Source organism: Scophthalmus maximus, chromosome 2 (assembly GCF_022379125.1).
Source record: "Scophthalmus maximus strain ysfricsl-2021 chromosome 2, ASM2237912v1, whole genome shotgun sequence".
NCBI lineage: Eukaryota > Metazoa > Chordata > Actinopteri > Pleuronectiformes > Scophthalmidae > Scophthalmus > Scophthalmus maximus.
In genome coordinates, this window is record NC_061516.1 from 9,253,711 (window position 1) to 9,324,450 (window position 70,740).

The window sequence follows — 70,740 nt, forward strand, 5'->3', positions numbered from 1 at the left end:
TTTTGCCCTGTTACGGCGGATGGCTGCACGGAAGACGGCAAATCGCTCGCCGCGTTCGATGACTGACGTGCGACGTGACCACAGACGCACTGGCCTCGATTTGAAATCGTCTCTCTGACTGTCGGGTCGTCCAATCAGAGCGCGGCGGGGGCGGGGCACAGCCTTGTCAGTCACACAGGAAGTTTAACGGTTTGAATAGGGAGGGAGGGGGAGAATCCAATCCGGTTTGAGCTAGTTTTCTTCCAATGGAACATTAAGTCTCGCAGCGCTGTATTAGATTGCACTGGTGCAGCTTTAGCCAGAATATACAACAGTGTGTTTTTCTCCCGTGACCAGTAACATTTAGCCATTTTTTTTTTCCTCCTTTAAAAAAAAACAACAACCAAAAACCCCCCCAAACACAAACCAACCATGCCTAAAAGGAGCACAGTGAGTAGACCGATATCTTTCATGCATTTGGCGATACCGCATTTGTGACCCGCAAGTGCGGCTCGCGGGGCGAGTTGTGCGAATGTCGCTGTCAATGTCCGTTTTGTGTGGCGGGTGAATGTCAACAACGTCGCCCCCGCGCAGCGCCACCGTCCAGTCGGTGTCTGGCGTGTGTTCCGATTGATTCTTGGGCTCGTGTCTCTCTTGTGCAGTGATTACCTTTTTTTTTTTTGCACCAAGTGATTTTCCGTCTTCCGGGGTCTTCAAAAAAAAATAAATATATATATATATATTTTTTATTATTATTTTTTTATTATTATTTATTTATTTTTCTGTCGGCGGGACGGTGACGAGCGCGGTCGCGTGTGTGTTTACAGCCGTGTACTCGCAGCGCGCAGGACAAAGCGGGAGGAGGGGGTCGATGTCGCCGGTCGACGGCTCGCGTCTCCTGCGGAGAAAGTTGGCGGCATATCGATCGTCTCCAGCGGGGGCTCGTCGCGCCGGATACTCTAAAGTTCCCCGGACAGAAAACGAATCAAAACAAACCCCATCCTCGGCGACAGAGGGCTATGCGGCCAAAGTTTGGCCGCAACCCTCGCGCTGTTCTGGAGTGTCTTCTCGCGGGCACCAGCTGCTGTCGCCCGGGGCTCTGTCGCACACCGCCTCGACGAGCACGTGTGCTTCTTTTGTGAAGCCGCTCGGCCGCTCGTGCTCCTCCCGGCGGTGCGGGTGTTTTCTGCCCGTGTCTCTGTGGACCGGCGGCTCGGGCCACTTGTGGGTTAATGCAATGGCGAGCTTCCGTCGGCCCACGGCGCCGCTCCTGTCGCCGGGGGCTCCGGTAGGGTCGGAGTCGCCCGGCCGCTCGGAGAGGGACTTCTCTTTTTATTTTTCTCTCTCTTTTCTTTTCTTTTTTTTTTTTTTCAAACAAATGGCGGGAAGGCCCCGATGCGCCGCTTTGCTTTTCTCCACACACTGGCGAACCTCGTCTATTACCAATGAATGGATGCGTCGCGAGGAGGCGGAGTCCGCCCCTCCTCCACCGGCCTGACTGTGGCCAAATCGCTCGCAGGCAGCGGGGAGAGGGCAACCGAGCAACATGGTGCCCTGTAAACGACATCATGCCGGTTTATTACACATCATTTCTGTATTCAATCATGTTCAAAGGAAGCCCTCTACGTTTTTCGTCATTTCCGCGCCGACACACCGCAAAGAACAATATCCATGTGCAATGTGTAGCTTATATATCTATATATAGATATATCTATATATCTGTTTTAATCATGCTGTCGTATCCACACACCTACAATTCCATTTAATGCAAATGAGCTACACCGTGCAAGATTGTGGAACACACCTCAGCGATCTGCCTCAACTAAATCATGCATGAAGCAGGATGGGCAGCCATAGGCTAATGTTCTGGAAGGAACCGCCCACTTTTGAATTACATAACAAACACTTGAAGCGCACGCCCCACTCCCCACCACCAAATAAATCCACCATAGGCAGCGTAGAATGCAGACATCCTCCTTGACCCGTTTTTCTTTCTTCTTTTTTTTTCTCCTCACAGGCAAATGCAGGATGTGACTCAGCGGTAAGGGATAAAGAGAATTACATACTGGTGTTTGGATTATGGATCTATGTTTTAATTACCCTCTGTATAATAAAACAGTCAACCTGTGCACCCACCAGGGGTCAGTAACACCCCGCTAGTGAGAGCCGTTGGCTGACGCTGAATGTTGAATGTACTCATCCTGTCTATTTCCTCACTTTGCAGCCTAAGAGGAGATCTCCCAGGTTGATAGATGTAAGAACATACAAGACCGTACTGTCACAGACAATATGCATGTTGTTCACATGGTTCTTGGCGCTGATATAAATACTATTCTTCCCCACAGAAACCTGCAGCTGCAGAGCCCAAACCTAAGCCAAAGGTGAGACCTTGTTCTGATTACTTCTGATTGGACCCATCTATTTGACTCTGGACTGTGTAATTGTGAGTGACTAACATATTCATTATTTTTGTTTGCAGAAGGCACCTGCTAAGCCTAAGAAAGCCAAGGAGGTGGAGAAGGCCAAGCCTGAGGAGAAAGCACCAGAAGCCCCTGCTGAGAATGGCGAAGCCAAAGCTGAGGCCGAGGTAAGGGTCATGCTGTCAAATATAAACACACAAAGTAAAATGCATATCTTTGTTGACTTAACTTTGATGCTCTAACGTTTGTCTTACAGGCACCGGCTACAGACGAAGCTGAAGAAAAAAATGAGGCAGAATAACATTTCGCAAACCACGTCTTTTACCAGTGCTCCCTGTACCTCTTTTCTTGTACAATTCAGGGGATATTTTTATCAACTATTTTCTAAATACAGGTTTTTTAGTAGTTTGATTGTAGAGAACACTTTTTTTTAATGAAAAAAAAAGTCAATTTGGAGACAGGAATTTCATCACATCCCACAATTTTGCATCGCCATAAATATTGCGGTCATTGTTGTTGCTGTCAGTGGACTTCATTTGAGTTTTAAATGTGAAGGAAGGGAGGGTGCGGGACAGGTTACCACGTCAACACGCAAGCACGGCATTCACAGGAGCAGGGGCAACAACTGGAAGAGCTTGCCTGCGTGGATTACATTCCATATGCTTTACAAGGGACAGTGTATGTAATCTGTGCTGGGTGGGGATGGACAAAGTCACTCGGCAACTCATTGTTTTATTGTTTTTAATGAGAAACAGTGTTTTAGAATGTTTGTAAGCTTCGTTCCTATATGTTAACTCTTGTACTCATGCAGTTTTTCTTAACGAACCTGATCAATAAACCTAAAATCCCTAGTACTGGAGCTCTCCCTATCAGAACTGTGCATCGCGTGTGTTGGTTTTGTCTCTGTTCTGTGATAGCATCGCAATAAATTTGTATAGCTGCTGTGAAAAGGGTTTTCAATCTTTCTATATGCAGTGTGTAATGGTACATTGTAAGGATGGTAAAAATGGAATTTGTTTTCTTAGCCAAGCTAATGAGGTGTGTAACCATATAAAAAACACTGTTGAGGCTGGATTTTTAGGCCAACAGTAAAACTGTACATTTATTTGAGATGTCAAATGCATACCAGCAGTAGCAATATTCATGTGGGTGTTAGGTATCTGTATCAAGTACAAGTGTGCAGTTTCTTTTTATCTGTTTATAGATGTACCTGTGTAATGATTGTTATCAACAAACCAATAAAACTTGGTTGGTAGTTGTTATGCCGTTTTATTCTGAAAAGACACTTAGGTTACTGATACAAGACTAGGGCCATAACATGTTGAATAAAAAATATCAAGGCTCCATTCTTTAAAATGTATACAATTGTTTTGAGCTGACTAGGCTGTAACCTATATGTATTTAAAAGGTACAATGCACATTACTCCAGTCAAATATGTAAATTTCCGTGATTTAGTGTTATAGGCTAGTTTCTTTGCATTCCCTAGCAGGTTGATATACATACAAGCATCCATACAAGCAAAATATGGACAAATGAAAAAAAAGTACATACACAGACACCTAGCATACGTGATAAATCAACGACTTTATTGTTGAAACATGAAAACACTGTTAAAGTACATGGAAGACAAGAAAAGCAGTGATGTTTACAAAAACTATGGAAACAAGCAAAAAAAAAACAATTGGTGAAATAGGACAAAAAACTATACAAATAATAATTAGTAAAACAGCATAGCCTAACCACTTCTCCAGATGATGACATAGATTTGGTAAAGGAACTAGTTGAAACGTCCCTTAGGTCTGGGTATGGCGTTATGTGTTCGAGGTGTGTGATGCTTGACGAGAAAAGGGGCAGAATGTACAAACACTTTTCCTCTATGATATTTGACAGTTCCCTGTGGCAGTAGATGAGTTTAAACTCGGTTTGGTTAACTCATGGGGTTTATTTATTTCAGACTCAGTCTAGAGGGTCCGGTCTATGTTCCGACAATGAAAACAATGATCCTGAACCACCCCTGTCAAGTCCCGTGAACATCGCAGTGTTGTCAGTCATCTGTAAAGCCGGACTCCAGATGACAGTTTCCCCATGTGTGTCCGTGCCATTGCAAGCGGAGGAGACTGGCTTCAGGACCATGGACAGCTTCACACTGGAGGTTTACCGGCTGTTTGTTCGCGCACCGTGTTGTCTGTCACCTCTCCCCCAACACGGTGCATTCACATCAGTTACCACTAGACGATGGAGCTGCCTCTTTGTTAGTAAACAAACTGATTACGCCGTGCGTCCTCGATGACGTGTCTTCGACGCACTTCCGGCAGCACGTTCTCTTCCGGGTCTGACCCCCACGAGCTGTGATTGGTTCGGAGAACAAATTTCGGAGCAATGGGAGCAGCGTCATGGGACGTTCACCTGAGCAGCTTTAGCTTTTACCAACGAAGTCGCACAATGGTGTCCCGAAGACACAACACCAACACGTCCCTGTCCGGCTGCTGCGGATCTCTTACCGTTTCTTGTTGCTGTCTAATTTCTAATCCCATTCAGAGTAGCCTACCATTCATACCACTACATTTAGTTCACAGCTTAAGTCTGTGGTCTCAATATTTATATAATAAGAGCTATAATAATCATATGATAATTATGTTCAATACAATGCACTGTTAAAGAATCATATGGGGGTTTGCTTTAGCTCTCTGCCCAGCAGACGCACGCTTTTATATATAACCAATTTTCTTTGAGTCTGACTCCAACAGTTATGCTTGACTTTAGCCAGAAGCACCTTGATACCTTTTCAGTCTCCTCTGCTCCATAGGTCTCACTTCACTTTGTTTCCTCAATCGATTGCTTTGGGGAGAGCAGCCCATGTTGGTTGACTGTTACCACAAGGTTTTGCTCTAAAGTTATCATCAGCCCACAGTTCCTAATTGACTTGCCTCGTAAGTATTCAATTTAAGCCTCAAGGGTATATTATGCATAGAACAGGAACTAGATGTTTTCACTTCTATTGGAAATACATGACAAATCGATTTATTCATAGCCAGTGTGGATAATTACAACAAGCTAAAACTGCTCCTATGATTGACAAGATAATAAGCAAACCTGTCACTCCAAGTGTGATAGAGAGGGCACACACAATCTTTCCTGCTCATGGAGGGTTTAATATCTGCAGTGTACATTTTTTTGGCATCTTCAGAGTTTACAGATAAATTCAACCATGAAAACTTCACATTTATGAGATTTCCTAACCTTTTCAAGTCCATTATTGGTTCCAGTAAAATATAGAATTGCCAGAATGGCACTGATTGTAGACCAATTATTATGAGCACTAACATGACACAAATTTGAGAGAAAGTCAGTATTAATCAAGAGTTGTAACTGCAGTACACAACTACAATGGCAGTGACAAAACAACTGTAGCAAAGGTCTGATGTAATATATAGCGATCCTTACAAACACGTCAGATCACAAAAGGTGACATGGCCTAAGAATACTGCATCCAACGGTTATTCTGTATCATTTAGCACAGGACTGGGTATAAAAAAATAACACATTCTCCAGTTATTGCATTTAAGTGAAACTATTACATTTGTACAAATACTTGAGGTATTAGTAAAATGATCGAGGACCATGATGATCACATGTGCTACATTTGTGCAAAAACTGACAAAGAGAAGTCTATATTATACAGAGCCATCAGTAAACATTCAGTTAGTTGAACATAACGGACCCCCACTGAAGGCAGGGTGTGCAGTGAGAAGCACACATTCGCTTTATCTCAACTAAATCCACCCAGACCTTTAGAAACATGTCGTCTTTAGCACACAGCTGTCATAACGCTACTTTGAATTATCTCTTCATGAAAACTGCTCCTAGTATCACTTGGAAGCACTTAAATTTAAGTGTGACAAACAATTATGATCTGCTGCATCTTTGTATGACAAAAATTGCCTGATTGTGAATTTAAATGTGATTTGACGACCTCCACCCTGAGTATCTATATCAACTCAATCAGTCATGATAAAGAGTCAAAAAGTAGTCTTTGTTTGAAGGCGGTTTAGATTGGTCAGATTGGAGCTGTAGTAATGTGCAGTGCAAAAACAGTGTCTACGCAAGGACATTAAGAGCTGGCTCATTTCAGGTAGAAACATCAGTCCATTTTCTCTGCGATACGTCCCATTTTTGTGCGCATGTTGCGTAAAAGGAAGAACCCGATGGTTGCGATGGCCATTGTCACCTCAGCAACCCAGAAAGCCATGTCCCAGCTGTGTTGTTTGGCAACAGTGCTGAAGGGAAGCCCGGCCATGAAAGCCCCCACTGTAAGGAAAAAAAATGGATTACAGTCAATAGTGGAACATCCAAGTGAAGATACCATGTGGTTCATAAACACATGGATGTCCTATGCCATGTCCTTTGAGGAAAATGCACTCAACATTGATGTTGGGCCTCAAGGTCATAGGGTGTTTTGGTGAGAAAATATGTCTTTATGTTTGTTAAGCACGAACAGGGTACCTTTAAGTATTATGTTCATGTGAACCTGCAGCTTACCGTTAGCCATCAGGGCTACAACAGCATGAGAGGTTCCACAGAAATTTGAAGGAGCACTTTCACTGGCTATCACCCCAAACAAGGCAATTGGTCCGTAAGAAGAAAATCCAAACACAGCACCGAGGAAGAGGATCCAGATCTGAGAATGATGAAAAGAATAATGTTAACAACGGCGTTGTGGAAAGCTTTCTCCGTTGACCCAATGAATTTCAGAATTTTGAGCATACCTCTTTTTCTGACACACCGATGAGGACGGACACAGGATGAATGACTTGGACCCAAAGAGGAGCCTCCTGAGGAAAGATAATAAACTCTTGTAATCATGAACATTTTTCAAATATCTTACACAATGACTGCAGGGAATATGATGGTGAATTACCTCTGGGATTTCAGGTGTGACGGTGACTCTGAAGAGGTACATTGACACATACATACCAGCCATCATGAAAATAAGAAGGCCATGTCTGGGGTTGCCGTGGGTGCCCAAGCCTCGCTGGAGAAAGTTAAAAGGGGGAAACATTTATAACACTGTAAATGAATGGATAAATTAATCGATAATCTCAATTGATCTGTGTCTGATACTCACCCGGGCTACTGCTCTGTCTGAGAGAAAGCCTGCTGCGAGGCTGCCCACGAATCCTCCTACCTCCAAGGCACTCATGTAGGTGCTGCCTGTTAAGCACCACGGCTGATGTCAGTACCCTTAACCGGTCAGATTAAAGGAAAACAAATGAGAAGCAAACCAATCAGAAGCTTACCCATCAGAGCGGTCTGGCCTTTCTCCTGCATGAGGAACAGCTGTCCCCAGTCAGTGGCAGCCGTCTTGACCCCGAACACCACCAAGTAGCCCAGAGACAACACCCACAGGAAAGGAGAGAGGAGGAATTCACTCAGGGTGCTCTCACTGTTGCCTGTTAGGGGAGTACAGACACAAGGTGTACATTTAAGAAATTGTAAATATGACTTTTCTTCCAGTCTGCAGTTGTTGAACATGCTTACAGACTGGCAGATCACAATATGCGTGTTTGATGAGCGGCTGATGCATGAAAGCACAGAGATTTAACCAAACTTGAGCTCCAGCAGGTTCAGCAATGAAATTAAGAAATATCTCACACTAGTGGGACAAAATTATCATTTTTGATGCTGTCGTCTCTGTCCCACTAACCACACTTGCTATCTAAATTCCAAGAGCCACAACCAGAACATGCGTCTTCTCATGTCAGATCAAGAATCCAAAAGTCAAAGAAATTCAATTGACTAACCTATAATACAGAGAGAAGCAGCAAATACTCCCATTTGAGAAGATGGAACCAGAGAAATGTCTGGCATTTTTGCTTTCGACATTTTCTGCTAATTATCAAATTTCTAGACTTAAGAGTTTAGCTTTCATTGACTAACATTTGCTTTTATCAACACTTTAAAAACGGTTAGGGTAAAATCACTAGACAGAAACCATTCAAATATAATGATGGTGTGTGTCTCTAATGTACAGTGGTACAACCTGCTTCTGATATAATTGTGTCATTGATTGGCCTATACCTCTCAGCTCTGAGGTGTTTTTGTTCAATCATCTGACTGTAGATTTAATGTTGTAGATTTGATCATACGCATGTGTAAGAGTGAATAAATGAAAACCAACACAGTATCTGGCCTGGTTTGAGCCACATATGACCAATACATCAGGTCAGGATGATCTGATAAACTCCCACACACTTCAACAATTACTTGGGCACTGTTAGTCAATACTGCAAGTGAGTGTATTCGAACAGTGCCAATGATGGGATGCTGTAACCTAAAGGGAGCTTACATGGCATTAAGTGACAAACATGTTTTGAGGTAACCGTCTTCAGCTACACAGGACGTGGCTACTCTACATGCATTAATTCTTGGTTTTCTTTGCTCACCTCCCTTCGCCCCCTTCTTGGCCACGGCCTCGATGCTGGGCAGGCCCACGTCCTTTGGCTCATTCTTTATGAACACCACACAAACAAACGAGAAGGCGGCACAGAAAATGCCTGACATGGTCAGGATGGTCCTCCAATCATAGTACTGCAGGAGCACCGTGGCCAGGATTGGACCAAGACTACCGGCCAAGTTCATACTGCAAGACAGCACTGACCACCATGTTCCAAACTGGGAGGGCTCAAACCACTGATGGAAAAAAGATGAACAGGAGAGAAAAATATAATCAATATCCCACAATGCTGCTGAGTCAAAGAAAGCAGACTTATTTCTAGAGCTGCAACAGTTAATCGATTAGTAATCGACTACTTAATTAATCGACAGATTAATCATATGACAATTATGACAATAATCGTTAGTTGCAGCCCTACTTATTTCCCCTTCATTTGCATGTTTACAACTATAATGTGTCGGTGGCGTTGATTATTTTTCATATCTAACCTGAAGGCTAATTCTGGTTTGCAAAATGTATTTTTGATTAATAATCGTAGGGAAAAATTCCAAAAACATGACAAAACTGTAACCTGATTATCAAGAGATTATCATCAAATCTCCAGCATTTATAGTATTTTCTTTTCCTTAACTACTCTCTGCAAAATGGCCTCAGAACCACCTGTCATGTACACAGCTGAAGGCGGCCATAAACATTCCTCTCACAGGACAACCAACAGAGCTACAAAGTAAAGTTTGAAGAGCCTGAGGCACTCGAGAGGGAAATATGTCTACAAAGCCTTTAATATAACTTGGCTATGCAATAATTGTTACAATTAAAAACAAGCCTACAAGTTACAGCCACAGAGCAGCCAATAACTTGAGAACCCACTGGGCAAACACTAAAGACAGCCGCACAGGCTAATCGAACACTGCGTGGATCCACATTGAGTAGATGTAAACTCTACAGTGCAACAGGAGCTGCAGAAAACTGCTTAAGGATCAGAGATTAAAGGGGTTTCCTCTTCCTGAAAGAAAAACACCTTTGGTTAAGTGTTTTTTCTTTTGGAAAGATCTCCTGAGGATCTACTAAAAATACATTCTCCTGTAATCTGATCCCCTACCACACAGTGACACATGCCAAAGCCTATTTATTCCCCACCTTTTGAACACTACTACTTTGAGGGCAGCTTCTTGAGAGCCACAAGGTGCCGTATGGCAGAATGCATCAGGCTTTGCTCAAAGAGTTTATAGTTTTAAAGTCCTGCCTGTAATGCATTAAATCCACTGGAGTGAGAGCCTAACAAATGCTAGAATTTAATTTCTTTCTTATAAAGAATTGAGGTTTTAATAAAAGCAATTCCAAAATCTATTAGTGGCTCTCATAGCTGACATCTTTTCTAACCAGACAGTGCTGCCTGACAGCACAGACCTGCAAACAACCTCCACCTTCAAACAGACAGTTCCACTCTATGTGAATGCACACAACATGTCTGGCAGCAGGCGGCTCCAACGCTTGGGTTACACCCTAAATGGTCTCTGAATGGAACAGCTGATTTGCGGAGTGATACGCTGCGGCTCTGAACCGCCACGAGTTAGCGTGGAAATAGATGGCAGAAGTACGCTTGAAAAAAAAAGAAGCAAAAATAAACAGCTGTCTGGCGGCAAACTAAAGCAGTGAAAAAATTCATTGTTAAGCGTACAATTGAATAGTTTCTTTTTTTTTAGGTAAGCATTTAAAAATGTGGCGAAAAAGATGCTTTTAGGAGGTCCCCTCTGCAACAGTAGGACTCTGACTTTCGCTACATCCACTTCTCCTCCAAACTCCATAAAATTACATCACAAGTAATAAGTAACTCATACAACCCCACTTAAAAAATCAGTGAATTATCCCTTAAAGAGTGGGACTCCCCCCTGAACATGAATTACAGTTATATCAGGAAACCGTGTTGCATCAGGTGGTGGACAGGACGGTAATACCTTGCGCAGCACTTTCCCACACGGGGGCCAGCCACAGCCCTGTCCCAGGCCGTTGATGAACCAGAGCAAGGAGAACATGGACACGGTGGAAGACCAGGAGAAGGCGACGTTGATGCCCCCCACCAAGAAGAGGCCGATGGAGAAAAGCCAGCGGGCGCTGATCTGATCCGACAGCACGCCGCTGATAAACTTACTGATGGCGTAAGCCATGGTCTGGCTGCTCGTGATCAAACCTGCAGACACATCGTGAGGGCTGCTGTTAAGGCAATGGTTCAGAGAGAGACCATTTAAAATCAGTCCAGTCTTCAGTAGTATTCTCAGCTGCTTAGCAGTGGATTCCATCCAATACCCTCAACTGTTCAATATTCCTCCTGAGCTGTTAACCAAGTGTTATTACTCACTATTCATTACTGTCAAGGGACGTGTTGAGAGAACCCTTCCCATTGCAAAGAGCTTTATTAGACATTGATATACTTCATATGCAGTGAGAAGGTTGAGGGTGAAGGGCGGCGAGGGTGCAGCTGAAGAATTCAGCATTTCAATGAAAAATACAGTTTATGCTTGAAATTATTGTATGCAGTGTCACCTGTGTCCAGTGGTTTACACCGTGCCAAAAATAATGTTGTTACCTTTTCAGGGTGTATGTGTTGCAAGCTAAGTAACCCGGATTTAGACGCTACTGCACAATGTTTTTTGTCAAAGGATAGCCTCCTTAAAAGACCTAAGTGTTGCTCAGGGAAATGCACAATGAATGCTGCCTCCTTACCCAGGTCATCTTTGTCCAGTTCAATCTCCTCCATCACAGAGGGCATGACGAAGGAGAAGGTCTTCCTGTTGAAGAAGTACAGCGAGTAGCCGATGAACATGCACAAGAAGATGACTACGCGATAGTAGCCGTAGCCCGTGGCCCCCATGATTGCACTTGATCCGACAAACACTAACACGCGAAACTTTCCAGATGACGGGGACGGGGACGGGGGGGGGAAGACAGTTATGTCCTCAGACTCCCTTCTTCAGCTGGGTCTTGTATTCGGGTCCTCCGGCCTCTAGGTTATAAGCAATCAAGCCGAGTGGAGTGCTGGTATCAGCAGCCAATCAAATAGTTGTTTGCACAGGGACAATACTGTAACACGGTGTAGCATGAGGAGACTGCAGTCTTCTTGCAGGCTGGTTGCTCCGTCTATCGGTGAGGCTGCTGCATGAAGAGGCGAGGACAAGGGAAGGAGAATTTACACCAGCCTGAAAGTGAAAAACAACATAACATAAGAGGCGTTTAGACAGAAGCAGACACACCTGGGGCCTGTTCTACGAAGCAAGTTGAACATATAGTGAAATGTTAATATAATCAAACAACTAAAATAAAAAAAACACTTACACCTGTGAAAAAGATCTGACCCGAGATCCTATAATTATGGACGTTATCTTACATTAAGCACATTAAGCCTTGTCCTTATTCTATTGGGAAAATGCTTAATGTAAGATAACGTCCATAATAATAGGATTTCGGTTCAGATTTTTTTCACAGGTGTAAGTGTTTATGACAAAGCATATCTCAGAGAAATGTGATTATTGATCGCTGCTTTAGCACATTCAGTGACGTTAAGCCCTTTCACGTTAAACGTTGAAGTGACGTTCATGTGTTTCATTTTATTCAAATTAAGCTCTAATATTAATGTGACCATGTATTTATTTAGTGTGATAATCTTTCCCTCTGTTTATTAGAAGCTCAGAGTGGACACATGAAGAGTCTGGAACAGCAACACGATTCCACTCATTCATTAATATCTGCTGCGCTTTATTATTTGTCCCGAGCAGGTTAGCCGTTCAGCATAAGCAACCATGGTGATTTGTGCCGATAAGCAGAGAACCGGCTTCATAGGAAGGAAAACCCAGAGTTAGAGCCGAAGTTATCTCGATGACCGCAAATCCTGCGTCGCAGTACAGGCCCCAGATCATTCTAGATATGCACCAAGTTTAGATGGGTTAAAAGGTCATTCTACAATGCCACATTCGGCCCATCACAACCCTTTTCTACACTGACTCCAATCCGTACGGCTTAACAGGTGGAAACGAGTCTATATCGCCCGAGTACGAGGAAAGTGCGCGGAAGTCCTTAGTGGCCTTGGCTGAGATAGAGATGTCTCTGCATGGTGCTGGTTGTGATGTTATGGATAAAGTCACATCCTGCCTGCAGCTCAGCCTCCCCTGTCACTTCTGTCACGCAAAGGTCAAAGGTGCCTGTGGGACCGGCCTGCTGCCGTCTCCAGTCAGCAACCCTGAGAAGATCGGGTGTCCCGAAGTTTGTCCTCGCCCGTGCTCGTCAATTGTTCTGCAAACTGCATTTTTCCATAAAGCCAGGAATATTTAGGCCCGTGTTGGGGTTAGCTCTGGCACTACAGTGATGTGTGTGTGTGTGTGTGTGTGTGTGTGTGTGTGTCACAACCCTGCTCAGTGGACAACGCGTCCTCTCAGACACACCCGCTCGGAACTCACTCTCCTCTGCGGGACCTGTTAGCGAACGGGGCGCTCCGTGTCCCGGCGCGTGTCCCGCGGGCCCCACATTTCACCACGCGCCGTCGGCGGCGGCTCACGGCGGCGCCGGAGCCGCGTCGCCGAACGAGGAAATGGCCGGAAAAGCTGGTTACCTGTCGTCCGCGAGCCGCCCGCTGATCCCGTCCACACGGAAGGACGAGGCGCGTCCACGAGGCTGCGCTGCGGCCCCTTTAAGCGCGTCACCGTGGTCCGGGACACATTGAGCCACCGTGGCGAAAAAGGAAAGGGAAGGAAACACACACACACACACTCACACACACACACACACACTCACACACACACACTCACTGCTGCAGGATATAGTTTCGAGTGCTGCATTACCACCAGTGCGTGAATGTTTCTACCATCAGTGTTTGGTTACACGGTGCTATTCCGGTCGGTTTCTAACGCCGCCAAACTGTCTGTAAACATCTGCGATTTTAAAAATTCGTAGCGCCCTAACAACTGACGACAATCAATGTCCACGCGTTGTTGTTGTTCAGGAGTCATCTGGGCCTTCGAGTTTATTTCGCCATTACCTACGCGCTGAAATCTCGACATCTTCTATAATTATCTCACACTGCTCACTGGCGCCCCCTTCTGTCGTTTCAATCGAATTAACTTGGGATAAGATAAGATAATAATAATAATAATAATAATAATATAATAATAATAATAAGATATACCTTTATTCGTCCCACAATGGGGGAATTTGGTCGTTACAGCAGCACAGTGGACAGAATATAGAAGAAATAGCAGAATATAAAGACATTTACAGGGATTTTTAAAAAAAAGCAGTATGTATGCACAAAATATAACAAAATATGAAAATATAAATAATATGTACAGAGCAGTACCAATAGTTGCACATGGAGAATGAATATAAACATTGCACAGTTGGTTATTGCACAGTGGTTGAGTCCTGTGTGTGTGTGTGTGTGTGTGTGTGTGTGTGTGTGTGTGTTCTATTGGGAGCAGTGCTGGTTGTACAGTCTCACAGCAGCTCAACAAGGTGTGCACGTGTCGTGTATCTCGACACACTTTCTGCTCACAGCAGGCATTTGGCAGCGAGGAACGACTGGATACACTAAAGAACTCCAACCATTAAAAAACAACCGTTCATGTGTTAGTTCCCGGTATTGTATTTGCTGGATACCGGATGAAACGTAGTCATGGTTCACTAAATGTTTCACCAGTGTGAAACAGTGTTGGCAGCAAAAGAAAATCCAGAGAACTGTTGGAAGCTCCACAGTTAAAGGAATAGATATTTTGGGAAAGACACACATTTGTTCTCTAGCCAGAATTCATATGAGCTTTATATTTCACAATGTCATGTTTGTTAAATATGAAGCTGCAGTCAAGAGATAGATAAAGCATTAATAATACTGTAGCTGACTGGGAGCAGTAACACAACTTGTCATTTTTACACTTTTTTAAAAATAAAAAATAAATCGGCTTTTTCGTTTTATTTATCATCACTATCTTTCCCACTCGTCAAATGAAACTCATACATATGTGTGTTTGTGTAAATAATAACTTCCATCAACTATTTGAACAAGCCAAGAACTGACAATCTCTCTAATACATAATGTAAACATGATCCCAAAAATCAAAAACGTTGGGAAACCCCTGACTTCTGGGAATGTTTTTTTCTTAGCAGACCTTTTGGCATGTCATTCATGCTTGTCTCGGTGTCACGAGGTCATGTCTTACTGGTACACAGAGCCATGGGTAATGTTATAACATTATAGTGTAACACCCACAGTGACAGTCAAAATGTCTGATGTGAAAAAGACCTATTGAAGTTCTCACTAGTTCTCTAGTTTTTTTCTTGTGTTACTCTCTTCAGTGATAGCTGATATCTGTGGCTTATTTTGTCTTTTGTGATGATGATGATGATGATGATGATGATGTAATCCCCCCCCCCCTCCCATGTGTTGTTGATTTCAAATAATTCCCACAAAAATGTTATGTCTTATGACTGGCACCAGAGAGCAGGTTGATCTCGTCTTTGTATAAACTCTGGTGACAATGCTGATCATGGCTGTTTTCACCTTCTTTTTACCGTTTCCTTCACATTCATTTATGGTCAAAGTCACTACTTGCCAACAGATGGCGCTAGTGATTACGGATCTGCCTCAGCATTTTCAGGAGAGAGATCAAATTAACAAATCATATGAGTTTCCATCTCTCTGGTGTCATGGCTTGTCGGTTTTGAGTGTGTGTGTGTGTGTGTGTGTGTGTGTGTATGTGTGTGTGTGTGTATGTGTGTGTGTGTGTGTGCGTGTGTGTAATTGGACAGCTGTTCCAGGGGCATTCAATTCTGTGGTCACCGCAGGATATGAATGACATTTTATCGAACCAATAGAAGAAAAGCTGAGAAAAAAAAGAAGAAGCACATATGCAGAAATTACTTGCAAACCATTGTCATATATTTTTGATTGATAATTGAAAGTCTTCCCATTTCATTTTGCATGGTTCTCAGTTCCACACAAACAGATAAATCTAAGCCCAGACACTTAACCCTAAATTGACTCATGGCGCTTCCGACAGTGTATGAATGAGTGTGAATGTGACAGAAAAAGTTCAGTAAATAGCAGTGCTGTATGAATGGGTGTGAAAGGGTGAATGTGACTTCTGCTGTAAAGCACTTTGTGGTGGGAACAGATGTTTTAAGCTACATTGCCCAATGTCAGATTTCGTGCACTGCTGACATAAAACATCAGCAGCAACATTTAGACTTTTCTAAAATGAAACGCTGTAAAATCACTTTTCACTTGTCTCTCTACTCTGGAACCTGCTCAGTGGAAGTATTAATTATTAGTGAGAGACAGTCTGCACAATCCAGAGAGAGGGACTTTACTGCACTGCATCAAAAAACAAAACAAGGTTCTCCTACAGAATTTTTCTATTTATATGCTGCTCATAGGGGAGGCAACCATGTTCAAACACAAGGGCATTGAATCAACACATACCATAACCTGCTTTTAGATCATTTAGGAGAATGTCTTGTAATTGTTGTGTGGATAAATTAAAGATTAGTTTATTCTGGTTTATTCGCAAATGACGCGCGTGTGTGTGTGTGTGTGTGTGTGTGACCGACTGACTGACTGACTAACTACTGTATGTATCTAAACTCTCTCTTCCACAGATGCAGATAGCAGATCAGCAGAAGAAGAGAAATACCGGACTGGGACCATTGCACGTGTCACAGCAGAGCCACAGAAGGTGAAAAGACCCAGTTTTGTTGAGTTGACTCTTACCACCAGTAACTCCAGTCTCACTGCAGGAGAGACAGGCCACAGAACAGGAACTAGCTCCACATCCCAATTAATGCATCAAACTCAGCCCCTGCTGCTGGAGACTTGGCAGAGCCATTACAACTCCCACACTCTCGCCTTCCCATGTCTGCCTGTTTAAGATGAGGAACTGCTCCCTGCGGTTGCACAGATTTCCTGCAGATCCAATTTCACCTGGGTGCACCATGGTGTCAGTCATGCTGTCAAGAAAATGTCATTTACCCTCACCCCTTTTTTTTGTTCCTATGCACCGGCTACATCAGTGCCAGTCCGTTCCTCCCATTCTCAACATCACAAGAATGCCTTAAGGGAATTTTCTCAGACTTTCTTTAAAAAGTTCTTTGAGTTAATCATGACAACATTTCACACAGATGTGTAATAGGATAAATGATGAAATTCTATAACCAAAAGGTCAAAGGTCAACTTCGCTGTGACATCACAATGTACTGCCAAAGAAAATGTCTTGCATTGTTCGACGCAGTAGCTCAGGAACAGAGAGTTCTACATTTGGTCCGATACTGAATTGTTAACAGTAATGTTGGGTGCCCAGCTTTAAACTGTGGTGATTGTATAGATCTGCTGCTGCTGGGTTGAAGAGGTGTGTTATAAGCACCGTGTTTTAGAATTTGTGGTTTCTTGCAGCAACCTCCATATTTGAACCATCACCTCCAGTCATGGCTATAAGTTTGTGTTCTATCAGAATCCGCTCTACTGGCCAATTGGACTGATCTTTTGTTTCTCTCAAAGACCTTACACACTAACACAGACAAAAGGCAGTTTTAGTCTGGACGAGAAGAAACAGACATTGAGAGATGATGACGCAGTGACCCACATTCACTTCCTGATTGGGTTTTATCAGTCACAACTCAACTACTAGCGGTGAATACAAAGTGCCCGTCTACACTAATAACGTAGCCCTGGAGTTGAAATTCTAACAAGTGGCAAGCAGCGTTTCCAAAGCTCTCATTTTTAGGGGCTTGTAGACATTTTAAAAGTTAATGTAGTAGTGTGGATGTAGCCTAACACCGATGAAAATCAAATCTCAGATTTCGGAGGAGAAGAGATACGGGACACAAAGAGGTGACTGAGTGAAGGTGATGATGACGCGAGAGGAAGGGCATGTAAGATATTTCTTGCCCCCATTTTCTTGTTTTTGAAAGCCATGTTTCTGCAGGGCTCAGGACAGGATAAGCATTGTTTCTCTGTCCTGCTTTACATAAACAAAAACTGACTGACCTGATCACATTCAAACAATGTAGGTATGTTCTTTGGTAACAGTGGAACCTAAATGCTCAATATAATGGCAACATTTAAACTGATTCTCATACATTAGTGCTTGACAGAATATTAATGCTACTGCTCACTGACATACTTTTAAAGCTGTTATTATACGTTTCCCCTCCAAATATCTTGAACTATACATATGTAGATCAGGGAAATATTTTTTTTTCTGGCAAGGGGGGTTTACACCTGAACCCCTTCAGCTTCTGGACCTCACTATTTCTGAAAGACAGAACATTCAGTTTAATCGTGTTTGTGATAAATGTGAAGTTAATGAAACCCAATTTGAAATTAAAAATACGGTTCACAGAAAAATAAGTGAAAATGCAAATTTCACTCTCCCATATTCACAGTGTTGGGTGTGCGTGGGAATAAGCGTTTACCTGTTTTATTGAAGATTCATTGCAAAAAAATCAAAAACAATTTCTCTGTGTCTATAAAATATTTACAGTAAAGCCTCTCTCCTCCACATCAAAGGCAGGTGGACACACTAGGCGACCTCTGCATGAGGTTTATCTGTCACTCCTCTGCATCACCTAAAGCTATGGGACAGAGACCAATGGGAGCTAAGGAAGACAGATTACATGTGATGTGGCAAAAAAAATAAATACACAAGATGGAAATTTAATAAAAATGTAAATTTCTCTCAAGAGTTACAAGTTGTAATGTTTGGATAATTGGCTGGTATAAGCACAATGATCGGCTGACGGGATTGTTTACTGAGGCAGCACGTCACAGCATTAATAAAACACTGGTGTGTTGGTTGTGAACACGTAATTTCATACCTACAGAGGCACTGATTACATGACGATGGACGGCCATATCAGTGCAGCACTTATTTGTAATACTGTAATAAGTGTGGCTGTACATTGAGGGAAATACACTGAATAGTCCTGTCGCTTGTCATCAAAGACAGTAGAGATGTCTATAAAGGACTTCTCTATATGCAAAGTGTAATGATAAACAGGAAACAGCACAATTATGATCAGATCACAATTGTTGGATAGTTGCACCCTTATAAATTAGTCTTCCATTGTGTAATCATGCAGACATATTACACGCTAGGAAAAGAGTTATGTAAATTTCAACAGAATAAATTATTGAGAAAAAGACAAGAAAGTGAGAGTGAACCATAGAATGGAATAGTAATGCTCAGGAGAGTGGATTTGGATGCTCAAGCTTTCTTCTAAAGTCTATTTTTCTCAAGACACATTCAGACTTTTTCGCACGCTCACAAAGCACAATTCATAATCATCTCTCTACGCTGTAGTTAACTATTTAACAAACAATGAATCCCTGTGAAATCAAGGTGAAATTAGCTTGTTTCTTGTTTCAGTTTAATAATCATACAGCTCTGAATCAGTGTGTGCACTGAGAAATTATATTGTCACATAATTACCATGCAAAGTCAGAGTCTATCCCCATTACACTGCCAGACAGCCTCTCTGTCTGGCTAGTCATCTGTACCCTGCAAGTATACACGCATGTATTACATGCGTGTATACAGATGTGCACTTACTGTATAAAGTGCACACTTCCCATTAATGCTGCCACAAGTAGGAACAGGTTAATATGCTGCCACTATTAAATTCCACCTTTTGCAGCATCTTCTCAATGGCTAGAAAACAGCTTTCTGTGGAACATCTGAAACCTCAGGCATGATTTATTCTCATGATTCAAGGACTTGGATGAGTTTTCTTGACAGTGAGGTAGTATCACCGTCAGGTAGGAATGAGTCCCACAGACCTGTTGCCTAACCATACTGTGTTGCAGGATGGGTATTCATGTTTCCATAGAGCCCGGGGCTGTAACGTAATTTGTCATGTGGGCATGGCTGACAGTCAGATGGAGGAGAATGAATCACATATGTGAGACTTGCGAATAATCTATTGCCCCAGAAACCTAGATATATGAGCTTTGTTTTACCTGAATGACAGCAGCTCAGAGCCTCACCTAAGGAGTGTTCTACACAACCTTTCAGAGGTCTTCATTTAAATACTGAACAGAATATTAAAAATGAACAGCTGTATCATGAATATAAATGAGTGTAGAATTTACAGATGATGCAGAAGAAATTGGCTTTGATGCTGTTCAGACCAGAACCTGTTCATCAATGCTGTCTATAGACATTTAGAAAATGATCACATAAGTACATAATCAAAATGCAATGTTGTCCCAATGTTGAAATAAACCAAGCCTTATTCTTGACATTTTTAAAACAAAGTAATAATTCAAGCATTTTTAAAAATGTCTTTCCGTCACCTCTTGTGATGGCGTGGGTGGGGGGTTGGGGGATGTGTCATACCTGTCCCACCTGCTGTATCCGTGTATTGTCAAGCTGGTGATGTGAGTTCTGTAAGCTTTTTCTGGATCTTCTAACTAATTTGACTGATTAAACTAGTTTGAAGTCAGTGTCAGAACCGTTGCCGTCAATGTCAAGCTTTAGTCAGAAGCCATACCGGGACAACTGAGGTTGTTTATGTTAGGGATATATTTTACTCATATTAAACGAAACTTGGAGCCAAAATGAAAAAGATGATAAGATGATCGTTATAACACAAGCACTCACGACAATTTTGTTTTTGTATTGAATGATATATATATACTGATAAGTCAAGGGATGAAATGACAGAACAGTGAAAGATGTGACAATATCAATAGTGTCCTGAAAGGCCATTAAAAGATGCAGTAGGAGGAAAATATCAGGTTGACTTTCCATGCTGTTTTCATCTTTGATAGCACAGCCATTTATGAAACAGCAAGGGCTGTTTCTCAACAGCTGATTTCCAATCATACCTTCAAGCTAATTTTCAACTTCTTCCCGTCAAATTGCTGCAGCTTTTTGGCATAGGCTGCATCATTTTAAAATGAAATGCATACTACTATCCCTTATCGTGATGCTGTTCATTCAGACAAATATAGCAAATCTAATGTGTATGGTGTTTTATTGAAATGCAATGTGATAAGAATTACATGTGCGCACATGTTATTATGAAGGCCAGAAAAATAAATCTATTACCTGTCCCTAGCTCCTTATTGAAGGCCCCTGCAGCTGCGCACACTAACCTGGCTGATCTAATATACTCTATGTGCTGCATGTGTGTAGTAGTTGTGTGAGCTGTCTAAACATAATGATCATGCCTGGCTTTTTCTTTTTCTCATCTTCATAAATTATCAAGGCATAGTGATTTATTGCAGGCTGCCGCAGTGGCACAAAGCGTGCTGCAGCAACCCCTTGAACAAATGCTCTTCACACAGATTAACATGCTGCAAAGTTACAGCAACTAAATGTGTGAGGCCATGACCCCACAGTGGAGATCGATCCGTTTTTTTTTTTCAATGCCTGTATAATGATGTAAATGGTCATAATTTAAAAAAAAATGTATCCTGTATCCACTGTGGGTGACTTGCAGCTCTGTAGTGGATCCTGAGACAGAGAGTGAAGTAGATCAAAGTAGCATGAAAGAAAATGTTGACTACGTGTAATGCAGTCACAGCTCAATTACAAGGGTTTCCTATGCATTGCTTTGCCAGCCTGTGTTGTGAGCAAGCATGTCAAGCCAGGCAGCAGTGTCAATTTAGACAGAGGAGGGGGTGGCACATGTAGAGCTGGAATGACTGTGGGGGTTTCTCTGGCGGTCTTAGTGAGGAGTAACGCTCAGTTAATTACTGCCATTATTTCTACAGTCTCCTCCACAGATAAAGGTCTTCTTGCTCAGGCTCCCATTATTAAAAACAAGGTTGTTTGTCTCCTTATGTTGTGGGAGGACGTGGAAATAAAAGCTGAGGGTGTGATTTAATGTGGTGCTTCTTCATTCTGGGCATGTGCATAACTTTACGCAGTTATGGGGTAGAGCCCGACCGATACTGAGGTCCGACGCGACAACAACTTTAGGGAGTACAAATGTTTCGATCGGCAGAGGCTGTTGGCTGATGGTCAGTTTGCAGTGATGATAATAGTTTTCGTTGTTTCTCTTCACCTGTCTCTCGGCAGGGACAATATGGAAATTAGTTTATTTGCTAAATTCAAGGATCCATTCATGTATTTTCATTTCAAATTAGCAGAATTGATCTTTTCGTACATTGTGTTCTGTAAAAAAACAAAAAAAATCTGTTCGTATGTGATGTCAAATACACACCGATATGATTTTTTGTTTTTTTAAGTTGGTACTTGTGAGTTGGCGACTGGGCACTTGCAGGGTTTGTATGTTTTTGTCCTTGAGATGCCATATGCAAGTGGTTTTAAGCACACGTGCAGAACTGTCAAACTGAGTGCTTCTTTGGAGAAAAAAAAGTGTATATGAAACTATGATGAAGACAATGAATGCTGCTCTTTTTCTCCTGTTGTCCCACAGTCCATCTCACATCGGGATAAGGCTCATATAAAAAGCCTACAGAGACAATATGAGGTGAAGTGAAAATGATACATTTAGGAGTGTGAAGGAGGTGTGAATTGCTTCCGTTTGGTGCGTTAGACTGATTCCCCTTAATGTCATGATATGCAAATATTCAGCAAATGTAACATGTAACATGCCAGTTTACAGGAAATGTCCTGTATAGCAATGTATAGTAACTATTCTATTTAATTTATTTATATTTGAATGCAATGTAATGCACAGTAGCATCTTCAAACATAGTCTCCGTGTATGTTTTACACAGCCTATTGACAGCTGGCGGTCTCTGTACGAGTGGCTTCACATAATGTAAGCTCCATTATTCTGAGCTGCTTAGAACAGTGTCATTCAACATGTTGAGATGGAATAACTGGACCAAATTAAAAAAGTCAGGGGAGGAATGTGGAGGACGGACGCAAGTTATGTCAGTTTTATATAGCTCAATCTGCTCTACAGTCTACTGTACCATATACATTATCTGTCGTTACACCTGGTCCCAAAAGGACAAACTACAAGAAACTGACACAGTCAGGGATAAAAGGAAGGATGCTCAGTAGGGAGAGCAGAGGAGGAGTACAGACAGACATGTAACAGATGTCTTGTTGCTCTTCCCCTGTCATCAAAATTCTGGAATGGACTGCAACTCTATTCTTCTCTTTGCAACTTGCACGGTCTTACTGTCCTTGACGTTTATCCCGCCTCATTTCAAGGACGACCAGAGGTGCATTCCTTTATACTGACTTCCTGTTTTAAGGTGCCATATTTCACACTCTTCATGCTTTATTTGAAGTTTCGATTTGTGGTTTGAAGAGCCGAAAATCACCACAGGTAATTTTACATCTCCCCTGCAACACTTCTCTCTGGAATTCTTGCAAGAGCTTTTCTTCTGATTGGCCGACTGATGTCTGAGTGACAAAAGGCCATGCCAGCCACAGGTCCACAGGGGATTGAATCCCTCTTCTGTATCATGGAGAATTCAAACGGTGATTCTAGTCAGTTCAGTTTTTTTTGTATAGCGCCAAATCACAACATACATTCTCTCAAGGCACTTGAGATAATAAGAAAGGTAAGTCTACCTTACAGTGGTGAGAGGCAAACAGACAGTCACATTCTGACTAAAAAGAAAAAAAACTATTTCCACAACTTTTCTTTCTACCCATGTAGCTGTTGGCTTTAGTTATTCATAAAGTAAAGATATCAAAAACAGGTCTGATGGTGGATCCAGGTGGGCTGTAGGCGCAGCTGAGGGCGGTGACAGTTCCATCAACAAAAAGTTACGGAATTCCTGAAAGCTAGTATTAATGCACAATGTATTTCCTCATGAATTATGAGTTTCTTTTCATAGTCTTTATACTGTACGTCACCTAGATATATAATGCAGACCTGCTTTACAATCAAAAAGACATGAAGATCTCACTTTGTACAAAATGGGTCCTTACAATTTTTCCTTATGGCACAGGAACAAATACATCCATTTGCTATTCAAGGTTCATAATCTTCTTTTATAAAATCACCTCTGATGTCGCAAACCTTTTGCTAACCCTAACCCTAACCCCCTAACCCTTGCGTCCATAGTTCAGATGTCTCTCAGTTATGTTAAAACCGTGTCTACTGCCGAGCACTGATACAATGTCTTGATATTTAAGGCCAATCTCAAAATAAAACTCCTCTCCCATGGGTGTGTGCACTCCGCTGTTGTGTCTGTGGAGATTCTCATTCATCACTGTCGTGGTTTTCCGCGAGGGTGTTGAATCGGGAGCAACTGGACTTGGTTGTAATTTCTTCATCCAAGAAGCTTATGCTGTGTGGCTTGATCCTTGAGGTGTTTTGACATGGAAGGGCAAAGACATGTAGTGCACACACCTGAAAACCAGTGTAACTTGTGTAAAAGGGGGCATAATGTGGGCCCTTTAACCTCAATTGTCCTGATGCTAAAGTCTTAAAACCTTTTCCATGAATACAAGTACAATTTGGTTGACTTTGGCTCAAAATGTCCGTTTTTGACCAGTTTTATTGAGAGCTGCATCCCACAGAATGTTTGCAAGATGTTTATCCACATCAGATTTCCGACTCGAATTAATTTAAATCCTCTGATAGTTTTATTGATATCTTATTAAAATTTAAATCATTCCTTCCCTTTTCACACACACACTCACACACACACACACACACACACACACACACACACACACACACATATATATATATATATAGTATATAGGATTTGGTTCATTCATTGCCATGAGGTAGTGTGTAATAGTATCAGTAATAAGTGAAACTCTGTTAAATGTCTCTCCTTGTTTGTGCCATATTTCCTTGTTTTGTTTGCTCTTGTATGAGGTTATATTTGCTAAATCCAGCACCAACCAAGATCGGTTAAGATATGTTTAATTAAAGAATGTTTTAAATCTGAATGCACACTGAAGTCTGCATGTCCCCGGGAAAATAAATGAAATGTGTGTTTACAGCGAAGTTATGGCGCTGACAGAAGTATCAGTGTCGGACATCTGCAGTGTTATGGTTTATCCAGATTAATGATTAGATGGCAGATCCAGTAGATGTAGTTTGCCGGGTCAGTTATCTATCAGGAAAGCATAAGTTACACTGCAGCAACAGCAGAAGATTTATTTACCAAAAATCATTTAATCCATCATCATTTTCCAGAACACTAGCAGTGCAGAATTGAACGTTGTTGACTTTACAGCAATTCAGCACTTAGCTGAAACAGAAAGAACTGAAAGCAACGTTGATACAGCAGCTTCATTAAAACCTTTACAAAAGGATGGCCAACGACTGGGATCTGACGGGAAGGTAGTGAAGCACAGGGACAGCAAAACATCAAGTATTTATGACTTTCATGCAAAGCACTGACAACACCTCTCTTCAGTATTCTTTACATTACACTGCTGTCCGTTTTACATGTATTATTTAAGATGTTTTAGTGCATGATTCATATTAGGTGTATTCATAGAATGTAAGACATGTGAAAGTGGAACACAAAAAAAGTGTCTATGATGGGAAAAAGAAATTACGTTGGCGTATATGTACTCTCAAATGTACCCATACTGTACGTGAACATATTTGGAATGCTGGGAGTTTAGATAGCATGGTAATCTTCAAAGTGTATTATTGTTAAGAGGATATTTGAGAAAGAAATATTAAGGGTCCATATGAATAGATAGGTCACATATATTGTATATAATTTGGCTGGTGTTAAACGAGCAGGCATATAGAGGCATTTATTCAATCTTTATGTGAAGGCTCTTGAGATGCATAATCTCTTATACAACAGCAGCCTGGCCATGAATTTGTTCCTCCATACTCTAGAGTGATGTCCTTCGAAGTGACACATAAATAACAGCAACGAGTTTGTGATCCAACATTTCAAACAAGGCAGAGAGGAATGAGAGAAAGAAATGAGAGAGTGTGCATGTACAGGATGTCACCCTTATCAAGAACATCTATTAATATCGACTGGTTAAGGTTTTCTCTTAGAAGACTCCATTAAACAAGAAATAATGTTATTATTTGTTATTGACATGCGGTATGTTTTTTGTTTATCATTGTACTTGTGTGTGTTTGCATGATAACATTTTCTATTTACTAAACACGGAGTACAGCTAAGGCTGATATGTTATTCACAAAGTAGTCGATCATCCAAAAAAGAGACATTGCAATTAATAACAAATAAACAAGACATTGGTTGAAACTCGTAGGGTTGACAACATAACTTACACCGAGGTTTTTATGCATATTTAAATGTCCCATTTCAGTCCTAACCTCTGACCAGTTAGTGAGAACAGAAACATTTTCAATCCATGTCTATCATCACCACATTGGCTGTTTTATTCAACCGGTTCACTTAATGTATACTTTATGGCTACATTAGAGAAAAAGTCGACTTCTACTAGACTTTGACTTCTATTAGAACAATAAATGGCACAATTAAATGAAATGTAACATTTTGCTGATGGTCTGTCAGATGCTGGTAAAATAAATTACAAATACAAAAGGAATGAATAGACAAAGACAAGAACAACATGAATTCGAAAAGTTTACATATGAAACAATTCACAATATAATGCAGTTTTCTCCTTTCAGTTTGTTTCCTTCAATTAAATATTCATTGTCCCCAGTGTGGGCTCTTAACAAGATTCTTCCAGAACCCTGAATACACAACACATCAACTTGGACAAGACAGTTGTCTTGCACCGTTTGTTATTGAATAATGAAGCAAGGCCATTTATTCATTAATAATTCATACTACAGTATAAAATAACCTTGGGCCAAGCCTCAGCTCAACATATGAAAATACAGGAACATCTCAACGCCCCACCATGGTGTTATCATTGTGAACATAAGAGACATGACTAATAACCATTAAGGTTTGATAACATTTTTAAGCAAGTATCATTAAAGGGTGTTTATCTAAATTCATAATTTCCTGAGTGCCAAGTACCAACAGACAAGATAGTCCCTTAAAACCCTGCTTATTTCAATGTGGACCACAAAGAACACTTGCAGATGTATCATTTCTAACTGGGCCCAACATCTAACCATCAATGTCTTAATTACTAAATAAGTATCATTTTTTGTGTGAGCACTGCTGATGTACAAAGTTGCCTCTTTGCTTGAGCTTGTAGGTGCAAAGCTTTGAGGAAAGCTAGACCACTAACTAAATACGAAAGTAAAGATTTCCGGGGAGTACCACAGCACATACGAGAACCACGGCCCTGTCAGAACGCTCCCGTGGTTCAGGAAGAACCACCTCTGACCCCATCAAACATCCCCATGTTCAGGGGAGACCCACCCAACTATTGGCCACGAGCAGAGATACCAGACCATGTGTTGCTAGGCAGCAGAGGCTGGCATCTCTGCCTCCTCAGAATATCACTGTGTCCGAAGGAGACCCACTAGAATATGGGGCCGTTCGTTAGGTTGTTCAAACAGAGAATAACCAAGACCGGCTCAACCTTAGGGGAACCCCGAGAATGGCTATAATGAGACCAGGAACTTCTGGAAGAACATATTAGGTGTGCAGGTGTGCAGCTGACTGTGCTGTGTGAAGCCTGTGTCGCTTGATCGGCCACTGCCTGTCCATGGCAAGCTTGCTTTTTGTACCAAGGTCTGCAAAGCGGCGACCCGTGTTGTTTCTTTGTTTTCTTTATAAGTAAATTGGACTGACAAATAACATCAACAGTTACTCCCTAATCAGCAACACCAAGAAATTTGTGAAACAACAACAACGACAACATTTTTTTAAATTTCATTTCAAACAACATTAGAGTGACTAAGACGTAGTCTCGCAACAGGGGTCAGGGGTCCTGACTGATACATTTCTCCTAATAAATCAGCGCAAACGACTGCAAAGTAGTCCAATGGACACGGACAACCCAGAAACACCTACTGTCATATAGCAACTACTTAGCAACAGTAGTGAAAAAAATCCTGGCTCTGCTCATGAAAACATGTAACACTTCAAAAAAAAAAAAATGCAGCCAATAGTTACTTTTCCTATGAAATGTAGCCTACTCTATGCTGTTGCAATGTTTTGTACAGGAACGTGATTTCTGGAAGGCAGGGTTGTTCATAATGTACTGTATATAGTTTCTAAAAAATGTTGAAATACAAGTGAAATACATTATTCTGTGAGTGCATGAAGAGAAGTCCGAGTCAAAGTCACCTCTCGGTAAGTGAAGTGCACCTATAACTTGAATCTGTTTGTTATTCCACTGTTCATTTCACAACACAAAGATGGGAGAATCCGCCGCAGAATACCAATTGAGCTGGGGAAGTGATTTGTTGGCTGGTTAGGGGAAGCCTAGCCCCAAGGCTCTTTGTGAAGAATGAATTAACACACATTGTAGGCCGCCCATTGAGACACCAAAGACAAAATACCCGACCATTCAGCTTGGCTGAGCCATTTTACTTCTTGCAACTTCCTTTGCCTTGTTCTTTCTCCCCCGGCCCCATTGCTACAGTTTGTGCAGCTGTTGTCTGGAAACAGTGGCAGTGAAAAGGGAAATGATGCTTTCCCATAAGGCGATGGCTATGCAATAACTCTACTGTACTTGACACAACCTATAAGCCAAATAGAGCATGTTGAAATCACAATCATCTCATAAATATAATACTATGGCTGACCGCCTGAATCATAGGGCCGTAAATATGCTTAAGCTCTAATATTATGATATTCACATACCATATCACAATGACAGTATTAAACCTTTACTTAATATATCATTTTTGATTATATGTACATACTGTATATATTCATGTTCCCAGTCTTCTGATGCAGGAGTTGCAGGAAGAAGACGACTGTGCAGGCTTTGCCCTAAATATTGCCTTCACCCCTCTGGAGACTAACTTCCAGGAGATCTGTAAGTCTGTCAAAAGGCTTACAGGGTCCCCGGGCGCATTGACCCACTTGTTTCTTTTGCAAGGCAAACTGTAGAGACACAGTGCAAGAGAAAATAGTTTGCGACTGTAAAGCATCCAGACATCACAGCGAACACATGCAACAGCATGCTATTTTGCCAAAAACTGAATTCATTAAAATAAGGCAACACACATGGAGGACTAACTTCCCACATTCCATATGTGTACTGCATAATGAACTATATCTTGCAGAAAAAGGAGCACTCAAGATTTGTAAATGATCTATTGTAATAACACCTGCGTTGTAATTTCTGTATATATTTGTACTTTTTACTCAAAGGCTTATACGTTGTTTTTTTGAGCATGAGATAAAATATTAATGGACACAATCTCATGGCATTTTTGCTATATGAAGATTTACACTTACTTGCGCCTCTACGCCTACTTATTCATGCGATTATCCATTCAGCTGATCATTTGCAATGCATACAGTAAAAAGCACAAACATACAAGGTCAAGAGCTTTAGTCAATGTTCACATCAAACATCAGCAGTGGTGTATAAAGTACTTACATGCTTGAGTAAAAGTAAAGATATCTTAATGAAAATTGGTAAAAGTACAAGTTAACCATAAGAAATTTACTTGAGTAAAAGTCTTAAAGTAGCTTACATCAAATGTACTTGAGTATTGCAAGTAAAAGTACAAAGAAACAAAACAGACAGAAATTCAATTATTTAATTTCAAATTTACTAACAGTATTTATTCCTCCCTCCTCCTCCCTCTACTCCTTGCCTCTCTCCTTTACTCACTCCCTCCCTCTCCTCTTACTCTATCCCTCTCATATAAAATATGTTTCACTTCCCTTCATTACATGTGGCAAGAAAACTCCAGCAGGAAGTCTCACCAACAACAAATGAACACAGAATAAAGAAAAAACCTAAACAATACACAAATATCATTATGTTGATACAACTTTATGAGATCTGGGATATTCTGCTGATACGGAAGCTGCCCTGAGAGCACAGAGATGTCCTACCCAGTAGTAATATGGTGTTTCCAATGAAGTGCTCAGTGAGTGTCGATTAAAACCAAATTAGGATCTGCAAATTGAAATCTCCTTTCCTGCCGTTTTGGCAAGTTAATTACTATAACTTTAAATTAAATTTTAAAAACTTGGCGTTCTGCCATGTATATTTAGGATAATTCACCATTTTAAATATTAGATATTAGAAACCTTATCATAGGCTTATTAAGAATTAAATATTCTGCCTCAGCCCATATTTTACAGAGATGGCGTCATAAAGTAATTGGAATCAGTGCTGATGAGAGGTGAGACATTATGTATTCAAGGCAATTGACTGCCCAGCTACAAAACGAGGAAAGGCATAATAGTGCGGGCAGTTTCACTTCTCTGAATATAAACAAATAAAAGAAACTGATCACATCCCGCCTCACCGACAAATCCCTGTGATTGGGGACAAAATATAAAGGTCAGAATTCAAATTTGAAAGGCCACAGATGCTGCATCCTTGGGTCTCATCTTGATGAAGATAGGAGGGATGACATATCTTGTTGCACACTGACTCAAGGGAGGTGCAGTAAATTATAATAAGCAGAATATAGACACTGATCTCTCCAGAGCATTTGACATGCAATATGCTACCTATAGCTTTGTATAAGCAATATTATGGAAATACGCACTTGCTCCAATAGTGTGCCAATATATTGGGCACTACTTAAGATAATGACTTGGGCTCTTAGAGAGAAGGGTATAAAATACTTCCAGCCAGTGTTGTAGAGTAGGGCTATCAGAGAACCGTAGGAGAAAGATTTAAAAGTGCGACAGATGGTTTCTTACTTAAAACAACACTGTTGTCTTGCCATCAATCAGTGAAGTGCATCATAGAGTGTCCGTGCACACTACAGTAGCTTTGCAACTGTTGCCGTGTGGTCTTAGATTTCCCTTTTTTCCCTTTTCTTCTAATTACTGAGGTGTTACATGATGCGTAGCCACAATACATTATTTGGAAAAGGTTAGGCACAAGTTTGTTGTTACCCTCATTTCTTCTAAATGTCAGACCTTTCAAAGGGAGGAAAATGGCTCCAGAGGGGTGATCATTCACTGTCAAAAACTATAATTATGTCCCTTTTGTTTGGACAGAAATGTTGTGCTTGTATAAGTCAGTGGCTTTCCATTTAGCACGCCGCATATGATGCCTACGAAAGACACACACTTGCTAAAATCTTGCCTTCTCATCCCTTTGCACCATGCAGGCTGTCAATCCCTCTCCCTCTACGTGCCAGTAGCTGCTTGTTTCAGAGAGGATGGGGGTTGGTCCTGTCCTCAAAGCAGAGACTCCCTCAGTCCCATATAAATACACTCGCAGTGTGTCTTCCTCTCTCTCTCTCTCTCTCTCTCTCACTCACAAACACACACACACACACACACACACACACACACACACACACACACACACTCTTGCTGTAATCAGACAATTAATACGAACGGCAAGCAAGAGGAAGTTGAGGGTACTCGTTTGGTGCAAGGGGAAAGGGTGGGAGCTAAACGGGGGCAAAAAAAAGAAGGTTTAAGTGCAATAAGAGGAGAGCAAGTGTGACGGAGAAAGGAAGAGCGACGGGAGGAGAGTAGATTAGAGGGAGGGTTTGGAGGAGGGAGGGTTTAGTGACAAATAAGCTGCCCCCTCTTCTCCCACATCTCAGTCCGTTGCGAGCACTGGAGCGCAGCGTGGTCTCTGGCGTGCATTCCCGACATGTACACCTGTAAGCTCTGTCCATTCACTGGGGGATACAGCATTCATGTGAGAATGGCAGCGACGCCGTTGAGACGTTAACGGCAGAGCATTTGACATCTTTCTTGATGAGATCATTTGAGGTCGGCGGAGGCGGCGGCGGAGAAGGCAACACGTACAGTCTGCACCACAATTGAGGTCTGAACCTTCTCTCTTCTTTCTGTCAGCCCATTCAAATATGCAGGAGACACAGACATGACACATGTTCTGACTGTTTATGCAAGATTTTGTATTTTATTTTCTGCTTTGCCTGGTCTAATACTATAACTGTAGTGCAAGTTGACTAAAAGACGAGCTACAACAGAGATGAGTTTGTCAAACGCTCTGGTTTGTCTCTGGCTCAAAACTTTGATGGCGATAAAAGTGGTTTACAGAAGATAATAGGGATCATGGGTATTACAGATATGTTGATCATCTTTGTTCATTTCTTCCTTCCTTTGTTGTTTGTTGTTTCACTCCATGGAATCTGGTCTGGTTTGTGAACTACTCCCATGACTCCCAAATACTCCCATTTCCATGTGCTTGAGAAGAGTGACACATTAATATGATTTCCATTTTGTAATGTCATGGCCTCAGTTTGATGAGATGTAGCCTGTCATTCTCGGCTCTGCCAAGCACTTCAGAAAATCAGACATTTTAATTAGATTTTGGATGATCTTCAAGAGTCTGTCTGGCATCCTGTTACCAACTTGTCTAAAAACAACTCTGACACTAATGATGATTCAGTTTAATATACGAAATACATCTCACTCTTGTGTTATTTAGATAATTTGCCTCACCAGAAGGAAGTAACTAAAACAGCTCACTAATAAATAAGACAGACATAGTTACATTGACGTTACTTAATGGCATCTCCCAACCCTGGGATGTTCTAGTGAGAGAGTCCAGTTGACTTTTGCGTCCTCAAGATTTCGACCTGAAGAGCAGCGTTAATTTTACTGTTGAATCCAATGTACCAATGTAAGATTTGACTCAGTCTGAAGTAAATCGTTTTTCCTTCCACTGTCTCACTGTTCGCTTGGATATGGAGTAGAGTACACTCACACTTCCCCCAGAGTGTACCTGTGAGTCACAAGAAGGTGGTGTTCTTTTCATTGCAAGTGTGACATACTGTGCAGAACTACAAGCAGCTTTCAAAAACAAACTCTGGTCTGTTCTGGTCTGGTCTGTGTGAAACATGAGTTGATGCTGCAGTCACCTCAGTGCTTGTCAGATATATATTATGTGACTGCTTCAGTAGTGGATCATTACCACATTAAGTCTAAACAAAGTTCTTCATGAATATATTGCTCACAAATGCTTCATGTTGAAGTAGTCTGATCGAGAAAGATGACCTTTTTTGGAAAATTCATCAGATGATCATCTGGATGAGATTTAAAACCCTTCCCAAAATGTTTGATTCTGCATCAGTTCCTATGGAAACCAAGTCAAATGCATCAGAAGCTCAGAAGGATGTTCAAGAGAAAATCATTACACTTCGGACCTGCTCTGCGCACTTGCCATTTGTCTTTCATCTGCATACTCCGTTGTGCACTTGATGTGCATCACCAAAAAGTTCCTTTGAGTCAGATTGTTTGAGGTTGTTTATGCCCCCTTGACAGCTAGTTAAGATCAGAGGCCAGTTCTCACTTTAAGCGGAAGGAAGGCTGCATGATCAATACACAGAGCGGTCCCTCCTTAAACCAGCACCGGGAGAAAACGACGTAGTCAAGATTACACTGCATCTGTCAGCATTGTACAACGCAGGAGGCTGACTCCTCTGAAGTTCCCACTCAACTGCAGCCCTTCATGCCAGATCTCACAGGAACAGAAGGAATGTTTTCATAGTCCTAGGAGCAGTTGACAGAACCCCCCAATTCTTTTTATTTTTATTGGGAGGTTATGGTTACATTGACCCTGGCCTTTTGTTTGTTTGTCAGCAGGATTACAGAAAAACTACAGAACGGATTTCCTCAAAACTTGGTGGAATGGACTGGACATGGGCACAGAAATAACCCAATACATTTTGGGACCTTTGTTTAACATTGCCGGATTTTTGACAATTTTACACATTTCCTTGGTAATTATGTACGGATCTTGAAGGGGAAGAATTGGCATATTTAGGGGACTTATATCTATAAATGTGTGGAGTTTGGTGCGGATCGAAATAAAAATCCAGATCTAGCGGATTTAAATGTGTTTTCATAGGGGGATCGTTTTTTTAGCCACTGTACAGAAACAAATATGGCTAGAAATCTGTACCACCAATGTATAGAGATAGCATAGTATGGGCTTAGCTATTAAGCTTGGTTGATTTTAAGGGAACTGTTTGGCCCCGGCAGAGATGTCATTCCAGATTTTCTATATTATTAATCTTTTCATTTATTGTGTCCAGACTGAACTGGGAGCAGTCGTAGCTTTGAAAATGCTGTTTTGAGGCGCTCTTCTACTGTACAGTAGCTCCTTATTCAGACTAGGTACTCTTTCAGCACAAGATGAAATTTGTATGATGCAAGTGTACGACGATACGTCCAGATCTTTAAAATGTTAGTTGTATAAACAACAGCTTGTACCGACTCGTAACTGATAAAGAATTTAACAAAACATAGACATATGGACTAAACTCACACGGCTTCTTTCTTATTTATTCATCATCATGAAGCTATGCCAAATACAGTGATAATAAACTTTATATAGCAAATAAACAAACACAGTCAAGTGCTTTACAGTAAAAAACAAAGAACAAATGAATAAAATGAAACCAAAATTATACATCTAAAACATAATGGTTGATTATAAAAAGGCAAATGAGTTTTAAAAAGTGCATATTTTAAAGATATTGTAAACTGGATACTATAATATATGCACGGATAAAACCTGACCTATGAAGGCTTTAAAGACAAACAGTGAAATCAGTTCTAAAACTGACATTAACCAGTAAAGGTCAGCGAGGGTTGGTGTGATGTGGTTGCATCTCTGAGAGCATGTTAAAAGCCTGGCAGCAGTGTTTTGAATCAGCTGTAGTCTTTGGATGTTTTTACCTGCTGATACTGGATTGAAGGGCGTTGCAATAGTCCAGTCTGGAGGAGATAAAAGCATGGATGACCTGTTGTAGATGAGAGGAATCACCTGACCTTGGCTAAATGTCTCAGGTGAACACAGCAGGGTTGTACAACTTTATCCACCTGACTGAAAAAGGACAACTCTGAGTCAAAGATAACAACCAGGCATCAGGCCTCTTTTTTGACATTCTTAAATGTTAAGGCAGGCAACACATAACATGTGAAACCTTGTAAAACCAGGCTTTATCTGCTCCTGGGATAAACCAGAATACAACCATGTGGGAACCCACGAGAGGAGGAGGCCTCTACAAGCTCTACAGAAGAGAACAGATATGAGCTGAACCAACCCAGTGCCATGCCACTAATGCAGACATAGTTTTTCAAATGGCTGATCAAGAAACTGTGGTCCATCTTGCTAAAGGCTGAGCTGAGGTCGAGGGGAATTAATGCCTGCATCAGCAGTAAGCAATAAGACATTGGTGACCTTGACCAGAACCAAAAGTCTTAGTGCTGTGCAGAGAGCAAAAGCCAGATCAAAAAATGGTAGCTTAGAGATTCATCTTAAATTAACAGTAGCCCGTTAACTATGACCAACATATCCATATAGAGTCAAGAGAGACTGCTCCCTGATAAGAGATTGCAAAATCAACCAAATTCTTCCACCTCCCAGTGACTGCAGGACTTGGTGAGGGAGATAAAATCAACAGCAGCAGCTGGACCTACACTGCCAGAGCCAGGAGGGTGGCCATTGTCCTGGGGAAAACTTCAATGGTGGCTTAAAGATATGATATCTAATAAAGTTACAAATCACTTTTTCTCGTTCTTCTCTTGTAAGAAGGAAAACCATTAAAAAAAGAGAACCCACTTGGTCCAGAAAGATTTCAAAGAAATTACTAGAAAAAACCAAAACCTGCGACAGTTGTACAATTCGTTGTCCAATGGAGAAGACAAGTGGTATGACACATGACTTGCTAGCACAATTCCTGAGTTTTGTACTTATTTATGCAAACATACAATAGGTTTTGCTGTACAGACCTCTGACTGAGTGATTGTCATCAACTTCAATGTCTGCAAAAGGGAACTGTTCTACCGTACAAAGTGGGCTCGGAAAACAGACATAAAAAAACAATGACTGAGTTAAAAAACACAGGGACGCAAACTCATGGATCTGTTACTTAAAGTACCTAGTTATACTTCATGACTCTTAATTACCTGAAGGAACGTGTGCACCTTGACAATTATGTTTTCAGTCACACACACACACACACACACACACACACACACATCTCCTGGATGTCAAATCTGTTTGAGAGGAATGGACAAATATCACATGGCTCAGCCTTTCAAGAAAAACTGCGGCTGCAAAGCTTTTGCTGCCTTTGAGTGGACTGAACGTTCTCCTCCTTCCTCCATCAGTGTGAGTGGGCTGGGGCCTCAGATTGGGGAGGACAGACAGTGAGAGAGCAGCCGAGCAGGTTTCTTCGACTAGCAGAAACATTCTGGTGGTGACTGGACTACTTAAAACTTACTGCACTTTTTTTTTTAAAGTTTCTCCGCCCTGGGATAAATACTTTGAACGAATTAGAAACAAGTAAACCATACACAACATGTTGTAGTCTAATGGAAGATACTCTGGCTGTGTGGCAGGTCCATGGATTCATTTCATCCCTGCTTGTTATTGCTTGTTTGTTGTGACTGCGATTGTGTTGAATGTGTTTTCATTTGTGTTGGATGGTAACTTTGCCTCTTTTTACATTAATGCAAAGACTATCTATCATGTTAATGCAAAACAAACTGACAAACACATACATGCATACATCACAGGCACTTGTGCTGCTTTTTATATTGCTCTATTGATCTCCTATTTGTAAATATTGCCACGTCTTCAAATGGAGAGGCAAGAATATCCGGATGTGAATTTGAGGCTATATGAGGAGCTGCTTCATTAGCTGTAACTACTTACACAGAATTGCTGTTTGTCGCTTTGATCATGAGAATAATTGGATTAAACTAATTACATGCCCAGCAGAGTATTACACGAGTGCTCAGCAATCACAGATTTTGACGGAACTGATTGTCATTTGCCTTTGGCTGCTGTTTTAAATTCTATCATGAGAATGGAGGGGTAACAACACCGTCATATAAGCATCATAACATAATTATTACTCTGATTATGGTCATATTTAGTCAATTGATACTGCGATGAGACATGAATTTTGATGAATGTTGATTGCCTCAAGGGGGAAAAAAACACCATCAACGAATCCTATATGCAATGTAGCAAGGAAATGGGAATAGCCTGATCAAATTATTCTGTAAGTATTACATTGAGAGTGCATGCAGGATTTAGATCATAGCAGTCCCATAACCAAAGCCAGTGAATGAGAATGGGGGCAGATAGAAGCCCTGGTGATTTTTCAGGGTTAACTGGTTAATTTTCTGTTCCAAGCAGTTAAACTTGACATATGATATTTAGGTTGAAATGAAGTTCAAAACTATTTCATCTATTGAATTGGGCTTCAGAGTTTGGGAGCACTGGATGGAAAATGGTAAAACAAACAACAGTAAAGTCTAAATTTAATGTTTAGATCGCCAGTGAGATTGGACTCCATCATGTATGAGCAGTCAGAGCAGTTGAGTGCTTACATCACACCTGATAATTCTAATATCATGTAAATGAGCTGGATTTGATTTACCTCCATGATTATACTTGTCATCTAATCAAGGCTGTTGGATTTCTCTCCGTTACTGAAGGAACAGTCAAACCAGAAAACATCTCACTTCATTAAAACTGTTGTATAAGTCACAAAAAAATTATATTATTGGTGATCCAAAACTAACTTTACCACAGTAATGTTCCGGGCCGGTGTTGTGGCGAGTTCTGCTTCCAACAAGCCAAAACGACTCAAAATATGAGCCGGTAAAAACATTTCATTCATAGATCTCCAGAAATAAAGTTACAGTGTGGATGCAATATTCGGCAGAGGTGTTCATCTACTAACGTCACCGCAGGGAAGTTAGTTTAATAACCAAATTAAGATCTTGTCTCACTGCGTTTGACCTACATACACTGTTTTCACTCGATGGCTATAACTCGTCTGAGCTCTATCATATTTCAGTGATTCTATGTGAATTTTTAAACATGAAAATTTGACCAAAAACCAGCCTGTAGGGGGCCAACGGAGCTGCAATTGCTGCAATTCTTTTTTCTTTGACAAAGTGACCCTTGTCTATCGAGATCGCCTCGGTGCAGTGGACTGGTCTGTCGTCTCTCAGCCAGAAGACTGTTGGTCCGACTGACGCTCCTGCAGACGGATTTTTGTTTCAAACCACTCGAGTCCTATGGAGATGATTAGTCGACTCACTGCAGCTGTGCCATAACCTGCCTCAAATGACCTGTCTGAGCAAAAAGGATTTGGTTGTTGTGTTTATTTTTTTAAATTTTTCCCTTTTCTTCGTATTTTTTCTTTCTTAACTCATTTTTTTCATAACTTCTTCTTTCTTTCTTTCTTAACTTCTTTCTTTCTCTTCTTTATTCGTTCTTTCTTGACTTCTCTTTTCCTTAACTCCTTTTTTCTTTCTCACGTGTGAATGCGGAGGCATTCTGTACGAATGCTGCTTCTTTTTTCATTGACTAAATGATTCTCGAGATCACGTTGGCGCAGCGGGCTGCGTTGTTGCCTCCCAACCAGAAGATTGTCGGTTTGCGGTCTCAGCAAAAAGTGCTTTGCTGTGCTTTCGCGGCAGTCGATCCCATGCATCCACACAAAATTCTTTGTGTGAAGTCGATATTCATGCTTTAGGTTGTTGTTTTTATCACTATTCCAATAGGAAACAGGTACTGACTGAAAAAATGGATACCCAGCAACTGGTATAGCCTATATAGTGGCCAGTGATGTTTATCAGGTGTATTTCTGTTTATGTAGTTCCAGAGATTATGATATAATAATCAAGCCAATCTACACACAAGATTGTCCTAATTACAAATGCAAAGTGGGCTGTAAGTGGGAACATTTTTAGTGTGGGAGCTGTGAAACGCACTGTTGGCACAGTGCTGTGGTAACACCTTCACTGAAATGACTTGACACCGTCTGTACTTGTAACCATCTTCACAGTACAAAGCTGTAACTGCATATGCGCAAATCTAGAATTATTTACCAATTTCTCACTAATTTTTTATTTCTCAAAAAAAATACTTTCATCCAAATCATTAAAACCAACTTAAAGCCATTATAGTGTAAAATTGTGCAACAGATATAATTTTTCATGATATGAGTTGACCCCTACAAACAAAGACGACTTCTGTAAGATTTGTAAACCATATTCAACATCCGTATCAACTTTTTGTTACTATTGCATTAATAGCCTTACCATCAACTTCTTGAAAAGACCCGAGTGCTTCCATGTTGTTCCTTTACCTTCCTCTCCATCATTCCTTAGAGAAAAGGGAGGATGCTGTACAGTTTGACACGCCTTCCTCAAAACACAAGAAGAAACACTCCGAATAATGACTGCTCCTCCATGAGCATATTTCATTTGAACAAGCACACTTGCCAACGTGCTTGTGATTTCAAATGGAATAGTAAGAGGGAGGGAGTCTTACTGGTGAAATGTCTTGACAACTTTTCACATAATTAGACATTTACGTCCCCTGCATAACTTTTATAATTGTTTAGTACTTTAGCTTATGACAAATTAAAATTATATAAAAAAGTTATACCTTCTCTCAAAATACATCAAGAGTGGCAATTTTGACTGTCATTGCTTGATTACAGCTTTATGTTGGCAAACTTCATATGCCTTAGTACTGTGAAATGTAACTTTTGAAGCAGCCACCATGGCCGAAAATTGCAACTTGATATTGGTAAATGATAAACCATGTAAACCTAATAAAATTATAATATCACTGACATCACTGTCATTACTAATCAGCATTAGTAATGACAGGATCGATCTTAAATTTGCTAATTTTAGCTGACGTTAACCTCCATTCTACTCATACCAGGCGAACAGAAGCGAAAATAACTGCTTCATACAATAACATGGAAAACATTTCGGATTTTTCGGAATGGCCTCACTGGAAGGTGGGGTGTAAAGCCATAGAGAGATGGGAGATAGGATATCAATCAGAAGGCATATGTGGTTCTCTCCTGGATGGCATTCACAGTGTAGTGGTCATGTTGTCCACGTGTTGTTCACATGAACAGTAACAAATGGTTGTGTAGCCTACCAGCTGAAGAAGTCGGGATTTAAAAACACCCCTAAGTGTTTAGGGTGTGAATAGAGAACCACATTTTAAGTTTCAGGAGAACAGGTATCATTATGTTGAATTGTGTGTAAGTTAAATACCGGTGTGACTGGCATTTGGAAATGTAAAGGTATTTGTTTTTTATGTTCACAATAAAGATCGCACAGGCTTCTGAACGTGACCCAGAATGCCTACATTAATGAAGTATGTATCATTTTCAGTTTCTTGATTCCCCCTGGTAAAATGCAACATAGTGTTTTTTGACATTCTGTGTATAGCAAGATGTGTATCCACATAATAAAACACAAAATCATGAGAGAAATGACACTTGCAGAGATAGAGCTGTTGCAGTGAAGCCACTAATTATCACCGAGACACATCACACTTGAAAATACAGGGGTTATGCTTCACGGTGTCTTCATCACATACATATTAATATTGGCTACTTACGAAACTATTGATTGAAATTGAATTTTAATGATTTGCATTTTAATATCACACCTACATTTCTGTATGTGACACCTTTGAAAGCACATCATCATTTCATTAATCAGCCATCTGTCAAACAGTGAATGGCATTTCTCTGAGCCTCAGCACATAGCGATGCAGGCAGAATATTGATTGGTTGATGGAGGTGAAGTTAGAGAGCACAAGAAGATTTATTAGAGGATAATCCTAATTTCTTTTCATTGTAGTACACCTACAATGAATAATCTGGCTCAAAAATTAAAACTAATCAGTATAATGTAAACCTGAAGAGTTCAAAAGCCTTCTGTACTGTCAGGTGAGAACAGAACAACGACAAGTTGTTTTGAAATGATTCCCATTTGGGGATAGTGGATACTAAGCTGAGAGCAATTCATCTTTTACAATGAGTCTGTTTCCACGCACACATTATTTCAAACAGCACTGCAAATCATAATGCAGCTAATACTCTTGATCATGAAAGGTGTGTTTATTGGAACCATCTTATTCTGCTTCCTATGAAAAAATGCATGAATAAACAGCAAAGAAGACATTTTTCAGAGGAAAATGATGACGCAGGTGATTAATCCAAATAGACTTTTATACAATCTGAAATATTTTAGATGACACATTTTCATTGTTTTCTACAGGGATAATTACAAGAAGAAAGAAGTAGAGGTGGTACAGGGGTGGAAGTGGGCCATGATCGCGATGTTGAAATGACAGCTAGATGAAAGGCGAGAGAGAGAGTACATTGCAAAACCTTTACAGCTTGTAAGCGATGGGCTCAAGGTGAGCTAGTCAGGTTGGGATTGGATGAAAATGAGAATGAGCGGGCGATTTTTCTGGCATGGCCATAATAGGTTTACCCCCACTACTAGCATGTGCAATTTGCAATTGCAAGTCAGAGGCTGACATAAATATTTTTCCCACACATCTGAAAGACATGAGGTGAACGCAGAGTGACATCTGTGATTTTAATTGGAAGGTGCTTCACGTGGTCTTGAGACTAGAAAAATCTATAGTCTAGAGTATGAATGCAGTCAATTTACTATTTATTTGCTACCACCAGAATACCTTTACACTGGTCAACAAAAAAACACGTCCCTGAATAACAGTAGATTGAATCTTAACTATCCGAATCTCATCTAAATCACCTGCTATCATCCACAGCCACTGCACTTCACCATCCTGCATTTTCTCACCTTGGAATGTTAAGTTAGGGGCCTCCTGATGACCCCTTACCTTTCCTTTTTGACCCCTCTTCGTTCTACGTCTTACATAGTATAACTCAATTCGAACCAGATGTTCCTTCGTTAGAAAACAACGGACCTATATAAATGCAAGCCTGAACCAGTGTCTGCAGAGCTGTCCTTTTGGCCGGACACTCTCCAAGTTCTGCAGTGCTTGAATTGATGCTGGTCGTTTTTATACACAATCAAGACGGTGTCGGCGGACTTCTCTTCAATACATCTTCACATCATTGCTTCTTAGCACACAACACTTCTTTTGATCAAGGCATATTTTTACCCGATCCCATTATTACACTTTTCAAGCATAGGGGTCCATTCAGAATGCACTCCTTTCATATGCCTGTCAGAAAATGAAAGCAGAGTGAATAGAAAATGCCCTTACTGTCTGATTAGTGGACCATGTGACTCACTGTTTATGCCTCAGATAAACAACCCCCACGTTATGCATGGCCATCTCAATTTTTCAAATCCTGCTTCATCCCCAAGCAAGAATTCCATTCTGTGACATTTTTTATGTGATTTATTCTATTGTCCTGAATTCTCCGGCCATGGCTGCCCCTCCGCCCGTCCCCTTGCCATCAGCTTTGACAATCCCAGCCTTTGTTTTTGTAATGAGAAGCACCATTCTTCCAGAGGGATGACCTCCTCTGTCTCCACAGGGGCTGGCACTGAGGACACGACCCTACCCAAGGATTGGATAGCACCCACCGGATGCTGTGAATAGACTAGTTGTAACCCCGACTCTGTTGCTCATATGTGGACCAACCACGTTCTCCTTCACCAGGAACAAAAGGATAAGACTGTGCAGGGAAAGTGGATCATCATTCATTTTTGCAAGTAAGCCTTCGTTATTTCAAATTTTTTAATTATTGAATTAACAGTTATTCAGTACATGTTTGAGTCAGTGCCCATTGATATTGTAATTCTTAAAATGTTGTCTTTCAGGAATTTCTATCTCTATCTATATAGATAAATATATATTTAAGGTGAAAAATAATAATTCAAATAATTTGTATTTCAGAGTGATCTCATCCCTTAAAATTTCAAATCAGTGATACAGGGAGGAACCAGGCTCAATTTTTACACCTTGAACCAGTTGAAATAGATTGTGCAAATATGTATATATATATATATATATATATAAAATATAATTGAAACAGAGATATTCATACATCAAGCAGTACAGAAATATATTATTATATACAACCACATACACAAGACACTATAAGAATTTAAGAGATTATCAACAGAAGGACAAACACAATTCTCCAAGTTCCTCATTTGCTTCTTCTGCAGTTATATTTCTGTCATTGACGGTACAAATAAATGTACAGCGAAAGGAACAATGTGATATTTTTGTTGTTGTTGTTGCCTTGTGCCTGGAGGACTGGGAATGTGCATGGAGCTGGACCTGGACACAGTATCAAAGTCAAGGCTAATGAGTTGGAGATTGATGACAAAGACGAAAATGAAAAGGTGTCATTATTTATTTATTCATCTTTTTTTCATAATTCATGTTCTATTGCTTTTATTCTTTTAGTCATTTTAGTCAGTCATTTGCTTTTACGTAATGTTTTCATTTTATTTTTGTTGATCTCATTCTTTTATTTGTATTTACATGATGTTTTCCCCTTGCTTTTATTTCTTATTTGTTATTAGTTTGACAGCGTTGAGAGTACCCCTGAGTATCCTGTGTCTGCTCTGTCAAAGCACTTTGTAAACCCTGTTTTAGAGGTGCTATATAAATAACTATTATAAGTAGTAGTACCTACCCTGTGTCCTGCACAGTGTTCTCCAGGCGTGTTACTCTTTGAGTGGAGGATCTTTCATCAGCCTCAGTTTTTATCTGCCTCACAGCCCCTAGCAGCCTCTGCCATTTGACTGTCATTAGCACTAACAACATTAGTATGGATTCCCCAGCTGAGACTGGATTTAAAAGACATGCCTCTGAGAGGTTTGATATCAAGAGAGACCTTTTTATAGTTGTCAGTCTTACATTTTAAACAAGCACTAAGAAGCTTTCGATTTCTCTTAGTGTTAAGTGAAGCTGGCAGCGCTTTCCACTCGTCCTCCTTGCATCCTGGCTGCACGATCCAGTCCAGGTCTGTCATCAGAGCACTGGCTTGGAATCATTAGGTTTGTAATGTATACCTGTGTCTGTTTCCAGCATTACAGCCAGGTCCATATATCTACCTGAACTATTCATATACACTACACGAGTGATTTACTGACCTACAGACCTATTAAAACAGGGCTGTTTGGTCATTTCTCATGGCACTGCTGTCCACCAGATATTTAGACAGCTGCTACTTGTTGCATTTCAAAATGTGGCCCACTGTAATTGTCAGATCCATTCAGCATGCTTACTGTGATCATACACTTCCAGGAGAGGAAGTTCACTGAGTTTGATTGATAGGGAAGATGGTGGTTCATTGCAGCACATCTGTCTGGAGGTCGGTCTAGTTAGTGTTTTACCTTTTCTTCATTAATTAATTCAACCAAGAAGGTATTTTTTCGTTCCACATTGTCTGTTTCTTGTTTTTTCTCTCAGCGAGCAAGAACCTACTAATCAGATTGATAATTTGTCTGAACAGATGGAAATTAGTGGAACGAAAACACAATACTGGTGACAATTTATGCTCAGATCTGAACTGGGAAGTGTAGACATATTCTGTTTTCCATGGATCCCGATTGGTGATGAGATTGTTCTGCCATTTTAATTTTGTATTTTAACAAAAACAGCGTCATGATATACAGTATATTTGGATACAATTAAAAAAGAATTATCTGTGTTTCATCCACTAATGCCATATTTTGGAAGACATGGACTCTCTGTCATAAATTGCCAGAATTCTGCAATATATTGTGCAAGTGAAAGCACATTTAGGTGACAGATGCTTATCAACCCAAGCACGGCGGCTTCATTTGATGGAATGTCGCCTGTAGCTCATACTTGTACTGTGCAATATATCCTGTATTTAGGTATTCATTTTAATACATACAGTGTTGTTTTATTAGATACCTTTTGGTGTCTTGCCCATTTTTCTTTTGCATTTTGTGCTAATGGCTCCTCGTTTATAGTCCTGTCTCCTATTTTTTTCTCAGTTTGCTTGTAGCCATGACACTAATTCACCTTAAAATTGTGATGCAAAATGTTGAGGAGGTGAAGAGCTAGCCATGGCTTTTCACCATGATATTCTTGAATAATTAGTTGTCCTCACCAATGCCATGCTGTTTAAACATGGCCCTGTTAAACCCATCCTGATGAGTTAATTGTCCAGCACAAACTTTGAACTCGGACTTGGCTTGATCCTTTTTTAATCAAGGATTAATTACGTCTTTGGAAGTGTGATTAACCAGCAGAGCATCTGCCCCATGAAGAGAGAGGGGAAACAAAAGCACATAGAGTGGGTAAAACCTGTATTATTGTGATCACAGATGTTTGTGTAGACTGAAGGGCATGTGGACTGCAGGAAACAGCTGAACAAATGAACAATCAGTAAGCAAGTATGAATATGTATGCAAATACATGTACATTGTGTGATAAGTCTACATTTCTTTGTGAAGAACCATCCACTGACATGCTTGTACAGCCAGCATAAACATTGGATTAGGTGAAACTGTTTTTATTTTTTCTAACTTCCTGCTTCCTTCTTCCACCTTCTTCTGTTTTGATGCAACACACAATCCATGCCAATCAGCTGTCTGTTTGACATTAACACCATGGGCTGTAAAATGCCTGCACCATTCTGCTGTAAATCGAATGACTTTTGCAATTAAGCCACATAAATGATGGGAATGGAAACAAGTGCTTCCACAGTGGATGTAAAACATTTGTCACATATATTCTACGACTCGGGGATCATAGAATCATCAGCGTTCACACTTTAGATTACTCCAACTTACATTACATTTACCAAGACACATGACATGCTTTCTTATCACTCTAATCCTCCACATGTTTTCTTTCTGCAGGGAGAAACGACTGAACTGAACCACTGATGAACAGTTTCTTCTTCTCCAGTTCTTCTATGTATTGAGTATCAACCCTTGGAATGACCATGTGTGTTGGGTATAAATGTAGGTAAGACGAGAATATAAAATATTTATCTATTGTCATGCTTTTATCAAAAGCATAACAACACTAGTTTGACCTTTGGAATCAATTTGGACACATGTGGAGGACATAATGGGGATGGAACCAGCAATTCTGCCTCCTGATCTACTGCCAATCATATCCAAAGTGACGCACATTCTCATTGAAAGGTCAAATGATGAATGAACAGTGGAAAATGGTCAAATAGTCAAACAAGTAACTAATAATGGTGGAGACACTTTAATGTCATTTTCACAGGACTAATTCCATCAGTGCAACAACTGAGTCATGTTACACTCACCACTCTGCTCTGACATAACAGTTTTAACAGAAATGTTTTCATCCTCTAATTAATTAGTCATTTCTTCTGTGGGGTACTCCAGATCAACAATAAGATACTGTCAAAACGAAATTTCTCCTTTTGGTTTTTTTTTTCACAATGAGGGCTATAAAGGCGAGGCTGCAACAAGTGCAGAGTTTCAGATATGATAATTTCATATAATTTAGTGAAACTTGCTGCACTGATGGGGTTATTGCTGTGAAAATTGACTGAACTATGCAGCATTACTCTGTGAACTTGGGATTGCATGAAGTGGGAAACCAGAGGAGTTTAAGCTAAGGTCTGGCTAATATCTCCGTCCCAGAGATAAATAAAGCTCACTAGAGAAAATACTGTATGGACCGTAGCAGGTTAAACTGAACCTACCAAAGAGTGAGTCTTGACTGCTAATGTCTGTGCCAACTGTGTATAGGCGGAAAAGGCCCTACCCTTTCAGCCACCCTGTAGCCGTCTTCCAATCTTTAGCTAAAATTTTCTCTGTAGTACAACAGTATGCTTTCAAGTGAGACATAAAACAATCCTCGTAGCAGTTTCTGACCTATTTACTGTTTACATGCAGCTCCTGCAGGCTGAGACTGCTTCTTGACAAAATGCCTCCTTCCTTGAAGTTTGTGCCTCTACAGCATGTTGCCGTTCAATAGGGGGCCTCCATGTATTGATGCAATTCACATGATTTGAAAATTCTATAAACTACGGGCTTACGAGAGAATGCTAAATAAAGTACTAAAAATATTCAATTGTGCCTTTAAAAATAAGCCTCTAAATGGAATTCCGTTAACTCTGTCTGAGAGAGAAACAATAAAAATATATTTCAACATAAATAAACAGCACTCTATAAGAGACACACATTTCAAATCAGTCCCCTTAAAAATGAATAAAATGCCTTAATGTGTAATTGATGTTATCCAAAACATTTGATATGATAAGAGATGCATGCATGAAATGAAGCACAGAGATGGTCCAGCAGCTACCAGGTTTCTGGCTTGTTCTCTTCTGTGAGAACTATAGGTGGTGATTGGTAAAGCTGCAGCAATTCATGTGACAGCTCTCCGGCTCTTATGATTGTGCACCATATCTTGTGTTCGTGCCTTGCAGGTAGTGGCATGACTCGGGTCTGACCCTGGAGATGCCGAAGAGACGAGACATTGTTGCCATTGTGTTGATTGTGTTGCCTTGGACTCTGCTAATCACTGTTTGGCACCAGAGCAACATCACTCCTCTGCTTGCTACTCGAAAGGGTGAGGGTGAAAATAATCAAGCGTGAACATTTTTTCCATTCACATTTATCGTGGCAGAATTCAGCCAAAGGCCTGCAGCATATGCATACAGTATGTCGTAATTCCGTACGTAGGTAAAAATGTCACATGAAGATGGAGTGCCATGAGTTCAGGGTGTCATGTGCAGTGGGTAAAGTCTGTTGGACAACGCACACACTCACTGTTCTCATTTTCCCTCCTGCTAGATGACAGGCGAGACGGTCGCTCCAACTTCAGGAATACTTTTGCTTTCAAGGAGTCCTGCTCGCTGCAGAACCGGGACATTGTGGAGGTGGTGCGCACTGAGTACGTCTACAGTCGGCCTCCTCCGTGTTCCGACTTCCTGCCCACGATCCACGTCATCACTCCCACCTACAGCCGGCCAGTGCAGAAGGCCGAGCTGACACGTCTGGCCAACACCTTACTCCACGTGCCCAACCTACACTGGATCCTGGTGGAGGACTCTCAGGGCAGAACCCCTCTGGTCAGCAGTCTCCTCCTGGAGACAGGACTAAACTACACCCACCTCAACGTTGAGACTCCCAGGAACTACAAGGTACGTGGGGACACTAGGGACCCCAGAATACCACGCGGTACTATACAGAGGAACCTGGCGCTGCGGTGGCTCCGGGAGACCTTCACAGCAAATAACAGCCTGTCTAGAATTGTCTACTTTGCAGATGATGACAACACATACAGTCTGGAGCTGTTTGAGGAGGTGAGGAAATATATCTCAAATATAAAAAGAGGAAAATATAACTTTGAGCTGAATAATGCTTTTAAGAGTGCAATGTAGTGTTTTGAGTGATTTGTATCTCTGTCTGTGTTTCTAACTGCCAGATGCGATCCACCCGAAAGGTGTCAGTGTGGCCCGTGGCTTTTGTGGGTGGCCTTCGGTTCGAGTCCCCTAAAGTAAACACCTTGGGCAAGGTTTATGGCTGGAAGACTGTATTCGACCCACACCGGCCCTTTGCCATCGACATGGCCGGGTTTGCAGTGAACCTGCACCTTATTCTGTCCAAACCTCAGGCTTATTTCAAGTTACGTGGGGTGAAGGGAGGATATCAGGAGAGCAGTTTATTAAAGGAGCTGGTGACTCTCAGCGACTTGGAGCCTAAAGCTGCAAACTGCACTAAAGTAAGAGAAGGACTCTGCATGTAACCCCTGTGATTTGGCACTAAAACAAGCTGCATCTGTAAACGGTGGTAGTATAAGGAGGATGTCGGTCATAACAATGTGTTGTTAATGTCAGTAATCTGTCCGCTTACAGCCAAACCTGTACCTTAGCAGCTCATTGAAAAATGTATGTATAAATACATATGTGCTGCATATGACACTATGTAGTATTTTACTACTGCATAACATTTTAAGCCAAAATTTCTGTATTAGTATCCCATCATATTGAATGTATTTTGGTTTGTCCCCATCCCTGTCTTCCTACCGCAGGTATTAGTATGGCACACACGGACAGAGAAGCCTGTGCTTGTAAATGAGGGCAAGAAAGGATTTACAGACTCTAACGTGGAGATATGACATACTTCATCTCACACAGGTAATAACAGAGATTTAGAGATGCAAGTTACAACCTTTCCAAGCAGGGATTATTTTGGGAGGGGTGGATCAAAGGGGAGCACATATATGCGCCATGAGATATGGACCTTACTTGAAATAGATGCCTGGCCTTATTTAACAATGTTTAAAGGATTGAATTCTTGAGTTTGTTGTCAAAAGGTGAACATGTTCTACGCGTTTTTCCTGCAGCACCACCAAGTCGAATATGTTCACTAAAAAGAGATTAATATCAAAAAAGCTACTGGATGTCATTGAAAATGCGTAGGTTCATCACAAAACATCCGACATACAGTATTCTCTATTGTTGCTACCCAGCTTAAAATGTTGGGGGAATTTTTTTGTCTCACCGACTGTAGGATGGATTGCCAGTAGATTTGGAAACACAGGTCCAGCTTAATTTGTCCAATCATTTTATGGTTTCTGATCAAGTTCCCAAATTAATGACATTCCCATCAGCCTTTTTTGCACACTGATTATGGCATTTTGCTTAAAACACCACTTTGCCTTATGCTGCATTCACATCATGCAGACGGTGGAAATGGGAAAGAGTCCCACGGTGTGACTTTTGAGTGTTCACACGATCGGGACGGTTATATCACGGTAGAGTTGCTCCTGTGAGGATTTAAATACTGTAATCTGACAAAAACTAATTCATTCCATTTGGGTTTAATTCCATTTGACAAAGGTCTTCTGTGGATGTTAACAGCCCATGTTTGTTTTGTGTTCAGGTTCTTCCCAATTAGTCATTGCCAAGTTGGACATGTTAGAGCTTTGAGAAAATTAATCTTGTTGAATTTAAGACTTAGATTTGACCAATTTACAAGTTAGAAATTTGCTATTAGGATAACTCCAATATGACACTAAGGCGTCATTAGTACATGCAGCTTTGCTCTTTGTTTGTTCTTATTATGTGTGAACTTGTTGTTTCAGGGGAGGCATTTCTCCGTGGTATGCTACTTGGACTCAAACCAACCTCAGAGCTCCTAGGAACCATGGCCAGAGTCAAAACTATTATCACAGCACAGAAGCTGTACTTCAGCGCAGCCTATAAATGGAGGAACACTCGTCCACCCCCAGGAGGCAGTACAAAGCCATGTGTGTGTACCGACCAGTATCAAAGAATATCAAAGCACAACTGTACAAAAGCAAGCCTGCCTGTTCTGTCCGGAGCACCGGCCGATGTGAGACACTGGTAGTGCTTGCCCAAAGGAGCCCAGTGAGGTCTCCTCAGACTAAGGATGTTACAGGATTTAAACTACAGGAAGAGAAGGCACAGACAGCAATAAAGAGCCCTCTCAGCACAGACACCAGCCAACCATCCAATCAGCATTAAATAGGGCCCGTTTGTTCTCAGGCAAGCTGGCTGTCGGGCACAGGGCTGCACAGAGGAATAAAAGGGCTCCTTGTCATGAGTGAGTCAGCACTGACTGACAGACTGCACTTAGGTACTGTACAACACTGAGCTATTTAGATAGCCCCCTGGACCCAGCACTAATTATGACTCCTGTTACTCCTCAACACACACAGACACTTGCTCAGCTGGCACACTGCGCAATATGAACACAAAGACACACACACACTCACTCAAAAGCACAGAGCAGAGATGTCGAATCGTGCAACAACAACGCCATTAACAGTCATTCACTCCAAGCTTCTTTTTTTTTTCTGATATGCTGAAACACTACTGAGCTTTACTCAGATCTCAGAGAGGATTCAGTTGTCATAGTGGCTTGTTCATTTTACAGGCTGTCTTAATAAGCTAATCAAAAAACCCAGTGATGTAGAACGCAGAATTATTTATTGTTTCAGTGTTACTGGCACCATTTACATGTAAGTTGTGAGCTATGCTTGGGAGATTTAATGGGATATGAAGCCATTACCCTAATTACCCTGCATCCTTTCAAATAACTTTATTACTGAGTATAATTATTCCCAGCATGGATTGCTGGCTTGCAAATGATGATTTCATACCCCACTGACTTGCATTTGCACTGTTTAAGCTGGGCATCCACTGTGCGATTTAAGAAAAGCTGTTGTTAAATTCCAACTCATATTGTCCGAGTATATCGTCTGCGAGGTGAAGCCAAAGTTCACGATTCATGTGCTCACACTGTGTGTGATCGGCAGCCACGACTTGACTGCTCACACTGTGCGTGTGAAATGCCTGTCGGCTCCAGCAGAAAGTTCTTCCGAGGTAGAGAAGTTTGTGTTTACCATAGAAGAAGAATGCTGACAAGACAGAAAAGTGCGTAATCTGTGCCATCCTCAAAAAAGAGGCCCCGGCGTATATGGACTCACCCACGCACGCACATGTCCAATCAACATTATAATTTATGATATTACCAACAATAACCCTTCTGCAGTGAAGGAAACCTTCCGCCTGAAGGGTTAAGCTGGCGGGCGTTCTAAAATGCTTAACATGAAAAACGCTTAACGTCACTTAATGTGCCAAAGCAGCAACCAATGGTCATCAGACATGTCTTGTCATAAACACTCACACCTATCAAAAAGATCTAAACCGAAATCAAATGATTATGGACGCTATCTTACATTAAGCGTTTTCCTCATTGTGACATTTAGCCTTTTCCTTATATTGGGCTTCTATGGGGAAAACGCTTAATGTAAGCTAACATCCATCATCATATGATTTCAGTCTTGATTTTTTTTGTGTGTGTTTGTGACAAGACATGTCTGTGAGAAATTTGGTGATCATTGATCATTGCTTCAGTAAATGAAATGATTCTTGGACGTTCCAACCAATGACACGTCACATAGGCATATGCCCAAATGTCACAACAGTATCACCGCACAGTTATTTCTTATACTTCTTAGTTTATCGGAACGCTCGACGGCCAGTCGGGAGCAATTAATCGCTGCTCGCTTCCCCCTGTACACTGCACGGCAAAAGACGCATGATGAAGCTGAAAGTCGTCCGCTTGTAAAAAGAGTACAGTGTATGCCCAGCTTTACAAATCCTAACTGTTCTCTCAGACTCTGTGACTGTTCAGAGTTTGGACAGTTATTGATGTGACAACCATCTAAGATTTCGACAATTTAAGGTGCGGGTCTGATGGTGCTGCTTCATTTGAAAGCTGTTGACACCATTTCTGCCTCAGCTCCTGATGTCACTTAAACCTCGTGTTGTGTTTTTTTTTTCCAGTTCAATAAGTTACGTGACACACTGTAGAATAAGCACACAAGAAATATAAATCTAATGCTATGACATATAACTGATATCTTCAAACAGATTTCATCCTTAAACTGGGACTCCACAGACAAGAAGATGCAGTATATCCTTAGGGATTCTGTTCTATACAAAATGTAAAGAGTCACTGCAAATAAAGGTACTGTATGTACTTAGCTATAAACTGCCCCCGATAAAAGCATGTCTCACTATGTCTTTGAGTGATTGGTGAAGTGGATAAGTATTGGGCTGTGTGTGTTTGAAGATTTAAATGTATCATATGAGAAAAAAGATTTCTCTGGATTTGAAGGTACGAGTCGATGTTTTAAACACATTTTAACACAATGCTCATACAGGTGGTGATGAAGGTCACTGGATGTCTGCTGCCATCCCAAGATCAGGTGTATCTTCAAAGTGGATCTTGTAGTCGCCCTCTTGCTCCTCAAACACAATGACCTTATTTATTCAAACAGAAACAAGAGTCAGAGACAGTGGAGTCTGCAGAGACATGACTCTGGATTGATGTGTTCAAACATTGTCAATGTCAAAGGAATAGTTTGACATTTTGGGTAATACAAGACATATCCAATGTCCTTATGATAAAAATGAAGCTGGAACCAGCAGCCAGCTTGCTTGGCTTAGCATCAAGACAGGGAACATGGAGAAACAACTAGCCTGGTTCTATCCAAAAGGAGCTGAATCTGCCTACCAAAACCTAAAAAGCCCGCCTCTTACCTTGATAATTGTTTAAAGGGATAGTTCAATGATTTTGAAGTGGGGTTGTATGAGTTACTTATGCATAGTTAATGTTACCTTATGGAGATGCTGCTCAGCGATGTCATTTAACAGAGTTTGGTGGAGAAGTGGAAGTAGTACAAGTCACAGTCCCACTGACCATCGGAAAACGGCTTTTTCGCCACATTTTTAAATGCTTACATTAAAAAATATATATCTGTTCACTTGTAAGCGTACTTCAGCCATGTATTTACTGCGCCAACTCGCGCCGGCAGAGTATCATTCCACAAATCAGCTGTTTGACTCAAAGCTACCGCGGCAAGTTGGCGAAGTGATAGATACAAGTACCGAAAAAAAAAGTGTAAACTTAAAAGGCTGTCTGGCAGTAAACTAAAGCAGTGAAAAAAATATTTCCTTTTGCATACAATTGAATGGATATTTCTTTTTTTTTATGTAACGTTGTAAAATGTGGCGAAAAATACATTTTGGGGTGGTCCCCTCTGCAACAGTGGGATCGTGACTTATGCTTCTTCCATTTCTCCTCCAAACTCCGTTAAATTACATCTCTGATCACCATCTCCATAAGGTTACACGTTAACTATGCATAAGTAACTCATACAACCCCACTTCAGAATCACTGAACTATCTGTTTAAGTTGTTCAAAATAAGTGTATGTAAAAAAATTAAATTATACTTTTGTGAAGGTTTTGACTGGTAAAGAATGCAGATAAACAGGATTTAATTAAAAACAAAAACAGACTTAGAATGTAAATGATAAAAATTGAACTAAAGTACTCAATGTGGGGGAAACAAAAGAAACAAGAGGAAAGGCTGAAGCGAACAGGAGACATAACAGGAGAGCAAAACTGGCGCAGAAGAAACCCATGACCAAACAGATGAAATTGACACAGAGGACTGGGAGCACAGAGACTAATGCTGCGTCCCAGAAGTGGGGTTTATCGTTCCAGTTTGATCTCGGAACTCAGAATTATGACCTTTAAATTAAACGACACAATAACAATTACCTAAATTTAAATGGGTTTGTTACTTGTTACGTTTGCCCCCTCTGAAATGGACAACAGCAGACCACATGGTGGCGCAAATGAGTGAAACTTATCCTCTTAAGCACCTGAGAAACAGTAATTATGTCTATTGTTCAACTACTTACTTCAACGTAGGGATAATGCACAAAATAATAGATAACATTTTAGTTGTCTTGTCCCGCACTGTGTCAGACGGTAAGCAATACTTAAATAATATAGCTATTGTATGTGTGCTGAAATAAGAGCATTGAGCAGACATTCAAATATATGCCATATATGCCAGGCTAAGCTAATGGTCGCTTAGCCTCGGACATAAGAGCGTTGACAATCTTCTAATCTAACTCTGGAAAGAAAGTATGTATCAATGTATTTCCCAGACTGTAAAACTATTCCTCTGACAGATGCTGATGTGTGCACAGCTGTACCTGGTTGATTCCACTGTTGAGAAAGGGACTGGGGAGGTAGAGAGCCTGCTGAGGGCCAATGGACCAGTAGCGGCCCAGATTCAGCCCATTGATGAACACAACACCTTTCTCCCAGCCCTGCTTAAGTGCAACAAAATGCATACATGAAATATGTCTCATAAAAACATGCACAAAACACATAATGTAAAAAACACGTGTTTTATTCTACTTACTGGCAGCTTCACAAAGGTGTCACTCGGATACCCATATGCAAACATCCTCCCCATGAAAAATCCAGGGAAGCTGGGAGTATCAGGGAGAGTTTTCCATGGTGCCTTATAAAGACTGAAATAAGGCATCCAATTCAAACACACTACTACAGCAAAATGAGAGTGATATGCAGTGTGTTATATTCAATAAAGTATACATACCTATCAATGAAGCTTGGTTTCATATCAAGACTGTATATTGTGAAATCTCGCAAGGGAATATTGTTTAATAAAATGTCTCCCACAAGGCCTGTAAGGGCATAAATCAAAACTGACTTGTACACTATCCACCGAGTGCTTGAGTGGTTTAATTGCATGCACTAGCAATGAACTACATATTGTGTGTCAATCACCTTTATGTTGGTTGTCAAGGTCCATTCCTTGGTGAACTCGTCCACAGTTTTCCACCAGTAAACTCAAGGTGCGCTGGTCCTGTAGGGATTGTTTGCTTTTATCTCACTTGTGAGTTGTAACAGCCAGCACTTCAGCATCCATCCCATCCCATTCAACAAAGCATGATGGATGTGAATGGTGGTTATTGGACATTTTACATAATTGTCCAACCTGATGCCATACCTTACCATCAGGAACCACCAGCTCCACTCTCTGGCGCTTGAAAAGGCCAATGTAGCTTCTGTCTACAAACACCTATGCAGAAAAATATTAGATTAAGATTACATTGTTTCATTATAAATAACACAAACACTGCTTTGCTAGAATGGAATTTCCCAAGGTTGGTGTTAGGTTTTCACATCTTTCGTGTCCTGAATTATCTGAAGTGTGGACTGTGTGAATACCGACAACATGGAGCGGCTGCTTCATTTAAAAAAAATAAAAAATAAAAAAAAACATTTAACCGTGGAACGGTGGAATTTAACTGCGCATGGTGGTATGCTAACTAGCTGTTAGCTCTAGTTTCAAATTATGTGTGCAGATATGAGAGTTGTATTGATCTCAACTGTCAAGAGACAGCTGTAAGAGAGCATAATACCAAAAATGAAAAATGTTCATTTAAATTTAGTTGCAACGGGCCCAAATAAATCATGAATCATATGAAATGAGTTAAAAGCATTTTTTAACTCATCCATACTGCATGAGGTCAGAGCAAGTGAAATAATGCCTTCATTCACATTGAAGACTTACAAGGGCTCGGTCTCGGACATTGTCTCCAGACCTCAAGAATCCTCCACTGGTGATGGTGGTCTCATACAGTGTATATCCATAGGACTGGCCGTTCCCATTGTTCACAGGTAGACTCTCCATGTTTACTGGCCTGGGTGACTTAAATGGCTGCAGAGAAAATTGAAATATAAGGGATAGCCTACTTGCCTGGGAGGCATCATTCTGTCCATTCCACAAAGGTTACAGATAATCTTACATAAAACTCACTCCTTCAGTGAAGCTCAAAGCATCCCATAAGGACAGGTGCTGGTACATGATGGCTGGTTCATAATCCTCCCTATAATGCAGAGCTGGCATGTCAGGGAATGTCTCACCTCCTGAACAGAGAGGTCAAAGACAAGATCAAGCCAAGGGGCCAGTCAAAGCATCACTGTATTCTCATCGATATTAAGTGTTTAACTTACTGTTGTAGCGTTGAAGTAGATCTCTAAGGAGATGGTACTTTGGGGTGTACTCCCCAGCTTCAGACAAGGGAGCATCATAATCTGGAAAAAAATTATAGTGTGACAGACCATAGAAAAAATATCATGCACTGCCACCTGCTGGGAGTTAAAGGCAATGCTGTTCTGTGGACAAGAAATAACTCAGTTGCCTCAACTTTGGCATGGCAGTATCATCACAGTAAAATCTTTGTTTATCATTTGCATAAAAGGCGCAGCTGATTTGTTTGCGACAGGGCACACAGGAACCAACCATAGCTGGGGACCAGTGCTTTGTAGGACGGATCAGCGAGTGCTCCGCTCATGAAGCCAAAAGTTGAGCCTCCGTGGAACATGTAGAGGTTGACAGACATGCCTCGTCTTAGAATTTCCCTCACGGCGGACACCATATCTGAAAATTGGTTCAACATGTTAGCTGCTAAGTATCTCCAGGTACCGAACTGCCGTACAAATTTTTTCCATAGAAACGTACATATGTCAAACTATTTCAGGTTATTAAAGTTATCTTGAAGGGATCATATGTGCCTTCTGGAATTGAAGCCACAAAAAAGATCTGATATTTCATGAAAAGCTTAACATGCATCAAATCCACGCCAATAGTATTCCTGATTCTCATTTATCTTGGGTTAACTATTGCAGTATATTAAAAAAAAGTTTTAAAAGTCTCTTTAGAGTCTCCTGGAAAGCTGTATTGGGACTTGATTTGTCCTGGTAAACTGATTGTGAATTGAACTGAATGATGTAAAGCATGAGAGTTGTTGTATAGAGGGGTTCATTTCATTTTCCAGTCCATAAATATGAAATGAAAACTCCCTTACCCTCTGGAGGAAGCACATGGTGGAGGTCACCCCACACATCATACCAGCCAGTGAAATAGTCCATCACCATGGCAGGGCTGTTGGGCTGACAAACCAAAATGAACAGTTAACAGCTTGTCCACAGAAAACACCCCAACTGTGGCAGCCAATGAAACCATGTGGACAGAGGAGGTACACACCTGAATAGCATTCAGATCCTGGATATGTTTCTGATTTAGCCTCTGCAGCTTCACTGATTTGATGGCTACAAAATAGAGAGAGAGAACAATGCCATCTGTGTGTGAGTGTGTGTGTGTGTGTGTGTGTGTGTGTGTGTGTGTTTGTGTGTGTCTGTGTGTGTGTGTGTGTGTGTGTGTGAGTGTGTATGTTAATAATACATTACCTCCACCTACACCGCCCGACTTCAATGCATTGTGGTTGTCTGATGTGAGCAGTAGCTCGCTGATCCCTCTGGACTGTAAGGCCTTTCAATATGAAACATAATGTCAGAATGTCTTATGGTGTGTATATCAACAAATTGATCAGTTCTATCAATATCTCTTCACGTGTGTTCATATGTGCTAAAGTCACTTTACCTCTTTAATAAAAAGCATGTAACTTTCATCTTTCGCAACAGATCCATCCTCGTTTTCAACCTGGACTGCAACAATGGGACCTCCTTTCTTGAACTATAAAAAAACACAAGAGCAGACATGTCATTACAAGAATGACAAGTTAAAAGGACTGGAGCCACAACAAACTTGTTGTTTAGCATTGTGGATTAAAAAAAATATGGACCTGCAGTGGAACCACTTTTGGTATAATTTTGTCAAAAAAAGTCTCAACAGCCTGAGTGAAGCCTGGGTAAGTTGTCCTCAGTCTCATGCTGCCATCACGGAGGAGCCAGCTGCAAAGAGACAGACAACAAGATGCTTAGTTATGACGAAAGCCACACAGCAGCAGAAACAATGGAGGCACAGTAAGTCTACTACACTGGACAAGTCGTCCCTTTCAGCAGAATGTAATTATTTATTTTTTTCCCTGGTTGCGCTCAACAAAAAAAAGTGGCACATTGTTGTTGAGATTGAGTATCTTTTGTGCTGTTTAAAACGTACTCACTTACAAAACTTCATTCTACTTATTCTGGGACAGGTCAGGGGTCATCTAACAAAGTTTTGTATTGTTGCTTTTATTTGACAGGAGTAGTACAACATACAGAAACAAAGATTCCACGGCCACAAGATGAAATATGGGTGTTGCATTATGTAGAATGTGCCTTGACTGTTAGACAACATGGGCACTGAAAAGCCGGACGTCTGTATGCAATAATGTAGAAAAAATGTCCTCAAATAGTTTCTGCAAAGAACACTAGCACTACCTTGGCAGTCCTCCTAGGTCCAGCTCAGAGGAAATGTAGGGTCCTGGACGTAAAATCACCCACAATCCCAATTCAGCAGCTAGACTGATATAGGCTCTGCAACCAAGACAGGAAAGAAAGCAACAAGAAGTTTATATCTGCACCCACACAACATTAGGACTGTGAATTAGACGGCAAGTCTCGTTGCACGAAAACGCATCCTGTCGCTGTTGTTTAGCAGTAGGCCCAGGCGTCATGTCCCTCTTCACTTATACTCGCTGTGTGGTTAATTGCTTGATAAGTTGCTGTTGCCTTGGAGATGATGCTGTTGTCAGGTGGGACTCTGCCTCTAGCTTTTCCCCTGAGCAAATGATGGGAAGAAAGGGAGAGTATTCCCAACTCCCCTTAGAGCAGGTAATATAGTCGGTACAGATACAGGTGGTGCAAGGTGTTTTCATTCTTATGGCCTTTTTTATGGTATCATATATTATTAGCATTAATGAAAGCATGGTCTGCACTCCAAGTAGAAGATAGTATAGTGATTCATGGATTTTGTATTCAACTCAGATTAAAACCCCTGCTTACTCTATATCCAGCTGTGTGTGGAAGTTGAAAGCCCCTCTCTCTGGTTGGTGCAGACTCCATGGCACATACCTGCAATTACATTGTTTGTTAATGCTGAAAGGATGCAGGTATGTGACACAAGACACATCCGTAGCGGTTTTCCTACGTAGTAAGTGTGTTGATGCCGCAGGCCTTCATTTTCAGCAGCCGGTCTCTCCAGTAGGCCCTAGGCACACGGAAATAGTGGATGGATCCCCCGATGATATGGAAGGGCTCTCCCTCCAGGGTGAACTGGGAGGCGTTGGTGCTCAGGCCCACTTTCCTGCTTATCCTCCGTCCCCCTGTTGGCCCTCTGGAAGAGGAGTTGTTGTTTATTGTGGCACAGGGCTATTGTTTGTGAATTGCCCACATGACACGCACAATAGGAATTTCAAAAACTCTTGTTGGAAAACACCAGGGACACATTTGAATTTAGTTGCAAGACAGATAATCTGTATTAACTTTTGAAATATTTTTTTTCAATAAAATCAATTAAGTTGATGTTAAAATCATTTTTCATTAAAATGATTCGAGCAATATTTAGTTGTAAAGTAAAAGTGTTGCACGTTATAATAGCTTTAACAACCAATGGTGCCATATTACTATTGCATAGTTTTATTGTCGTATTTGCAGTAGCCTTTATGGACTGTCAGCACATTTATGGTGCAGTATCACACTAATAGTAGTGCAACATCCTTACAGAGACAGTAGCCTCTTTCATTCACAACTTTGCGGATCATTAATTCACAACCAAGTATGCCATTAGCCACAAACTGCCCCAAAGTAGCTCTAACATTTTGAACAAATGGGAGAACGTAACTTACCTGAGATATCTGTGGTACATGATGAACCCAAGAATGCACAGACAGATAAGTGCATATTTCCTTTTGTGTACAGTTCTTATCCTCATGACAACCCTCGATAGTGAATGACGTGGGCAGTGGCAGGGTTAAGTTTACAGCAGCATCTGAGCACAGATTAACACATGATGCAGCATGAATAACGCTCCGCCTCCTGGGAGTGTCCCTGCAGAGCCACAGAAATCTGATACAGCTCATCAACAGGGTTTACCTTGGTTTCTGTGTCACTCTTTGGCTTTTCTGCAATTGTATAGGTGAAGATGAAGATTATTTAAAATAACTACTTTCAGTGTCAAGTAATCCCATACCTGATAGTGATATTGGTTTACAAAATAAACAGAAACATTTTAACCTTTTCAATTAGAAAGTTTACATTAAAATTGTGTGTTTTAGTCTAATAACATGAAGCAAAATATAAACCTGTCCAAGGAAAGACTTATATCAGCATCTCTAATCACTTAACAGTGGGTGACATTTCTCAACACATACTGTGTCATTTTATGGTGGCGTTGTGACACAAACTAGCCTCAGTGATTGGTTTATTTTATCAGAAAAACCTGGGGTTGTACCCTGGCTCCATCAACCAGGCAGTAGAGCAGAGGGACGTGACGGGATGTTGACATAGCTAGCTACCCCCCCAACTATGACTGAATTTATGCTCTGCATTCCTTTAAATGAACACACCAATAAAACCTAAACTACACTTAATGTTTGAAATTACAATTTGACCATTTAACTTTACCATAAGACATGAACCTTACTGAACAGTCCTACCCATTAGATTTCTCTGTGTGGCACTATTGGCTAAATATAAAAGTTAGAAAGCCCGGAAAAGTTATTAGTGTTTTGTAGTAATTAGTGTCATAAAACAAATTAAATATTGGCTGATTACATTGGTTAAGAGACTGAACTATGTGGTACTACTAAAAGTAGTGCAGGTTTTCTGAGGGCCCTCTTACCCCTTACAAAAGGCACATAATGGTTTAGTCCACCCCACAGGACTCAGCTAACCTACGGACCAGTGACTTATTAATGTCTTCCCTCAAGAAAGTCAAGTCAGGGTCCCAGTAGAGAAAAGAGGGTAGAAAGAGACTCGAGGAAAACCAAAGCAAGGGAAAACAGCTGTTAATCCATTTCTTTCAAGGGGGGGGTCACAGAGACTGCTTATGTATAGGACCCCGGATTTGCTGTTACACCCCTGACTGTATGGCTGACAGAATGGCTTTTTTGGTGGACATGACAAAGCTTCTGAAGGCGCTGAACGTTGGTCTACAAGGGCAAGACGCAGTGGTGAGCCAGCTAAATGCAAACATCAAGGCCTTGGGAACCAGGCTGCATCTTTTCCAAAGACACAAACCAGACCAGCGTTGCATGAGGTAATGGACAGTATTTCACGGGACAATATCGTCGCGCAAACAAGGAGGTATGCAACAGCCCTCACCTCTCTTGCTGTGGAGTTTAACGAAGGCTTTAGGGATTTTTTTTTCTTGTGAACTTTTACCGGCAGCTGGATAAAGACAGCTTTTCCAGAAATGCAAAGATTGTCACTTCAAATAGAAGCCTCTGTCACCATTAACACTTAAAAGTCAAAACCACAGTTAAAAATATTTGAACTTGGACTTTTGAAAGTCAATACATGTCTTTTGAATAAGATTTGCATGTAACTGTTGGTGTTAAAGAGGTGACACCGAAGATTGCTTTCTGAACATTTGAACTTAAATGTGAACAGACATTTCATCAACCATAATGTGTCATGCTTAAAATGAAGCTTAAGTAAACCTTTTATCAGCTTCATGCAAGTTTCAGGTATTCCAACCACAGTTTTGTACTTTTTTATTATTTTACTCTCCAGATGCGAAAGAAATTATAATTGTTTTGTCGAGACATGTTCAAGCCTGAGTGGCTTACATTCAGTTATTTTTGCCATTCTAAGAAATGACAGTTGTTGTGTCATTGAAAATAAAATTGTTATAGAACAGTCCATTTGTTTGTTACTTTTATGGTTCAAAAAATGTCTAAATAACTCACACCACAACCAGATCTCTTTAAGTTTAACTGGTGTGTATTACTGCTTCCGTTCCCTTTCAGTAAAAACAACCTTTCGTACTGTTACTACGTATACAGTATTTCACTTTTCATGGGGTTACAGAACCAGTAGATCTTTACACATTCTTGTTGAAACCTAAAACAATAACAAAATGAATGAAAATAAGAAGCTGAGATCTCAGGATGAATATTCTTCAGTTCAAATGAATCTTCTAGGTTTGAATCGAGTGCACTCAAGTTCCCACCACCACCCTTATCAAGGAATCTGCGGATGAAAGACTTCTTTCAATTTTCAAAACATCTTTTCACTTGTCTTCAACTAGTTTTCCAACTTAAATCTCGGTGCTTAAACCGTCCAACTCCACGCACGCGAGCTGCCTGCTAGTGCTGCTCCGGTGCTCCCTGTCGTTCTCTCTCTCTCTTCTGAAGAAACTGGTCAGTTGCAGCCACACGTCCCTCTCTCAACTACGCCACTAGGTGGTGCCATTGGACCATTATAACTCAGGGGAATAGTAAATTAAATACGGTCACCTTCCTGATGACTTTGTATACATATAGACCGCTCAGACTACCGCGCTACATAAGGATCATTTCATTAGGATTAAAAGCAATATTTTCTTTATTTCATACATTACCACATATAATACTAATTATTTGCATATTAGAAATATATTGTCCAACACTAATCACCACGTGCAATGCAAGAAAATTAAACATTGTACAACATCTAAAATGTGCAATATATAATAATATACAATAATACAAACAACAATGTATTAATTACACATAATAAATAATTCAAGAATCGTTTGAGAGCTGCTAAGAACAATTTCATCCTTTTTCCATCTCATTTTGCAGCTGCAAGTCAAAGTTAGACCTGGACAGTCTTGGATGATGCATAATAAAGTACATGCATTGGTTCCTTGCATCACGTCATGACAGCACACAGTGTTCATCGTGTTGTCAACTTGTGACTGACAGTTCAGCGGGCGCAGTTTGTCTGTTCTTGTAATTCTAAGTGTTCAGATCTGAGCTAGAATTTGGACCCAAGATGCAGACGACCAGACTCCATGAAAGCTTTAACAGATTTAAAAGTCGTTCAAGCAGTAGAGGGTGAAGATGGAGGGTGGCGACGTTGAGCCGTTAGGTAGAGGAGCAGGAGCAAGGCAGCGGGAGTTCCGCAATGGTTTCGTGACTGAGTTCCAGGACTCCTGCCACTGCCTGCCTCAGAAACTGAGCGGAACGATCTGAGAAGACAAAATCAGCTTCGGGGAAATCACTGAACAACATGTAAACAAAGTCATAGAAGAAACTAGGGTCGAAACAAAACAATTTTTAATGCAGGAGATGACGAGCTTGATCAGGAACAGGTGTGCAGCCCAGCGAGGCCCTCAGGAAGACCACGCCCACTGACAGAGATCTTATAGACAGAGGAGCAGTCACGTCACAGCCATGACGTAAACTTTATGGATGACGTCGCGCTTACCACTTGCCTACACAGCCTATATAGGGCCGGCTCTGTTTGTTTGTCCAATGACCTTGCTCCTTTTCATTAGTGATAACGCGCGCAAGAAGAAAACACTTGCACCGGGACCAATCACTATAATGTGACGCTGCTGACAAGGGGGGGGGGGGTTCCCTCGTGGGGTTCCCTCGTGGGGGGGTCCCTCTTGGCCCATTGGAATGGAAGGGAAAGATCAATATTTCAAAAATGTAAACCTAATTGGAAATACTGAAATCAATATAAGTAATATTAAAGACATGAGAACTGAGGCTCCTGTCGCATTTGGTTAACGTCTCCGTCAGAAACACGTCACTGCTTCCTGTCCGCACGTGCCGGCCCTACGTTTTCGAGACGTTTGGAAACGCTGCTGACCTCGTTTTAGTTTGAAAACTCTGGGAGTGTGAATGTAAAACGTTGTTAACACTCAGTTTCGTTTGGGCGGGGGTTTAGGGTTTTCATGGCACTATTTTTTTTATTATGAATAAACTCTTTACCGATGGAATATTTGGGGATTATCGAAGTGTCTTTGAAAGTACAGTGAACATGATCTACAGCTGTGAGTCATTGCTGAAAGTGGATACAAGCATTGTGCAATAATTCCATGGGTTGATAATATATTTGCAAATGTCTGTAAATCATGAAGAAATGTGTGAAAAGTTTTTGTTTGTATTGTACTTGTTGCTTCTTTGTTTGGTTTCGCATCTGTCTCTAGTTTTGTCCATGTTGATGTGAAATACAGAAGAAGGCAGATATGTGTGAGATTACATATTAAGGTCCCTAAGTCAGTGAAGACCTATTGTAATCGTTAAAGGTTTTACCATTAGTATTATGATTATGCAGAGCAATCGCTCGGAACGTTCTAAACATTTGCACAGAACGGGTGAAAATGTTTTCATTCCAAAATTGATATTTTAGGGGTCTCGGGCATGGGCGTCCAAAACTGCCTCGAGAGCCCCTCACCACATTCCCCCAGCTTGTATTCGTTTTGTTCTCGAGTAAATCTATTTTCTTTTTAAATTCGTGGTGATGTCACGTGGGTGTGGCCGACCATCGTAGAACGTTAAAGAACGTTGCTCCTTTGATGATGACGTTCTGTTCTTTGATGTACTTTTTGTACTCAAGTATGTGAATCAGTATACCTGTCGGATCCCTTCATCTTTACCATACGACACTGGCATCGATTAGAGAGAAGACACAACAACCTGGCTGGCAACGAACTAACAGTAAGTACGGTCGATAATTGTTTTACGTATTGCTACGTTTGCATTTGCTGTTTTAAAACGCAGGAGAAGTTCAACCACTCTTTGAGCAGGTTGTCATGGTGAAGTTAGATCTGTGCACTATTAGTCGTCAATTGATTGCTCTCGGTGCCTTTAGTATAAGAAGTTATATAACTGTAACAATATTATTATTGTTATTATTGTAATTATATTATTATAATTATTATTATTATTATTATTATTATTATCAACACCACCATTATCGTTATCATTATTGTTATATGTTTTATTATACTTAAATATTATAATAATTATAATAAAACAAGTATCAAATAATAATTAGTATTAGTATTATTATTAATAATCATAATCATAATAACAATATAATTAATACCATGTAAAATGTTTGTGTTTCCTTGAGTATTTTCTAAACTGTTATTTATTCTTTGTTGTGTTATGTGTCGGTTATGTACAGGAGCTATTTATGTGCTTTTGTTCTTGTTTCCTGTAACTTGTGTTGTTGTTTTTTTCTTCTGTGCTGACTGACTGCAAGACAAGTTTCCCATTTGGGATGAATGAAGTACTGAACTTACCTGAACTGAACTGATTCCCTATTAGCATGTCTGAAAACCTGCTTCCTACCACTTTCGCAGGATGTCAGCAAAGAAAATTCCAGAGTTCGGGGGAGAACAGACTGCAGGGACAGAGACACAAGCATCCGCCGAGAGGATGGAACCTGCTGCCAAATTAAATCAGATTACAGAAGAGATTGAGGGGGAAGATATACTCGACCGCTTACTGGAGATGGTAACTACAATGCTGGGAGAAACACCCAACACTTCGACACCTCCTCTTTCTGCTGTCCCTGCTGAGCCAGGGTTCAACAGCTACCTTCAGGCATTGGAAAGTCCAGTGGGAAGTCCGAGCGATGTATATCCTGTCTACACCACCTTGGAAACAGTTCCACACAGTTTTGAGCAGCCATGGATGTCTGATCCCAGTCAGGCTGCTCCCAGTTTCTATCAACAGCCACTGTATGATGAAAATATGATGCACTCAGGTGGTCACCTGTGCAACCACACAGGTGCCCAAAGCCAAGAACAGGTGAGATACTCAGCATAGGAGCTGGACACACACTGTGCCATTTTAGAAATGCTGTTGTTAAACTCCAACTCAAACTGTCCGAGTGAATCGTCTGCGATGTGAAGCAAAAGGTCAGAATTGATGTGCTCACACTGTACGGTTCGACCGTCAGCCACGACTTGACTGCCCACACTGCGTGTGAAATGAAGAAGTTTCTGTTTACCTTAGAAGAAGAACGCTGACATGACAGAAACGTGCGATATCTGTGTACCACCCTCAAAAAAGAGGCACAAAAAAAGAGAGAGGAGCAGGTGTATAAGGACTCACGTACGCGCTATATGTCCAATTACACAACTGATTATATAACAAACAAAAACCGTTCAGCAGCGAAGGCCAACACTGACTATTTATTATACTTAATATACTATTTATTCCTTATCCTCGACCCTAAAAAGAGTTGTACGACTTAGAAATCGGGGCAAAAACGTCCTCAAATCGCACAGTGTATATGCCCGGCTTAGAGTGAAGATTGTGTGTTTGCATACATGGAAGATGATATACATACTGTATTGTTTCTGGTTAACCTTCCTCCTCTCTTCACAGTACCTGCCACATCAGTGGCCTGAATACAACGTCCCAGGACCAGCAGCCATCAGTGCCCCTCCACAACCAGTAAGTCCAGAGTTAACCACACACATGCTGAAGACTTTAATGTCTGGTTGTAGATTGGTATAGTCATGTCGGGAGTCATAAATGAATAAGGCTCTTGTCAAACATTACTGTGGTCTGGTCCTCACATGCATACATATTCCTGAATCTGTGACTCTGTGTGCAAACATTCCCACACTGCTGTGTGATGAATATTTGCCTTTGTCATAGACTCTCCAGATGTGTTCTTACTCCACTGCAGCTCATTCAAGCAGTGACTAAAATTTAAAGAGGGGACACTGACGCCTGGTGGACAGATGACACAGAGCCTGTAGCTTTTCTCATCACCTGTTCTGTGTGTTTGTATCTCCAGGATTTGCCAGTTAACCTGCCTGCTGTTGGAGTAGTGTAAGTAACACACACACACACACACACACAAACACACAAATGCAAACAATCACATGTATGTGAGTGTTTGCAAGAATAAGCCCGTGTTTGTCTCTTCAGACTAATTTTTCTGATGTATGATGTATGTGACTGATCTTTTTTCTGTAGGAAAGGAAAGATGGTGTATGAGCTTCCACCAGGAATGTTCCTCACTACTTTTCAACCTACTGCTCCTCCACAGAACACCTCCATGTCACAGTGAGTCAAACTGACAGAAACACCAACTGGAAGACCATAACACAGCCCGACTTATGACCAAATCAAGTTCTTTTTTGATTGATGTGTCTATTATTTTGCTTCCAACTTGGTTGATTGTTTCTAAATCCCTTCTTCTCTCACAGTTTCACACAGTGGTAACACGTGCTCTTGTTGTGTTTTTTTCCCCTCTATTCCCGAAGAAAAAAGAAGCATGAGAGGTGGCAGGAGGATGATCGGACATATGTTAAGAAGCCGCCTAACGCCTTCATGTTGTACATGAAAGAGCAGAGGCCAAAATTTCACGCCACAATGGACACCACAGTGGACAGTGCGACAGTCAATGCTATCCTTGGACAAAGAGTGAGTGTCTTTGCTTTGTATCTTTGAGGATGTGTCACACAAACTTCATCACAGTTCGGTAAAAGATTTACAAGTTTTCTACAGTCATGCATTGAGCAATGTCTCCGAAAACATTTTCGCTAGGACCACAAAAATCTTCACATGTTGACCATGTGACCAGATTACCATGTGACCATGTGACAAATCTAAATTTAAACTGAAGATTTCAATTATTTTATGTTGAAAACATGTTGGTGGAGTTTGCATTGTAGTAGCATGTAGCTGTAAGTTGTTTGTGCTGACAGTATGTGATCGTGTTTGTCCACAGTGGAAATCACTAACCAAGGAGGAGCAGGCCAAATATTATGAAGAGGCGAACAAAGAAAGGCTGCACCACGCTGAACAATTTCCAGAGTGGTCGTCCAGTAACAATTACGTATGTACACAATGCTCACATACAACTCATACATGTTTACATTATTACAAGTTAAAGCTAATTTGGCTAAAACTGAGTCTGAAACATCTCAAGGCGATACTCATAGGATGTTGTTGCAGACCTAATACTCACTATTAACACTAGGAGTATTTAGAAAATTTGAGATATGCTAGGTCATGCTAGTAGTAGGAATCATGAAATCTACCTTTTGGGTGATTTCAATATAGATTGGAATTCCTCTGGTTGTCCTATGAAAATCAAACTAATGAGTGCAGCGACAGCCTGTGGATTATCACAGGTAATCAATAAACCAGGCAGAATATGTATAAAAAGGGATGGCACTCTCGTTCAGCTTCCTGTATTGACCACAAACTATATCTGTGCCAATGGGCTGCAGTGACTATAATCTCATTGTAATTGTAAGAAAAACAAAAGTTCCTAAATTAGGTCCAAAAGTAATAATGAAAAGATAATTTAGGAGTTTCAATCAATTAAAATATGAAGATGATGTCAGAAATGCAAACTGGTCAGAGGTATATAAACAAAAGAATCCAGAGAAAGCATATCAGCCTTTTGATCAAATTTGAATGACAATTGTCGCCACGGGGCGTTGACATATTTTGAACAGTAATTAGATCAAGAATTAAAAGACCTTATGAAAGAAAGAGCTCTTCAAAGGTACGGCTTGTGGAACAAGTGCCTCAAGGAAGTTGTCTTGGGCCGCTCCTCTACACAATCTTTACCAATGACCTACGTATTAGACAAAGCAAGCATCTCAATGTTTGCTGATGATTCCACTATATATTTAGCAGAAACAAATATCAGTGATTTAAATACCAAACTACAGAAAGAGTTACAGTGAGTGGTAGACTGGATCAGCAGTAACAAGCTTATTTTAAATATATCTAAAACAACTAGTTTAGTGGTTGGAACTAATTATTCTTTATATTCCAAACCAAAACTTGATCTCAGAGCAGGAGAAGAGGCTAAACTTTTGGGGATTATCATTGACAATAGATTGTTCAGGGACAAACATATAAAGACTAGTAACTAAAATGTGCAACACTTTGTCCGTTATTAAAAGGTGTGCAAAAAATCTGTAATGTGATGTAATGTCTAATGTTTGTATATTATGTTTTATGTGATTGTATAAATTGTATTGTCACAACATAAAATGCGGGACCCCAGGAAGAAAAGCTTCTAGCTTATGCTGAAGCTAATGGGGATCCAAATATACAAATACACACTAGATGATGCAACACAGTCACTGTAAAGACATTCAATCATCTGATGTGTTTGTTTTTGTGTAGGGCAAGAAGAGAAAGAGGATAAGGAGAAAGGCTTGCTGCCAGCGCTGAAGGTACAGCAATATTTCTGTGGATCACACTATGATTTCATGTGAAACCTGATGGGAACTACATGAAATCACATGACCATGTTGGATACGTTTGACTTTTTACATGAACATTATGACTAACACAAATTATCAGAAATTATATGTTTGATCACATTAAATGTGTAATACACAAAATAGCTTCCCCACAAAAGGAACAATATCGATGAGGTTCAAAACCTTTATTTTCAGCTAAAGACTGAATTGTTTATTTTTTACAAAAGATGTTGCACCTTATAAGAAACAAAAAAATCATATGTGATTTTATTTGATATAAGTATCAAAAATATGAATCCATGCAAGTTCAAGAAACAGCATCCAGTTTTGAAAGTATTTTGTAAAGTCTCAGTGGACTGATCAGTGTTTTTCTTTGTGTTGCAGTGTCCCATCTGAACCCAAGAGGTCACTCAACAAAGACTGACCCAACTCTCTTTTCTCTCTCCTCTCCTAAACCCCCGACTCCCTCCTCACAGAAGAACCCAGTTTTTTTGTGAGGCAGCATATTATCATGTCCAGTGCTTGAAGCTTGAAAAAAAAAAAAAGTGGGAAAAAATAATTTCCAGTACTCCCTTTATGGCGTGTATGTCAGCTGGTATTAGCAAATGATTATGTATAACATTCTGAATTTCTAGAATGAATAAAAGATACCAGAATATATTAGTGATGTCCACAACATACACTTATTTAAATTTATAACCTATCCATTACATTGTCTAAAAACAACTGGGGTCTCATTTATAAATGTGGCGTACGGCGTACGGCGCACGGCGCACGGCGTACAGCGTACGCACATTCTGGAGACCACAGACAAGAGGAATAAGCGACACAGATGGTGAGGTAATGAACTGAAGTCAGATAGTAGAAAGTAAATCTGGGAAGAACGATGAGTATTGAAGCCTAACAGCGCTCGCAATCTTTTTCTCTCGCTCCGGTGACCAACTCCTTTTACTTCCTCAACAGCTTTCCCTTTGCTCTGATACACTGCAGCATTTATTAACAGACAGACTGAAACCTGGGCAGGTTCCTCTTTGCCTCCACCTTGAATGAATGTGATTCTTTTTGTTGCACATTTAAAATAATACTCAAGCAACACAAATTAAATACATGTTGGTAAAGAAGTATAAAGATGTTGTGAACCTTCAGATCGGACCACTTTTTTTTAAGTTCTGCCACTGTCCGCTTTGTCGCACCAACAGTTGACAGCAGCAGCAACACTTCGCCACTCGCACTGCTTCTTTTTATCAGTGACACCAAATAACGGTGTTGTCCGGGCGTCCACCTCCCTACAGGCGTGTCTATCTCAGTGTCTGAGAAGTGACGCTCGTTCTTTTCTCACCTGTCGAAACGAAAGAACAATTGGATGCCAGGCTCATTAATATACGGATCAGCATTCATGAGATGATTTGCATTGACTATTTCTGGTTATATGAGCATGGGTGGGATATGAGGCTGATTCACGTTTATGCACACTTGTAGTTGGTCTGTGATTTATGAAGGGAGAATTGCGCACAGGTGTGCATACGCACGGTTTTATAAGTCCGAATATTTTTTAGCATACGCCATTTTTGGCTTTTGGGGGCACGTACACTTTTAGTAAGGATCCTACGCACAGTTTTGTAAAGAGACCCCAGGACCTTTGTCACACAGTTTACTGACTTGTGAATTTAGGCCATTACCAAATGTTTCCAACAATGTTCTGTTTTTCCCATCGGCTTTTGAGAGACAATAGGTTGGTGGACATCAAACCCTCTAGCGAGGTCCGGGGGAACATGCCC

The 70,740-nt window shown here is 40.8% G+C and overlaps 5 protein-coding genes across 11 annotated transcripts; 3 read left to right on the forward strand and 2 right to left on the reverse strand.

The window, feature by feature from the left end:
* The first annotated feature begins 203 nt into the window (after positions 1-203).
* si:ch73-1a9.3 (non-histone chromosomal protein HMG-like) lies at positions 204-3,657 on the forward strand. Its single transcript, XM_035626393.2, has 6 exons — positions 204-429; positions 1,997-2,020; positions 2,204-2,233; positions 2,325-2,360; positions 2,459-2,566; positions 2,656-3,657. Exons 1-6 carry the CDS (start codon positions 412-414, stop codon positions 2,698-2,700), a joined length of 261 nt encoding a protein of 86 aa, XP_035482286.1. The 5' UTR covers positions 204-411; the 3' UTR covers positions 2,701-3,657.
* A 1,874-nt stretch (positions 3,658-5,531) lies between these two features.
* slc37a4b (solute carrier family 37 member 4b) lies at positions 5,532-13,613 on the reverse strand. 2 transcript variants are annotated; one of them, XM_035626129.2, is made up of 11 exons: positions 13,458-13,613; positions 11,806-12,051; positions 11,579-11,765; positions 10,813-11,045; positions 8,844-9,090; positions 7,698-7,850; positions 7,526-7,611; positions 7,319-7,432; positions 7,167-7,232; positions 6,940-7,078; positions 5,532-6,708 (listed from the first exon to the last, which is right to left on the reverse strand). In XM_035626129.2, the coding sequence occupies exons 3-11, from the start codon at positions 11,724-11,726 to the stop codon at positions 6,542-6,544; spliced, it is 1,353 nt and encodes a 450-aa protein (XP_035482022.1). In that variant the 5' UTR covers positions 11,727-11,765; positions 11,806-12,051; positions 13,458-13,613; the 3' UTR covers positions 5,532-6,541. The 2 variants fall into 2 exon arrangements, with proteins under 2 accessions (XP_035482022.1, XP_035482021.1); XM_035626128.2 differs by lacking the exon at positions 13,458-13,613 and adding an exon at positions 13,306-13,435 and having other exon boundaries at positions 11,579-12,051.
* A 17,777-nt stretch (positions 13,614-31,390) lies between these two features.
* On the forward strand, positions 31,391-52,173 carry b3gat1b (beta-1,3-glucuronyltransferase 1 (glucuronosyltransferase P) b). Of its 5 annotated transcripts, none has more exons than XM_035626508.2 (9): positions 31,391-31,644; positions 42,173-42,350; positions 42,899-42,989; positions 45,489-45,593; positions 47,045-47,187; positions 47,412-47,923; positions 48,046-48,342; positions 48,652-48,757; positions 49,708-52,173. In XM_035626508.2, the coding sequence occupies exons 5-8, from the start codon at positions 47,076-47,078 to the stop codon at positions 48,736-48,738; spliced, it is 1,008 nt and encodes a 335-aa protein (XP_035482401.1). In that variant the 5' UTR covers positions 31,391-31,644; positions 42,173-42,350; positions 42,899-42,989; positions 45,489-45,593; positions 47,045-47,075; the 3' UTR covers positions 48,739-48,757; positions 49,708-52,173. The 5 variants fall into 5 exon arrangements, with proteins under 5 accessions (XP_035482401.1, XP_035482402.1, XP_035482397.1 ...); XM_035626504.2 differs by having other exon boundaries at positions 31,392-31,644; positions 45,489-45,597; XM_035626509.2 differs by lacking the exon at positions 42,899-42,989.
* LOC118301225 (beta-galactosidase-1-like protein 2) lies at positions 50,554-59,770 on the reverse strand. 2 transcript variants are annotated; one of them, XM_035626503.2, is made up of 19 exons: positions 59,616-59,770; positions 58,919-59,104; positions 58,774-58,842; positions 58,210-58,305; positions 57,630-57,738; positions 57,428-57,520; positions 57,235-57,316; positions 57,032-57,096; positions 56,853-56,937; positions 56,288-56,425; positions 55,999-56,079; positions 55,802-55,911; positions 55,556-55,702; positions 54,989-55,060; positions 54,766-54,844; positions 54,575-54,662; positions 54,377-54,488; positions 54,165-54,281; positions 50,554-52,417 (listed from the first exon to the last, which is right to left on the reverse strand). In XM_035626503.2, the coding sequence occupies exons 1-19, from the start codon at positions 59,699-59,701 to the stop codon at positions 52,331-52,333; spliced, it is 1,902 nt and encodes a 633-aa protein (XP_035482396.1). In that variant the 5' UTR covers positions 59,702-59,770; the 3' UTR covers positions 50,554-52,330. The 2 variants fall into 2 exon arrangements, with proteins under 2 accessions (XP_035482396.1, XP_035482395.1); XM_035626502.2 differs by having other exon boundaries at positions 54,165-54,284.
* Positions 59,771-64,433: 4,663 nt separating this feature from the next.
* LOC118301386 (transcription factor 7-like 1) lies at positions 64,434-69,622 on the forward strand. Its single transcript, XM_035626858.2, has 9 exons — positions 64,434-64,513; positions 65,075-65,525; positions 66,108-66,176; positions 66,526-66,560; positions 66,708-66,797; positions 66,998-67,157; positions 67,465-67,572; positions 68,883-68,932; positions 69,347-69,622. The coding sequence occupies exons 2-8, from the start codon at positions 65,076-65,078 to the stop codon at positions 68,928-68,930; spliced, it is 960 nt and encodes a 319-aa protein (XP_035482751.2). The 5' UTR covers positions 64,434-64,513; position 65,075; the 3' UTR covers positions 68,931-68,932; positions 69,347-69,622.
* Positions 69,623-70,740: the final 1,118 nt, after the last annotated feature.

What these genes read in the sequence shown, in the direction of transcription:
- si:ch73-1a9.3 (XM_035626393.2), top strand. An exon ending in GATCTCCCAGGTTGATAGAT is followed by an intron (nt 2,234 to 2,324) that starts GTAAGAACATAC and finishes TCTTCCCCACAG; the next exon opens with AAACCTGCAGCTGCAGAGCC. An exon ending in AAGCCAAAGCTGAGGCCGAG is followed by an intron (nt 2,567 to 2,655) that starts GTAAGGGTCATG and finishes TTTGTCTTACAG; the next exon opens with GCACCGGCTACAGACGAAGC.
- slc37a4b (XM_035626129.2), bottom strand. Translation starts at nt 11,726, where the DNA reads ATGGGGGCCACGGGCTACGGCTACTATCGCGTAGTCATCTTCTTGTGC. An exon ending in CAAGAAGGGGGCGAAGGGAG is followed by an intron (nt 7,851 to 8,843) that starts GTGAGCAAAGAA and finishes CTCCCCTAACAG; the next exon opens with GCAACAGTGAGAGCACCCTG. An exon ending in CAGACAGAGCAGTAGCCCGG is followed by an intron (nt 7,433 to 7,525) that starts GTGAGTATCAGA and finishes AACTTTCTCCAG; the next exon opens with CGAGGCTTGGGCACCCACGG.
- b3gat1b (XM_035626508.2), top strand. Translation starts at nt 47,076, where the DNA reads ATGCCGAAGAGACGAGACATTGTTGCCATTGTGTTGATTGTGTTGCCT. An exon ending in TCTGCTTGCTACTCGAAAGG is followed by an intron (nt 47,188 to 47,411) that starts GTGAGGGTGAAA and finishes CCCTCCTGCTAG; the next exon opens with ATGACAGGCGAGACGGTCGC. An exon ending in GTCTGGAGCTGTTTGAGGAG is followed by an intron (nt 47,924 to 48,045) that starts GTGAGGAAATAT and finishes TCTAACTGCCAG; the next exon opens with ATGCGATCCACCCGAAAGGT.
- LOC118301225 (XM_035626502.2), bottom strand. Translation starts at nt 59,701, where the DNA reads ATGAGGATAAGAACTGTACACAAAAGGAAATATGCACTTATCTGTCTG. An exon ending in AAACCAAGCTTCATTGATAG is followed by an intron (nt 54,489 to 54,574) that starts GTATGTATACTT and finishes GCCTTATTTCAG; the next exon opens with TCTTTATAAGGCACCATGGA. An exon ending in TCAACAGTGGAATCAACCAG is followed by an intron (nt 52,418 to 54,164) that starts GTACAGCTGTGC and finishes TGAATAAATAAG; the next exon opens with GTCATTGTGTTTGAGGAGCA.
- LOC118301386 (XM_035626858.2), top strand. Translation starts at nt 65,076, where the DNA reads ATGTCAGCAAAGAAAATTCCAGAGTTCGGGGGAGAACAGACTGCAGGG. An exon ending in TCAGTGCCCCTCCACAACCA is followed by an intron (nt 66,177 to 66,525) that starts GTAAGTCCAGAG and finishes TTGTATCTCCAG; the next exon opens with GATTTGCCAGTTAACCTGCC. An exon ending in GGTCGTCCAGTAACAATTAC is followed by an intron (nt 67,573 to 68,882) that starts GTATGTACACAA and finishes GTTTTTGTGTAG; the next exon opens with GGCAAGAAGAGAAAGAGGAT.